The 72,089-nt window shown below is 47.2% G+C and overlaps 2 long non-coding RNA genes across 3 annotated transcripts; one reads left to right on the forward strand and one right to left on the reverse strand.

Moving 5' to 3' along the window:
• Positions 1-19,130: 19,130 nt before the first annotated feature.
• Positions 19,131-29,752, reverse strand: LOC143844187 (uncharacterized). Its single transcript, XR_013233841.1, has 3 exons — positions 29,163-29,752; positions 26,257-26,393; positions 19,131-19,362 (listed from the first exon to the last, which is right to left on the reverse strand). It is a non-coding gene; the product is annotated as an uncharacterized LOC143844187 (long non-coding RNA).
• On the forward strand, positions 28,726-46,819 carry LOC143844188 (uncharacterized). 2 transcript variants are annotated; one of them, XR_013233842.1, is made up of 3 exons: positions 28,726-28,796; positions 29,749-30,018; positions 46,038-46,819. It is a non-coding gene; the product is annotated as an uncharacterized LOC143844188 (long non-coding RNA). The 2 variants fall into 2 exon arrangements; XR_013233843.1 differs by lacking the exon at positions 46,038-46,819 and adding an exon at positions 45,435-45,502.
• The last annotated feature ends 25,270 nt before the right edge of the window (positions 46,820-72,089 follow it).

The raw sequence follows: 72,089 nt of genomic DNA on the forward strand, positions 1-72,089 counted from the left end.
GGGACCTTCTGCGTGCCAAAGAAGTGCTCTACCACTGAGCCACAGCCCCTCTTCTTCCAAGATCTTTTCTCTGTACTGCTATCTCAAGTTTTCTGGGAATTGGGAGCTGTCATGGTGAATCAGATTATTGATTCTTGTTTGTGCACCAGTGAGCAGATCCCCTGTATTTCCAAAGGAGCTAAACAACATTTGTGAACATCTAAACATATTAGTTCCTTCTTGGGTGACTTATCACAGATATTTTGGCCTCATGCCATATGAACAGATCTTTATCTTCTGACAAGTCCTACAGGTACTTGTGAGCACACTACGGTAGCCTGCTATGTAAATAAACGTTAAGGGTACAATGAGCATGTGAAGCTGCCTTCTACTGAATGGAACCATTGGTTTATCAATGTCTCTGTCTATTCTGACCGGGAGGAGCTTGCCAGAGTATTAGGAAGAGATGTTTTATCCACATAAGAAAAGCCTGGCTGGATCACAGCAATGGTCCATCTGTTCCAGCATCCTCTCTCACACACCGCCCAACCAGGTCCTCTGGCTGACAAACAACAGGATGAGGCCTTCCAAGGGAGGAAAACATAAGAAGAGCCTTGCTGGATCAGACCAATAGTTCATCTAGTGCAGCATTGTGTCTCAAACAGTAGCCAACCAGTTCTCCTGGACAGTCAACTACAGGGTGTGGAGGCCAAGGTCTTACTCTGATATGGCCTCCTGGCTATGGGATTCAGAGCGTCTCACCTGTCATGGGTAGTAGCCATTGATAGACTTCTCCTTCATAAAACTATCTCATCCCCTTATCAGGTTGTTCATTCCTGTTGCCATCACTACATCCTCTGGCATCAAATTCCGCATTTTAATCACTTTGTGTGTAACGTAGTATTTCCTTTTGTCTGTCATGAACCTACTGCCCATCAGTTGCCCACCAGTTTCATTGGATGTCCTCAAGTTTTAGAACATTGGGAAAGGGAGAAAAAGTTCTCTTTGTCAGCTCTCTCCACGCCATGCACCTCCCAAGAGCTGAAACTTTTATCTGGGGATGCCAGGGGATGAACCTGGGATCATCTGTACACAAAACAGATGTACGCATAAATGTATAAACAATGTTCCCCCAACTGTGTAGAAAAACTACAGTACCTTATCAGTTCATACCTTTGATCTGTGAAAGAGTCTGCCCTGAGACCATTCAGATCTGCTACCAATCAGACCAGACAATACAGGCCTTGATGGATCAGTGGTCTGATATAGGAACAGGCAACTTTTATGTATTCATGAATTCTCCATTGCTGGTACTGCAATCAGCAATTAATTTGGTGAAGTTAGCCTAGAAGGGCTATTTAAGCAGCTGAGCTATACCTATGTGCTCACTAGTGCGCCTAATGGTCACTGAGGTTGCAGCGGAAAAATCCCAAGCCCATGGCTGAGATTCCCTTTTTTTAAGCTGGACTCCCACCCACTTCCTCTTTCTTCAGGAAGAGAAAGAGCTGATCAGTGTGTAATTTGCTGAAGCAAGGAGCAGCGGCCATTAAGGCTCTCTGCTCATCATCTACTGATGTGTGACATGTAGTCTGCCTGCAGCCTAGTCACAAAATGCTTGAAATGTGCTGCTTTTGTAACTACTGTTTAAGCTGTTGTACTCTGCTTCAGTAAGGAGACTGAAGAAAACGAATATGATATATATCTGTAAATAATCCTTTCTAGTAAAGATTCTCTCTTTTAAACCTCAAAACACTGTGAGTCTGGATCTATGCCTCATCCACAAATGGTAACCCATAATGCTCTGTTCCTCTGCAGCTCTATGTTTCCTGAGGGACCTAGGACCGGGACTAGTCCAAAATCCCAACATCCATGCATACGATGATTTCACTGGAGGCCGTCTTTTGTATCTGCTATAACAGGTCAACAACAACTCTTTTTCTGGAATTTCAGGGCTATTGTCACACTTGGCTTATTTCTTGAACAACGCTGAACAAAAAGGGGCCCAAGATGGGAAAGGGGAGGATCCTTGCCGTCGGTGACATAAATAACAAATAAGATGGTGGAAATATCCCGCCACCCTAAGACCTCTTGACAGAATCTCCAAGCAACAGTATCTGTTCAGAAGTTTATGACCGTGCGCCTGGGAGCATAGATAGCTCTAGCACAAGGGCTGAATAACAACAGATGTTCTCCCTTGTAGTCAAAACATCTACAAAAGACTCCCTAGGTTGTAGGGAGTCCACCTAAAACAACTTATTTTAACCCATTACATATGTCATCCTGCTTTTCACGTCTTTTCCCCTACAGGCCTATATATCAGAGAAGCACCATTCAATCATAGTTAAAGTTGGGTGTTTGAGCAATGCATATTCCTTGGGGAGGGGGTGGGAAATGACATTTCAGTAAGTTCTCCTTTCTATATGTCTCGGAAGATATATAGATTTGAGTTTCAAAAAGTGGGTGTGAGAAGGGGAGTTGGTTTTTGTACCCTGCTTTTCATGACCCAAAGTAGTATCTAAGAGACTCATCTCTCCATACCAAACACCCTATCAGGTAGGTGAGGCTGAGAGAGCTCTAAGAGAACTGTGACTGGCCCAAGGTAACCCAGCAGGCTGCATGTGGAGAAGGAGTAGGGAATTAAACCGGGTTCTCCAGATTAGAGGTCCACCACTCAACTACTGCCCCAAGTTGGCTCTCTTGGTCAGGGAACTAAACAGCGATCATATCATAGAATCATAGAACCATAGAGTTGGAAGGGGCCATACAGGCCATCTAGTCCAACCCCCTGCTCAACGCAGGATTAGCCCTAAGCATCCTAAAGCATCCAAGAAAAGTGTGTATCCAACCTTTGCTTGAAGACTGCCAGTCGCTCCCACCCATACGTTCTTCGCTTGATGATGGTAACATTTAGGGAAGACTTACGACAGAGTTATCACACACTCATTGTAGGACTCCACAGATAAAGCTTTCACATTTTCTTAATTTAGGATACTTATATATCATACTTCAGTTTAAAATATTTACAGCAGCTCCGAGTAACAGTAAAACACGGGCAAAAGTCATAATTATGGCAGTAAAGCTTTGCGAATTTCAAGAGGGTAAGAATTTAAACACCACACTTTTCAAAATTGGGTAAGAATCTATTTTTTTTAAGTCCCCAAATAAACTAATCCTTCCATGGATGTCAGAAGCGAAGTAATGAGGAGGTCCAGAAGTTACAGGTGGTTGCTGAGAGGGCCCCTACTCAGATCCTCACAAAACATTTCTCTCTAATTGTTGGTTCCTGCTCTCTTTTAACAGTTGGGTTGTCCCATTCTGAATCCGCTTCAGTTTCTTATTTCTTATTCATTTTAGTACATTTATTATTATTATTATTATTATTATATTTATATTTGTACCCCGCCTCCCCCCGAAGGCTCGAGGCGGCTTACATAACCCCGTCCCCTAAAACCATAAAATGACAATAAAAACCAATAATTTACAGTAATTGTAACAGCGATGGCGTAATCTACTCATTTGCTCTCCGCATCCTCATCTACGGCGGGGGGTGACGCTCTCTGCCACCAGTTTGTGAGGGGGGGGCTGATCTTCTTTCCGCCCGGCCTCAGTTATAAGCCTGGCAGAAGAGCTCCGTCTTACAGGCCCTGCGGAATGCTGGTAATTCCCGCAGGGCCCTCAGCTCTTCCGGGAGCTCATTCCACCAGGTTGGGGCCAGGACCGAAAAGGCCCTGGCCCTAGTCGAGGCCAGGCGGGCTTCCTTGGGGCCGGGAACGACCAGTAGGTTAGCCCCCGCAGAGCGTAAAGCCCTGCGGGGGATATAGGGCAAAAGGCGGTCCCTCATATATGCTGGGCCTAGACCACGGATGGCCTTGAAGGTCAAAACCAAAACCTTGAACCTGATCCGGAAGGCGACCGGTAACCAATGCAGCTGCCTCAGAACTGGCTGGATGTGAGCCCTCCATGGTGTAGCTGTGAGGACTCTAGCAGCCGCATTTTGGACGAGTTGCAGTTTCCGGATCAAGCCCAGAGGCAGGCCGGTGTAGAGCGAGTTACAGAAATCTAGTCTAGAGGTGACCGTCGCATGGATCACTGTGGCCAGGTGTTCGGAGGACAGATAGGGCGCTAGTAGCCGAGCCTGGCGAAGATGGAAAAATGCCCGGCTAGCTACCTGTTTAACCTGTGCCTCGAGTGTTAGTGAGGCATCAATGGTCACCCCTAAATTCCTGGCCTGAGATGCGATATTAAGTTGCGTCCCGGCCAGAAAGGGTAAGCGCGCTTCCTGATCTGCCCCCCTACGGCCCAACCACAGAACCTCCGTCTTGGAGGGGTTGAGTTTCAGGCGACTCTGCTCGAGCCATCCAGCTACGGCTTCCAAACATCTGGCAAATGGATCTGGGGGGGAGTCCGGGTGGCCATCCATGAGGAGAAAGAGCTGGGTGTCATCAGCGTACTGGTGGCAACCCAGCCCATAGCTCCGTACCAGTTGAGCCAGAGGGTGCATAAAGATGTTAAATAATGTAGGAGAGAGCACCGAGCCCTGTGGGACCCCACAAGGGAGCCGGTAAGGGCCCGATACTTCCTCTCCAACGGCTACCCTCTGTGTCCGGTTTTGGAGGAAGGAGCATATCCAGCGTAACGCTGTACCCCTTATCCCCGTACCGGCAAGGCGGCTCGCTAGCAGCTCGTGATCGACCACGTCAAACGCGGCCGACAGATCTAAAAGAACTAGCACAGCAGAGCCACCTCGGTCAAGCTGGCGACGGAGGTCATCCAACAAGGAGACCAACACAGTCTCCACCCCATGACCAGGGCGGAAGCCAGACTGGTATGGGTCGAGTGCCGAAGTATCTTCCAGGAACGCTAGGAGCTGGTCCGCCGCAGCCCTTTCCACCACCTTACCCAGGAACGCTAGATGCGCTACTGGGCGGTAGCTTGCAGGGTCATGTGGGTCCAGGGATGGCTTCTTGAGGAGAGGGCACACCATCGCCTCCTTCAGCACCTCAGGAAACTCCCCCAACTGGAGAGAGCAGTTAACAATATCCCTGAGCTGCTCACCTATCCGTCCATCCCTACCGCCCTCCCCTGAGGTTATATACCGCCCTCCCCTGAGGTTCAGGGCCGTTGAAAGTCACACCCGTGGAAAGCAGATTACAGGAATCCAAGCTGGATATGGCCAAGCTGTGTGCATTTATTACATGATATCAGCTCAGACACAGGGATCTTCAATGAAGCCAACTGTTAAATACTCCAGAATATAACATCATAGGAGATGGGACTGTGGCCCACGATTAGAGACTGCCATTTGATGCACCACCTGCCCCACCTTGGACTCACCATCCCGGAATTGGTAATCGTACTTGATAGCCTCTCCACCGACCAAGAAACCCTGGAATTCAGTCATTCAGTGTGGGCCACACCACCTGTCCATGAAGATTCTACCAGGCACATGACCTTCATCGCCACAACAATTGCAAGCTTGCAAGTAGAAGAGCTTCCGGTGGGAGCTTTTGCCGTTCCGCAGGGCCTGCAAGATGGAGCTCTTCTGCCAGGTTTATGATTGAGGCCGGCATGCTAAGGAAGATCTTAATGACCCCCCTCAGGACCAAAGATACAGCTATGTGAATGGCGGCCATGGGTTTTCATCTGCCCCTGTCCCTCCTCCCTCTTGGAGACTATACTGGGGGATGGGATTCGAACTGGTTATGGTTTTTTGCCGTCTCTTAGTTATTATTTTTATTCTATTGTAATTTTTGTCTGTGGTTTTAAGGGGAATTTTACTGGGGTTTTTAATACAGACTTCGTAACCCGCCACGAGCCATTGGGAGTGGCGGGTAAGAAATCTAATAAATAATATTAAAATAAAATAATAGAAATGATCAGAAAATCTCCATGCCAATTGCTGGGGCATTTATCCTCTTGTGCATCACCATTAAATACACACCAAGGAAAGCTGAACCGGGCACACACCCACCCACCATCAGAAGTGTTCTTTAAACCTTCTCTGCCTGTTTTATTTCATCCTAATGGGAAATAGGGAACGCAGGACATTTCCCAGATAGCACAGCCCATTGTGGAGGCTTGGCACATGTGATCCAGCTGCGGGAAATTCATTATTGTCCTGGGACTCCCCAGGTCACTGAAAACGCACTCGAGTTGTACAGTTGCTTCTAAACATGCGTAACACCTTCCCCGCTCACATCATCAGTTCAGGGTTGCCACGGATACGAGCCACAACACTTTCCCCTCGTAGGATTCCCTAGCCGTGAAGGGAGGAGTGGCAGGATTTTTGTTCACTGTTGTTTTGACCCAGAAAGAAGGAGCTTGACACAGTGACATAAAGGGTGACGTTGGAGAGGTTACTGTTTCTCAGGCAAGGCCTACCACACCTGTGAGGGGTGTGTGTGTGTGTGACAGGCTGGGGATGGGACAGATAGGCTTCTGAAGGGTCTTTAGCATTCATAGCTAAAATAATATTCTCTGGGTATCAAGTTGAGGCCATGGCTGGTCTTTGCTAGGAACCTACAGTCAGAGGCTCCATAGTGGTGGCCCCATGCATTTGGACCCATGACGGCTGAGCTGTCCTGCCTACCAGCCCCTAGTGGAGAGTCTTCCACTGTAACCCATGGGAAATGGATTAGAATTATGAAAATGGAACAATAAAAAGAGACACGATACCAAAACCTAGGAAGCAATTCAGTAACAAAACAATCCCTTTTAGGGTTCATTGCTATTGTGTCTGTGGACATTTGGAGATTGGGAGCTTGGAAGTCAAGCCTGGGATCCAAAAATCTTGCTAAGGATTCCCATGAACAGACTTAAGGACCAATCGCAGGCCTCTGGTAAGGGCCAATCACATGTCTTGGTGGGAGCCATGAATGTGTATCTCAGTTCCACAGTTCTGATTGTCGTTCCGTATTTCTGGTTCCAGTAAAGTTGTTGGTTGTTGGAACTGCGTCTGTGTCTCACTGAATTCACAGATTTCATTATAACAACAACAACAAAAGCATCTGTCAGCCGGTTTTCAAACTGAATATTATTTTGCACAATTATCCCTGATGTCATGATATTACAAGGGATGATCTATGATTTTCCAAAATGAAAAAAAAAATGATAAAAATAATAATGAAGGATATGAAACCAATTCTCATGTGCAAATCTGCTGGCTATTTGTCTGTTGGAAAAAGGACATTTGTGGTGATTAGTGGCACACTGATTTATTACATCCTTCATTATTTGTAGCGGTTTTTAAAATTAATTGTTAACAGCCTCCATTCCTTGGTCAGGGCAGGCTAGAAGTGTGGAAATAAATCAAAGTGTAAGGGCTACATGCAAAGAGGGAATGTTTTCCACACATTCGTATTCATCTCTTGCGGAATGGACAATGATGGCAAATTGCAGCCAGTTATGGTAGCCAGCTAGCATCTTCAAGAAAGGGGTGGTTAAGCCATTGCCTGACTCTGGATGGTGAACCTGAATTTCCTTGGTTGTCTCTCATTAGACATACCAGCTCTGGGCTGGAAAATACCTGGAGATTTTGGGCGTGAATCTTGAGGAGGGGCGGTTTGGAGAGGCAAGGTGCTTCAGTGGGGTGTGATGCCATAAAGCCCACTTTTCACAGCCACCCTGTTCTCCAGGTGAACTGATCTCTGTGACCTGGAAACCAGCTATAAAAGTGGGAGCTCTCCAGCCACCACCTAGCAGATCTGCAAAAAGAAAGACCCGTCAGCCAACAGGACTGTTGAATGAAGAACACAAACTGGCAAGACAGAAGAAGAAGAAGAAGAAGAAGAAGAAGAAGAAGTAGAAGTAGTAGTAGTAGTAGTAGTAGTAGTAGTAGTAGTAGTAGTAGTAGTAGTAGTAGACCATAGGTTCATCCAGTAGCAAAATCTTCAAAGGACATAAGGGGGATCGCGTAACCACTGCTAACCTCCATTCTGGTCAGAGGATTCTGTCATTTGAGCCACTGATGAAGGTACCTTCCTCGAAAGGTACCTTCCTCGAAAATGAGCAGTGCGTTGGCATTCTGAGATCCAATGAGACCAATCTTGCCTGGGCTATCCAGGGTTGACCCTGGTTAATATTTGATGGGAGATCTCCAAGGAACATGAGGGTCATGATGTGGAGGCAGACAACGGAAAACCACCTCCCAACATACTACACACACATGATTCAATAGGAAAACATGTCACACCACCACTGTTCAATCCAGGGACCACTGGGAGCTCAATCAGCTCTTTATTGTGATCTCAGCATGACGTTACAAGAGGCAAAATTGAACTGAGAAGCCCCCCAAACAACCCCACATAATGTGACAATGGATCTTCCCACCAGTGCGCGCTATTGGTCAGTTTCAGGTTCCAGCAGCCGGGATCTAGTCACTCATTGGCCAATTACATTGCCCGCTTTGATCCTGCCCCAGGCCTCATGTTCAGTCCTTGGCAGAACCACAAACGCAACATGCACAACACGGAACTCAGGCCCACATGAAACTTGTGAGTCTTGCTGCTGAGCTGTTCAGATACGAAGGAGCACCTTTGGAAGGGAATTTTAAACGTCCCAGAAGGGAGGAAATGTGCCTGCAAACTCATAACGAATGGAATTTCCATTTTGAGAGAACAGGAGGCTGGGATGGGCGCGGAGGCCCTCGGCAGCTCTTGGAGAGACGAGACGGGGCTGGTCACTCTCTGGGCAAGTCTCTAATCGCCAGACCTCACACAGATTCGGAGTCGTAAGGCAAGGAGGCTGATCAGTCAGGAGAAACGAGCCGCCCGGGGGAGCCATAGAAGTGTGATTCATGGTGGAACACAGAGGGATGTACTGCCGTTTGCAAGAAGCCGATGAACCGGGTCTGGGGCTAGAGGAAACCTGGCCAGATCCACCTCGACTGGCAGGAGAAATATGTGGGAAGAGGCCTGCTAGCTTGTAAAAAAAATTAGTTACTCCGTGGATACACCGCCTTTCTCCCACCCGAAGCGGCTTCCATCGTTTTCCTCCGTTTCACCCTTTTGACAACCCTGTGAGGAAGGTCAGGCTGAGAGAGGGTGACTGGCCAGCAGCGTCCATGGTACAAGTGGGGATTTGAACCTGGGCATCCCAGATCCTGGCCTAGCCCTCTAACCACTACATCACCCTCCAGTATGATAAATCCTGGCAAGTGCTTTTGGGGTTGCCAAATCTGGGTTGTGGAAATTCATGGAGATTTGGGGGATAGAACCTGGGAAGGGAGGCATTTGGGATGGGGAGGGACCTCAGTGGGGTATAATGCCATAAAGTTCACCCTTCAAAGCAGCCATTTTCTCCAGGGAATCTGATCTCTAGTCTGAAGATGAGCTGTAATTCCAGAGGATCCACAGTCCCACCTGGAGGCTGGCAACCCTACATAGGGTACACCACCTAAGACAGTCATTTTCCTCCAGGGGAGGGGGTTTCCAGAGCAAGGTTGGGAAACTCCTGGACATTTTTTTTTTGGGGGGGGGGAGCCTGGGAAGGACATGGAAAGGTCTGGAAATCAATTGAAATTATGGGAGATCTCCAGGCCTCCCCTGGAGGTTGTCACCCCTAGTTTGTTTCTTTCCTCTTGCAAACAGTTAATGCCTGGGCGTTGCCTAGGGTGCTTCATTACCAAAGAACTGGTGCCATGTAACCTGTTGAAAATTAAGTCCCCAGAGTGGGCAGTCACTTCAACTAGGGGCGGGGCATGAAATTAATAATACATTTCAGACCCTTTTTAGCCTAAATCTCAGAGAGATTTCTTTCCCTCCGACATTAATGGATGCCTGTGGTGCGCTACCGCCACCTACTGGTTGTGGGTGGAAGCATGAAGTCCTAAGGCCAGGAGGAATACGGGGCTCTGCTCTTCCCTTTCCTGCCACAGATATTCCAAAGTCCCTTCTCAGATAGATGAAGAGGAGAAGCACTTTGGATGGCTCTAACTTGCGGGTCGCTGGCCCTGCACCCCGATACCTCCAGGACATACCTCCTTGTGCATCACTTGCTCTGTGACTACCGTAGCGGGGAGGGGTGTTGGGTATTGTAGATCTGCCAAGGACCTGTGCTTGAGGTCCAAGGCAGGATCGTCATCCTGTGCGCGTAACTGGCCAACACATGGCTAGATCCCGGCTTCCAGATCCAATCGGTTTAAAGGGAAACTGACCTATAGCGCACACTGGTGGGAATCTTCCTTTGTTCTCCACGGTACATATATTGGGCATTTTTCAGGGGGTTGCCTTATTTCAGTTTTGGTTCCCTGTACCTTAGAGCAGTGGTCCCCAATCCTCGGTCCGGGGACCGGGACCGGTCCGTGGATCAGTCGGTACCGGGCCACGGCTACTCCTTGTCCTCCTCCTCGGCTGCTGCCTTGGGGGCTGCCCTGCCACTCTGCCGCCGGCTCACCTTTTGTGTTCTCTGGCGGCCGCCATGGCTGGGGCTCCCTCTCGGCGTGGCACTGCGCAGCTGCTGCTAGCAGCGCCCCCCTGTGGGTGGTGGGAAGTCAGGGGCACTAGCGGGAAAGCAAGTGGAGCAGGGGCTCAGGCGGCAGCGACATCCCTCAGCATAAGACTACCCCCCCCCCCCCGGGCCTCAGAAAAATTGTCAAGCGTTGACCGGTCTATGGCAGTGGTCCCCAAAAGTTGCCTTAGAGCTCATGTCAATTAAGAGCTGAAATGAACTCCCAGTGGCCTGGTCTCTGAACCTGCAGATTTAACAGTCTCCCAGCTGACTGCATGTGGAAGAGCAAGGAATCAAATCCGGTGCTCCAGATTAGAGTCTGCTGCTCTTAGCCACTACACCTCTGGTTCTCAACCCGCGGGTTGGGACCCCTTTAGGGGTCGTGGCAGGGCAAGCACCTTGACCGGGGGGGGGGCACCATCTACACAACAGCCTTGCAGGGTAGATCAAGATAGAGCGTTCATCTGTCTGGAGCAGAGGTAAAGAGCGAGATCGGCATGGTGGGACAAGAGGCAGAACTGAACTGAGAAACCCCGGGGGAAAAACAATTGATATACAATCATGAACTACGGATCTTCACGTTTAGGTTTAATTCCTGTGAAAAAACACTTGCATAATTTTATAGTTCGGGGTCACCACAACAGGAGGAACTGTATTAAAGGATTGCAGCATTAGGAAGGTTGAGAACCACCACACTACACCAAGCTGGCTCTCTGCCCCTCCCTCTTGCATGACTTTGAACAGCCTTTGAGCTCCTAATTAAACCTTACCAAGGCAGGCAGTTGAGGAGACTTGGGCTGTTCCCACATGTGGACAATAGCCTCTAGTTCAATCCATTTCCCCGAGAAAGTGTGGCTACAGTTTTCCACGTTCTTACAGAAAATTCTTACTGAATTCTGTACAGCTTCCTTGCCAGTAAACGTCAAAAAAGAAGGTGGAGAAAATTGAGAGGGTGCAGAGGAAAGCAATGAGGATGACCAAGCCCTGTGAGGAAAGGCTGAGGGACTTGGGAATGTTCAGCCTGGAGAAGAGGAGGTTGAGAAGGGGCATGATTGCTCTCTTTAAGTATTTGAAAGGTTGTCCCTTGGAGCGGTTCCTGTTGGCAGCAGAGGATAGGACACGCAGTAATGGGTTTAAATTACATGTAGAACTGTTCTGGCTAGATACCAGGGGAAAAACATTTATAGTTCAGCAGTGGAATCGGCTGCCTAAGGCAGTGGGGAGCTCCCCCTCACTGGCGGTCTATAAGAAGTGGCTGGACAGATCCTTATCCTGGATGCTTTGGCTTGATCCTGCCTTGAGCAAAGGGTTGGACTAGATGGCCTGTCTGGTCCCTTCCAACTCTAGGATTCTATAAACCTATATTGTTCTGGTCCAAATGCTCAAATTTCCTCTCTGTGTGTCTTCTTTGGGGGGTGTGTGTGGTGGGAAGGTGGGATGTTGTCCTTTATTAGCAGCACCCCGTTTTACAGGCACCTGGTGTGGAAGTCACAAACTGTCTCGGAAGTCTTAGCTGTGTGTTGACTCTTGTTTTGGTTTGGGCTCTTGGAAGAAACCCGAGAATGTGCTACACCAGGGGTAGTCAAACTGCGGCCCTCCAGATGTCCATGGACTACAATTCCCAGGAGCCCCTGCCAGCGAATGCTGGCAGGGGCTCCTGGGAATTGTAGTCCATGGACATCTGGAGGGCCGCAGTTTGACTACCCCTGTGCTACACGAACGAGGCACAAGGTGCCTTCGCTGATACCATTGCTTGTTTAGCACCGCCAAGCGCACTGTGATTTGTAATATCTTCCCGAGCCATTTTCCAGGAGAGCGCACTGTCCAAAAAATAACATGGGGTGTGTGTGTCCTTCTAAAGTTACTTCCGGAGACCCAGTTGCAACCTTTGCTCCGTCAGAACTCGGTTGCGTCAAATGCGGCTTGAAAAGCTTGTCTAACTTTCGGCCATTAAAGTGCGATCTGGGGTGAGTCTTGGCACACCAAGCAGTGCGCAATGCACACTCACCCAAGGGAGCGGAACAGCTGCAGCCTTTTGGAAACAGTGCGCACTGTTTATAATTTGCCGCAGACAATTGTTTCGTGGCCGCTATGACTCCTGCTAACGTCGAAACGACAGATGCAGGTAAAAGCCCGGCTACAGGAGCCAAAGAGGGATGGGCGCGGATGGGGAAAGCAAGCAGGGTGAAAGGTCTGCCGCTCCCTTTGAAGTTTGGTCTGCTAGTTAGGATTAGAGGACGAGGCGCCAAGGCTGAGCCACAATTCCGCTGACGGAAACAGATCCACATCCAGGGACATGTGGCCGTTAATCTACACTGTCCTGGATTTCCAGTCCCTGACTTTAAAGACTCTCGGCCCCCGTGGGATGGAATGACATCAACAGGGTAGGGATTAGAGACTTTCAAACGCTGTGCCCCTCCTGACCTGGAATCAGATCCTCCCGGAGTTGCATCAGCAGAACTGTAGGGGAATGGCCCTGACCTGGGTACCCCAGGCCAACTCGATCCCATCCGAAATTGGTAGTTAAGTAGGGCTGACCCTGGCTAGACCTCTAAGGGTTTGGGGGTAGATCTGGGAGTGGGCGGGAATTAAGGAGTGATTTGACAGTGTCCTAAACAAGCAAATAAACTAATGTATATAATATTGTATTGATGTGGGAGGTGCTTCTTCCCACCTTTACACACTGATTTTTAGGAAAGCTCAGAACCACATGGATATGGATAGTGATATGGGACTTTCACATTCAGGCCTTATCCAGCCAAGAGGGGAAAGAACAACTGGTTCATCTAGCTTCATCAGGTTCCAGGCCTCCCCACATTACCATGGCAATCGCATGGCAAGTGGGTTCTGTTCTGCTAAGACATCATATTAAGGTTTCTTAAATTACCTCAAGTACTCCACTTGAAGTGTGGCATGCATTAGGCTGTGCAATTGTGGATAGCCCAGGCAAGCCCAAATCTCATCACACCCTGGAACCCAAGCAGGGTCAGGTCTGGTTAGTAGCTGGATGGGAGACTAAAGAAATTTAGGGTCACTATGGAGAGGCAAGGCAATGGCAAACCACCTCTGAATGACTCTTCCCTGGAAAACCTCTACAGGGTTTATCATGTCAGCTGCCACTGAATACCACTTTCTACCATGGATTCTGCAGTGCAACACTGTTGTCTAGGCTGCATCTTGCTGTTTGACAAATTAATAATTTCGGTTGTTTCCAAGTTCTGTTGCCTCCCATCACTGACATTGTTGAATTTCTCCCTCTTTTTTCCTGCTTTGGCCTAGTGATTCTATAGCACCCCTCTGAGGAAGTGGACCTCACTTAATTTGTATCAAGCATAACAACATTCCTGGAGGGTATGTTTTGAGAGACAACAGGTTCTTGGGAGATTTATTGAAGCCACCAGACTGGTCAGGCTGAGCCATGGCTGCCTCAACTCTTGTAAATCTGTCATTAAAACTGAGGAACACTTGGGTATCCACATCACTTCTCACCGGTTTACTTGTTCTCGAGGGACTACATTTCCAGTCAGGGCTGAAGGGAAGTCCACGCAAGTCTTCCATATTTTTGCCAAACGCTTTCTGAGAAATCAAAAACCAATATTTTGGATGAGAATGTCCAGAAGGACTACCCCCAAATGCATTACCTGCTGGATCTTCTGGGTAGAATTGAACTTAAGGGTGACGCCTTCGTAGTGGGGCTGTCAGGTCACAAATGGAGTAACGCCATTGTAGAATCACACATTCGGAAGGAACTAGGGAGGAAGTCATCTGGAACGGTCCTGAGAAACTTTTGAAACAGTCTTTTCACCTTTCCGTGCTCCAGAACGACCTCCCTCCATTACCTTTGGCTCTCCTTTCTCTCTACCTGACAGGCCCACCATTCAGCGTCTAAGAATCTGGCGACCCAACTGCCAGTTCTCGTGTGGCCCTTCCTTGTTTCATTCATCGCGGTGTTTTCCATCTGTCTCTCTGCCTTTTGTGGCCTTGACAGTTGCCTGAGCTCGGTTTTTCACAGGCAAGCTTGGACAGGACCCTTCATCTGCCAAGCGGAGGGGTTGGGTGGGCCCGGGGGGATGCTGGCTTCCTCCCACACATGTTTCTGCGGAATGACTGCCAGCAGCTGTCCCGCCCAGAGCAGAGATTTCTGAATGGAGTCAAAAGAGGTGTCTTGGGGCATCGTGCTTCTCCTACTGTGTAAGAGGAGAGAACAAACACAGTCAGTGCGGGGAGCCAAAGAGCGGCATAATCACCTTGGCTTGTTTTCCAAGGGGGCTGTTTAGCCATAAAGGTTTCTAATTGCATTTGAATGCACAAGACAGAGGGAAGGAGGATCTGGAAGAACACAAAGCAAACATATGTACAACAAATGGGAGCAGGAGCAGTATGAAAACAGGAGGAAAAGGCCTTTCCTTTAGAGGGGAAGATGTTAAAGTAGTGGATTTGGAACTTCCTGAATGGGAAATCTGTAGCTAAACTTGTCATTTAGTGTTTTGGAGAGATGGTGGAAGGCCCCGCTCCAAGTAATCTACACTGAGAAGGTAGCTTCAGGTGGGAGTCTGGCTTCGTCTGAAGTAACAGAGCTACGTTTGAGTCCAGTGGTAGTTTTAAGATCAACCAAGTTTAATTTCGTGTATAAGCTTTCCTGTGCATGCATACTTCTTCAGATACGTTGAAAGAGATTTCACCGACTATTACATAGAGCAGGCGGTGGTAGGGTTTAGTTGCCGAGAAGGTGGTATAAAAATTAAATGAACGAACGAACAAATGAACAAATAAATAAACTAGAATCGAGGTGTATGAGTAACTGAGGTATAGATATAGTTAAACTTGGATTAAAGCTTTACCAACTCCGTTCACTCATCTGAGCTATCTATATCTATAGCCTTGTAATCTTGACCCCCATTTTGGGAGACGGTGACCAGAATTCTACATTGTTATGTTGGTGGTAAACCACCCTGAGACAGCTGTGCCAATAGGGGTGGTCTAGAAATTTAATAATAAATAAAGTAACAAAATAAATAAGTTTATTACTTTATTTATTTATTTATTTATTTATATTTATATGCCACCCTCCCCCGAAGGGCTCAGGGCGGTTTACAGGAAACAGGGAACAGATATAAATAACATGAGGTAACACATGTGACAACAGCAATAACACTACAACAAAATAACCCCAACATGATAACAGCAATAATAATATGATAGAACTGCAAAGGAGCCTCAGCTAAACTCTTACTGGGACCCAGTGCGCTAGGCAGATTAGTGGCGGTCGTAATAGGAGGCAGGGGGCCTGAGGGTCAACTGGAAGCGATGGTCCAGGTCAACCTCAACCAAATGCTTGGTGGAGGAGCTCCCTTTTGCAGGTCCTGCGGAACTTTTTGCGTTACCTGCCCTTTCTCGTCAAACTTAGGGTGGTGTACATCATAATCAAATGAAAAATGTATTTATTATATTTATTTAAATACAATATATAAATCCTTAGAAGAAGAAAAAGAGTTAGTTCTTATATGCCACATTTCTTTACCTGAAGGAGTCTCAAAGTGGCTTCCATTATCTTCACTTTCCTCTCCCCACAACAGACACCCTGTGAGGTGGGTGAGGCTGAGAGAGCCCTGATATTCCTGCTCGGTCAGAACAGCTTTATCAGTGCTGTGACTAGCCCAAGGTCACCCAGCTGGCTGCATGTGGGGGAGCGCGGAATCAAGTCTGCACTCCTAACCACGACACCAAACTGGCTCTCTGAAATAAATAATTAAAAATCTAAAACACCTAAAATCAATTCCATCCATAATTGCCTATTCTAACTTTCAGTGGGAAAGAAGGAAAGGTGTTATATATACCATACTCTGAATGTGGCTGTACCATATGTGTATTCGAGAGGCACGTTTTATTTTCAAATCCTTTTTCAAAACCACGGTTGCATTTGCTACATTCCAATCCTTTGGTGGGGATTTCTGTGACTAGAGGGATCTTATTCTTGAGAGCGGAACATGTTTTGTTTGGCTTAGGGTGTGTGTTCAGGCATCCAACACAAACCTGGGCTTATACTGGGGCACCTGGATTTAGAATCCCGATTTGTGGTCAAAACCTTCCAAGCACCCAATTTTGTTAAATTTAGGTATCAGATCCAAATGTGGTTAGCTTAAAGACTTCCTAAATCAGGACATCTTCAGCTAGGGGTTCCACAAATTGCGGGTGGGGAGGGGGGGAGAGCACATGAAGCCGACAATAAAACAGGCCCTTTTTGGTACACAAATTATTTATTCACTCCTTCATTTAATTAATTATGCATCTTTTTTTCCCCCCAAGGTGGGAAACAACAAACAAACCAAGGTTTGTCCACGGCTGCTAGCCGAGTGATCAATTGCGGAGGAAGTAATTTCTGTGGAGACCCCAAACAAAATTCTCTGCTTAAAAGAATTTCATGCCGCAGCTGTTGTTCAGTGACTGTATCACACTGACTAGGCCAGGGGTGTAAGACAATTCCACTTGGGCCTTTTATGCCTCCCCTTCCGAGCAAAGAAGGTGGAAGAGAATTTCAAAGGAGGAGGGAGGGGAGTTTTCAGGGGCTCCCCTGCAACCAAGTTAGGAATTCACACTCCACTAATTAATCCCAGATTCAATTCATATGGAGCTCTTCGTTGGTGGCAGAGAAGCCAAGCTGTTCTCCGTAGGCATAAATAATCTGCTAACAATGACTTCATTTACTCCTATAGCTTACTGTGCAGTCGCACCTTGTCCAGTTAATAAATCTTCTTGATGTTCTTCCCTAAGAGCCTAATATCACGAGAAGCCATCTCCTTGAAAGGTTTTCATCTCCTCTGTGTTTTGCAAGCTTGACAAAAGAAAGGGGGGGTGGGGAGGGAAGTCAGCTAGTAAAGTACTTTGCCCAGACATGGCATTCAACAGATCCTTGCCTGCTCTCTGCAGTTTGAGTTACCCAAAATATTGTGGCCCAGATTGCTATCTGAGAACTGTGAAGGTGTCTGTCACCGGATCTTGGGCTTTTGACAAAAGGAGCTAATGTTCCTTAATGGCATAAGGCGGGTCTTCTCAATGGGAGGTCATGGTCGGGACTATGATCTTCAAGCCCCCATCTGAGTGGGGGGGAGGCGACAAACTCCAGTTGTGGGGAGGGACAGTGGGTTTGTGGGTGGGTCAAGAAACAGCACTATGCGGCCAGTCCTCCTATTGCTAAGGCAGTTTTGTACCCCAGGGCTCATTGTGAGGAAGATCACTGGAATATCATGATGACCTCCCTCCCCGCAGGGCTGGTGTTAGCACCTGGGCACTGCCAGCTAGAAGAAGAGTTGGTTCTTATATGCCACTTTTCTTTACCCAAAGGAGGCTCAAAGTGGCTTACAGTCGCCTTCCCTGCAGAACTTTTTGCGTTACCTGCCCTTTCTCGTCAAACTTAGGGTGGTGTACATCATAATCAAATGAAAAATGTATTTATTATATTTATTTAAATACAATATATAAATGCTTAGAAGAAAAAGAGTTAGTTCTTATATGCCGCTTTTCTTTACCTGAAGGAGTCTCAAAGTAGCTTCCATTATCTTCCCTTTCCTCTCCCCACAACAGATACCCTATGAGGGAGGTGAGGCTGAGAGAGCCCTGATATCACTGCCCGGTCAGAACAGTTTTATCAGTGCCGTGGGGAGCCCAAGGTCACCCAGCTGGCTGCATGTGGGGGAGCGCAGAATCAAACCTGGTTTGCCAGATTAGAAGTCCACACTCCTAACCACTATACCAAGCTGGCTCTCCTATGCCCCCTCTCCTCCCCAATAGTGGGTATTAGTTTTGGGCATGGGGCTTGTGTCATTTCACCTGTTTGTTGTGTATTTTTTATATTGTATTGATATGTCCTTTTAAATGGGGATTTTAATGGGATTTTAATGAGGACTTTGTGACCCACCTGGAGCCACTGTATGGGAGTGGCAGGATATAAATCACATGAGAGAGAGAGAGAGAGAGAGAGAGAAGAGGGATGGATAGATGGATAGGGAATGGTGTGTGTGGGGGGGAGACAATTACCCAAAATCCAAGACCACAACCACCTTCTGGAATTCAACCCATTGCCTCGAATTCAGCAGCAATCCTGCATGACAAACCCTGCATTTTAAATGTTACTTTACGAAAAAGCGAACAGTCCCTGGCCTTACTGAATCACTGATCTCCACCTGCCTCCCTGCCACCCCCCACACCAAGTGTTGCCTGTCTAATACAAACCTGCTCCCCTTTTTTACCATTGAGAAACCCCTGAAACATTCTTCAAGCTTCAAAAGCCCATAGAAGGGGTGTGATGGTGCAGAATAGGGTTGGGAAGCAGAGCTGTGGACACGCCCACCTGGAGCCCCTCCCCTTCCCACCCCCTCCTGGCCCATCATTGGCTATTTGAGGGGGGGGGTTGACATGACCCTATGTGGCCATATCACTCGATAAATGTTTAACAATTTTTTCAAAATAGATCAAAAAATTAATTAACTCCCACTCATTCGGGAAATCCTTCCAGGGCTGTCAAGAAACCCTAGTGTTTCATGAAACCCTGGTTGAGAAAGCCTGGTTGACCACAATGTATAATCCCTGGGAAAGGATTGTATCATTCCTGGGGGGGGGGAGGGAGTTGCAGCCCATCTCGGAAGGGGTCTTGCTGTTCCTCAGAGGTTCCTTGTACCGCCATAGATCTTCATTAGCAATTTTATGGAAGCAAATACATACGATAAGGCGGAAGTCAGGTTTCGTCTGAAAGTCATGTGTTTCATATTAAGGATTACAAAAAAACCTCAGTGACTCTTTGGCAAAAAAAAAAAAAGTTCTCTGACAACACATCCATTTCTTTCCGATCCGTAACGTGCTGGTGGGCTTCCAGCGACGGGCCTGTCCTTTTTCTGAATGCAGCCTCTGTCATGCACGTTGCAGGGTTTCAGAATCTGAGAGCTGAGCACGAGAGAAAGCGAATGGCGAGGTACAAATTAAAAACATCAAGGACAATGAGACCGAGAGGGATTTAGGGAGGAGAGATGAAAGTAATAGAAAAGGAAAACATACATCGCCAAAGGGCAGAGAGCGAGGCCTTTCAAGTCCTCCTAAAGGAGGCTTCTGGGGAGCACTTTGACAGTTCCTTGGTGCTAATTCCCCACCACCACCCAAGGTAAAAATCTGGCTATAAAGCATGTCCGATACTTTGTAATTTTCAAGGATAACTGTGAGTGGAAGAAGTTGCATTTCCCTGTTCTAAAATCTGACAATACGGCATAACAGTTGGAGTGTGGGATTGAGACTGTGTGACCCCAGTACAAATTCCCATGCTGCTGTGAAGTTCACTGGGAAACCTTATCCATCATTCTCATTCTCAGCTTTTCCTACTTTGCCAGGTTGTCGTGATGAACAGAGGAGGAGAAAGATGCATGCTGTCCTGGGCTTAGTCTGCATACAATAGATAATGCACTTTCATTGTGCTTTCGCGGCTGGATTTTCCTGGGCGGGACAGGAAAATCTACTTCTAAAGTGCATTGAAAGTGCTTTATCTCTTGTGTGCAGACTAGGCCTTGAACTCCTAGGAGAAACGGTGGGATAACAATGCACCAGAATGAACAAGCAAATGTACATGCTCACAACATTTTTACATGGCTATGCTTCTGTTTAAGTTAATACAGGACAGATCTCTTGTATTTTTACACTAGAAATGTATGTCCCAGATTTCCAGCCAACAAGAAGATAAAACAAAAGCATAAGCAAAGTCATCATGCATGAGGTTCTCTATCTGTAGGATGCTCAGTTGTCCCTACATGGAAATAATAGCTCTCCAGTAGCTCTGTAATGTGCACATGATCCCAGAGGTTCTATGCTTACTTTGAGCTAACAAGGAACACATGAAGTTGCCTTAAACCAAATCTGATCATTGATCCACCTGGCTCAATGTGGATGGATCCAACCAGGTCTTCAGCTGATGAAAAAGAAGAGTTGGTTTTTATATTCCACTTTTCTCTACCTGAAGGAGACTCAAAGTGGCTTACAGTTGCCTTCCCTTTCCTCTCCCCACAACAGACACCCTGTGGAGGAGGTGAGGCTGAGAGAGCCCTGATATTACTGAAGAGGAAGAAGAGTTGGTTCTTATATGCCACTTTTCTCTACCCTAAAGAGTCTCAAAGCAGCTTACATTCGCCTTCCCTTTCCTCTCCCCACAACAGACACCCTGTGAGGGAGGTGAGGCTGAGAGAGCCCTGATATCACTGCTTGGTCAGAACAGCTTTATCAGGGTTGTGACGAGCCCAAGGTCACCCAGCTGGCTGCATGTGGAGGAACAGTGGGGAATTTGGCTCGCCAGATTAAAAGTCCACACTCCTAACCACTACACCAAGCTGGCTCTGGAATGAGGGGTCCTCCTTCAGCACCAGAAACTTCTGAGGATTTGCATCTATGATTGTCTTGTTGCACGGTCATGAAATGGGTGAGGCTAAGTGAAAAGTCTGTGTGAATCTACCCTGTTGCCTACAATGACTAGTTGCAGCTCTGCAGAGAATGGCCTTCCCTAGCAACCATTCCATGAGGCCCCTTAATTCAGAGATTCAAGGTGAATTAAGTTGTATGAGTGCAGATTTAGCGTCCTCCCTATCTAATAGAGCCTCCTGTGGCGCAGAGTGGTAAGACAGCAGACATGCAGTCTGGACCTCTGCCCATGAGGCTGGGAGTTCGATCTCAGCAGCCGGCTCAAGGTTGACTCAGCCTTCCAACCTTCCGAGGTTGGTAAAATGAGTACCCAGCTTGCTGGGGGTAAAATGGGAATGACTGGGGAAGGCACTGGCAAACCACCCTGTATTGAGTCTGCCAAGAAAACACTAGAGGGCGTCACCCCAAGGGTCAGACATGACTGCTTGCACAGCAGATACCTTTACCTTTTTACCTATCTAATAACTTGGTGTCTGCACTTCAACACATTCCAATTTCTGCAACTAGAAATTAATGCTGTCTCATGAGAATACCAGCTGACACATCCCCTTCCCCATCGTTTTGAAAGTTCAGGGCTTAATTTGTCCTGCCAGAGACCATTTCCACACTAGGATATCCTTTTAAAGGGCTGACTTTTCTCTTCGTTTCCACATTAAAATCTGCCTTTCCAGGTGCATTCTCGAATTGCCCTCTCACCGAATGTTGGAAATTCCTGGTTACAGCAATTTCATCTGTCAAGGCAGAATCTAATTTGGGGCTGTCCAATGGAGAAATGCATGAATTTGATTTTTTTCTCTGCACCTGACATTTTGAGTCATTTGTGCACGCCCCTTTCCTTACCAGCATCCTTCCTCCTGCTCCCTTCCTCCCTCTCTCCCCCTCTGTTCAAAATTCTGGCTTTGTTACTTAGAAACAGTGTTTCTAAGTATTAAAAAAGCAGACTTGTTGTAATGCGATAACTTAGGGTTTGGGTTTTTTAAAAATTACATTCAGTACACTTTGGGGAAAGGGAGGAGGTGATCAAGGGCACAGGATGTTGGGCTTATGGGGGACAACTAAAAGAAAGGTTCAAGTTCACACCATTTTGCGGGGGGGAAATTGAGAAGGGGAAGGAAGCAATGCATGATGGGAGGCTGCCTTCATGGGACTCAGATGCAGAAACCATATAGCAAATTTCAATCTGGGTGATGAGGGGAGGAATGTCCAAATGTAAAAAGCCTAGATATAGGTATAGATCACCTTTAATGGCATCAAAACACAAATACAAGACATCAACAACTCAAGGAAAAATACAAAGTGTACATAGGAAGCCAAAGACATAACCTAAGATTTTGATAAGCAGAGAATTAAACCTTAACTACTAAAAGCCTAGAGTCAACTCACAGCGTCTAAAGGAAATCCAAAACGAGGCTTAAACAAGTTATGTCCCCTAGTGCAGAAACAATCAGAGTCTAAATATGCAGTAAAGCTGAACACAAGCTGTTTAAGAATAAATCAGGTTATTAAAGAATAGAACAAACTTTAAGGAAAGAGAAGAGGGTAATGGAAGCCTTTCTGTCTAATGTAATCTAGCTAAGAGAGAGGAAGAGAGTCAATTGTTTTCTAAAGAACTGGGAAAACTTTCCCAAGCCATTCAAGAAACAGGAAAGGAATAATCTGGAATAGGGGACAGCCCCTCACCTTTCTCTGCCAGCTAGCTGTCCCCTTTACCACCTGTGCAGGATGCTCTGGTCCTCTTTCTGTATTTATGTGCAGTAGATCTTGCACATTTCAACTATTTGAATCCAACAAACTATACATCAAGAAATCCCAGAGTCTGGACTTGATGACCCTGGAGGTCCCTTCCAACTCTAGGATTCTGTGATTCTAAAATGTCTCACTAACACTACCCTTTCTGCCACTACTGCTGTGTTTTCCTTATGAGATTTGTGTGAGATGTCATAGGGAACATAGGGGCTGGGATTAGTCCACCATTCACATTACAGACAAAAAAGAAAGGTTTGCAATCAGTGGTCATATATGGAGAGAGGGTACAGCTCTGTCTTTTCCATTGGAGAAGTCAAGCAGGCCCAGGGACTGGGTTCTTCCCTTCACCTTTGCCAGTCCTGGCTGAACTATTGTATGATGGAGTGCTTGGCCAAGATGGGTACCCTGCTGTGGCAAAACAGAGAGTGTTCTGGTTTGCAGGCAGAGGACCCTTGTCCACAGGTTCTGTGCTTAATAAAATGCAGCCCTGTTTAGGAGTTAAAATAAATGAATTAATCCAATCCAAGACCGCCTGCTAACTGCTTAAAGTTTCTTGAATTATAGTTTTTAATCGATCGACAACCACAATATGGGGCTTCCTGCTATTTTAAAAAGTTGCAATCCCAAATATCACGGCAGACGATGCGGTGCATTCATCTTCTTACCCAAGTGGCCCTCTTTGACAGGGGAGGGACCCAGCCCACGGTGATATTTACAAGAGAACGTCAGGGCAATTCTCGAGAAGTCCTTGCTCATTTTGGGCTCCAGTCCTTTGGTGGGCGTTCCTGAGCTGTCTAAAGCTGTCGGAAACCGATACGCTTCAAACCGTGGCAGGAGGACAACGAAAAGCTCCGATTATGACGGCCAGTTATTTGAACAGATTAAATGCTACCCTTGCCTGAACTGCAGCACAATATATCACGGGGCTGACATCAATATTTCTCACCGGCTCCACCCAGCAATAAGAAGAAACCAAACCATGAGCCTCAGATGGCCAAGGGAGCGAGGGAGGGGGGAGAGGGGGAGAAAGAGCTTTCAAAACCAGAATGAAACTTTGACAGTCATTCACTCGATATGCACTAAGTCTTAGAGGATAACTCCCTCCTCTTCAATTAAATCTAGAGCCGACTCACAGTTCAAAAGTCAGGTTGTGACTGATGGGAACAGGGCCCAGCACGGGGCTGGCAGATCTCCTGCAATGACAGCTGATTTCCCAGTATGAAAACAGCTGCTTTGGAGAGGGGGGGGGGTTCTGGGGTATTCTACATTGTCGAGTTCCTCCCCTTCCCTAAGCCCCAACATGCTCTGACCCCACCCCCAATCTCCAGGAATTTCCAAACCAGAAACGGTAACACCACAAAATCCAGGCTTGAGCTGGAAAGCAAGTGTGATATAGTGGTTAAGAGTGGTGGCCTGTAATCCAAAGAGCCGGGTTTGAATCCCCGCTCCTCCACATGAAGCATGTTGGGTGACCTTGGGCCAGTCACAGTTCTCTTAGGGCTGTTTTTGTAATAAAGTTTTGCATGTATTCCTTTCCCCCCCTAGGTGTCTAGTCCCCTCCAAAGCAGCCCCTCCCAAGTTTCCCCCACGTCTTTAAAATATCAAAAATATTTCCTTCTTTCCTTGCTTGCTTCCTCCCTCCACCCCCAAATGTATAACTGTATGGGGGTTTTATATTGTAATGCTATTGTACATTAGGCCCCAAAATCCTAGCTTCAAGCGTAGACTGGTGGGGCTTGACCTTGCTGGGAATGAGAGGGGAAAGATCTTGGGATCATAGTGAAGAGCTCAGTTAAAATGTTTCCACCCAATGTGTTGGAAAAGGCAAGCTCTATGTTAGGAACTATTAGGAAAGGAACGGAACATAAAACTGCCAATATTAAAATGCCCCTGTATAGATCTATGGCAGGGGTAGTCAAACTGCGGCCCTCCAGATGTCCATGGACTACAATTCCCAGGAGCCCCCTGCCAGCGAATGCTGGCAGGGGGCTCCTGGGAATTGTAGTCCATGGACATCTGGAGGGCCGCAGTTTGACTACCCCTGATCTACGGTGAGGCCTCGTTGGGAATACTGTGTCCAGTTCTGGCCACCGTATCTCAAAAAGGATATTGCAGAGGTGGAAAAAAGACAGAATGGAGAAACCAAAACAATTAGGGAGTCGGAGCACCTTCCCTATAAGGAAAGACTGAAGAGTCTGTGATTTTTCCATTTAGAAAAGAGACAATTAACAAGGGGCATACAAGTGCATAAAATTATGCATGGGGTGGAGAGAGCTGACAAAGGGAAAATTTTTCTCCTTCTCTCCAAATACTAGAATATGCTTCTCCTTTTATTTTGTGACACTGAAGGAGGCCTTGCTCAGAGGATCCCCACTGTCGGAGTTGAAGAGAATAACTAAGAAGCAGAGACTTGTTAGTGGTGTCCTCTCTGCATGGTTCTTTGGCAAAGGAAACGCATCAGGCCATTTGCATCTTTTGAAGGGGAGGAGGAGTACTTAGAAGCAGAGTCTTGTTAGTGGCGTCTTCTCTTAGCAAAGGAAACGCATCAGGCCACTTTGCTTGTGACTTTTTATAGGCCGCTGTTTTCTTTATTGACACAGGCCCTTGGGAGTTATGATACAGAGAGTGTGGAAGCAAATGTTAAGAAGTGGCTTGTTTTCTTTCGCATGTTGTATCATTTAATGTTTATTTCAGAAGTGTTTGTTTTTAAGCATGTTTTAATATTTGCAAGCCACCTCAAGAGGCTGGTCAAAGGACAGCGTACAGGCATTTTTTAATCAGTACAAGGAACGGCCTGGAAAATACTAGTGAGCTGGGATAGGGAGGGACTGGGGAACGGAGGTCATATAATTCTTTGAAGCAGGCTTATCAGGGAAGGACTCTTTTTTCGGTCAGGGAAAGCGGTCGCAAGGAGTTGATGGAAGTAGAAGCAGATGTGTTCACAGAAGGGAAAAGAAGTGATGTAATCCATCGATGAAACTTGGCTGCCTCCAAATACCAAAGTGTACAATGTCTGAGCTGGGAGAGAGAACTTCATAAAGAGAAAGGGAAAACAGGTGGGGCGGCCACGTGGGCGAAGGAGGTCATCATGTTTATGGTCAACATGGAACATGGAGTTTCTGCGAGCTTCAATTGCCATTGACGGGAGGAGGATGACAGAGACCAGATCTAAAAGTGAACACAGCATCTCTGGAACCACTCAAGTAGGGGAGCCACACATAGGGTTGCCGGTGGGATGTACGACTAGTAAAACCAGTATGGGGTCTGGAAAGCCAGCGAATCCCTGCTTTCGGTCTTCAGTGACAGAAATGGGCTGTAGTTGGCATAGCCTTGAGAAAGTCAGACCTGAGTGAGGAGGTCACCACGGGAACCCCAAATGAACAAACAAGAAACACGTGCTAAAAAAGCAGCCAATCCCAGTGACTATACAACGGCTGCAGCACCAGCTACTAAGCAATGCAATGATATCTTATTCATTGGGGGGAAACATGACAGGCTTCCAGGCTTTCCATTTCGGCCAGGGCATTCCCCGTCCAGAGATCTAGGGCTAATTTATAGTTCTTCCACAAAATGCTCTGAGAGAAAAAAATTCCTTCATCAAATAAAATCTGAATGGGAATATTGCTTCCAACTCACCACGTTTACCCATTCAAGATGTCCTGGCTAAAATTCAGGCATGAGAAACAATTCAGGCAAATGTTTTCCTGTCTCATAAGGAAGCTGAGAAGATAAACTAATGAAGCTTCCTTGCTTTCCTTCTTGGCTTTCCAGCTCTGAAATGATACAAAAAGGTGCAGGAATTTGGTGAAGAGTCACGAATTCTCACAGACAAGCTCAAAGTTCTGCAAGTAAAAGCCTTCCTGTTTATGCTGGCATGCTTGCATTCATTCATTAAATTTTGTTGTTATAATTAGAGCTTTAAAAAAAAACACAGCTTACTGTTAACAGAGACATCACTCTAACAAGACTACAGTAGCCTCTGTTTTAAAAAAAAAATCCATAAAAGAATTGCCGTGTGGAGACATGCAATATTTCACCAAGTTCTACATGTTTACAATAGCTCCGAGACATGGGTGTGTATTTTTTTTGCAGTGAGATTCATTGCTAACCAACTAAGTAAGGGGATATCTTGTGCATAGACATGCTGAATGCCAAAACAGCCCCCGGGAGAGGGCCAGGATGGGTCGATGTAGCTGGGAGGAGGGCCGAAGGCAGACAGGAAAATATATTCTTAAATAAACCACACACATAGCATGTGCGCCTAAAACACACCCTAAACTGCCAGAGATGAAGAGCTGAACATACAAGCTGCCCTTGGGATGCCAAGGAATGCTGGCAAAACAGCATAAACCACAGGTGTAGACTCTCCCACAGCACTTTGTACACATCAGCCAGGTGGTGTAGCACTTGAGAGCAGCAGCCTCGGATTTAGAGAACCAGGTTTGATTCCCCGCTCCTCCTCCATGTGCAGCCAGCTGGGTGACCTTGGGCCAGCCACAGTTTCCTCAGAACTCTCTCAGCCTCACCTCCCTCACAGGGTGTCTGTTATGGGGAGAGGAAGGGAAGGCTATTGGGAAGCCCTTCTGAGACACAAGAGGCCTGCTGGGGGACCTTGGGCCAGTCACAGTTCTCAGGACTCTCTCAGCCTCACCTACCTCACAGGGTGTCTGTTGTGGGGAGAGGAAGGGTGGGCAATTGTAAGCCGTTTTGAGATTCCTTTGGGTAGTAAAAAGTGGGGCTCAGAAAACCAGCTCTCTCTTGTGACTGGCAGTTCAGCTGAAAGGAAGACTAAGGGGGAATGTAGGACAAATTTGTCCTGTGGCACCTTTAAGACCAACAAGGTTTTATTCAGGTCTAACTTACAGACAGAGTGTGAGCGTAAATTAACAGATAGCATAATGAAAATGGGTAACAGAGTCCAGAGATAAACAGGAAAAGAAAAACAGCAATTTGGAATTGTTTGTGTCCACAGAGACAAAACATCCAAATCACAAAATGTCACAGTCATGCCATACATCACACTGGTCAGGCTACATGTGGTGTACTCTGCACAATTCTGGAGGCCACATTTCAAAATGGAGGCGGGCAGAAGGGAGCTCCAAAGAGCAACGAGGATGATCAGGGACCTGCAGATCAAGTCCTATGAGGAAAGGCTGAGGGACTTGGGAGTGTTCTGATACACGCCCAAACAGCCCTTCACTGTGCAAGGGGGAAGCACGGCTGCACACCTCCATCTTATTTCTGTCGTGCTATTAGCAAATATGGCTGAGACAAGATGCTCTACCCAGAATGCTTTGTGTGTCAGGTAAAGGTAAAGGTATCCCCTGTGCAAGCACCGAGTCATGTCTGACCCTTGGGGTGACGCCCTCTAGCGTTTTCTTGGCAGACTCAATACGGGGTGGTTTGCCAGTGCCTTCCCCAGCCATTACCGTTTACCCCCCAGCAAGCTGGGTACTCATTTTACTGACCTCGGGAGGATGGAAGGCTGAGTCAACCTTGAGCCAGCTGCTGGGTTCGAACTCCCAGCCTCGTGGTCAGAGCTTCAGACAGCATGCCGGCTGCTTTACCACCCTGCGCCACAAGAGGCTCATTTGCGTGTCAGAAATAAGCCCAAAAGCAGTCTCTGTGAATGGAGCCAGGTTCCCAGCAAGAGAATGCCTGGCCACCATCAGAGTGATGCAACTAAGTTGCACAACAAAAGGAAAGGCTGTCTCCACCCCCTCCCCACCCAAGACAAAAGGGCTGCCAGGACATTTGGCTCAGTGGCTAAGCCCCGCTAACGATCCTGCATTGTTTTACCTGTATGTCCTTTCCTGATAGAATACTATTTCTGCCTCACAATAGCTGGTACATGGAAGTTCTTCCTGGCCAGTTTGCAAATCTGGCCAACGCCTTAAGGCCACCTGAAACATTCCTGTTCAGGAAGTTTCCCCATCATAATTTCATTGTGGGAGTCCAGTTTGCACATGAATGCCCCGTCTGGGCTTTTGACAGTTCTAAAGTTAATCCTCTCACCCTCTGTATCAGGGCTCCCTGCCCTGCCCCGCCCTCTGCCCTCCAGATAAATACAAAATTAAACCAGAAAACCCACCATCTCCATTCTCATGTTCCACAAAGCCCAGCCTGCAATACAGGTTGCTGCTCTTCCCCCCCACCCCGATGCTCATCTGGATCAGGTAAATATTAATATTACCCAATACCCTTCCATCTTCCTCCTTTGATTTCTTAGGAACCTATATGTTTTCACTTGTCTGTGACTTTTGAATTTACTCCTCAAATCAATCTCCTTGATTGCAAGCTAAATTGTCACCATTATTTAAGAAGGGTTTCTCCCAGGGAAAAGGACGCTGTAAAGTTAGGTAGAAAGATCTTGCAATATCCTTTGGGGGATCCATTGTGGTTTAACTTTTCAGTCTGGAGAAGAGGCGATTGAGGGGAGACATGATTGCTCTCTCTAATTATCTCAAATTATCTGTTGCTTAGGGAAAGGCAGAGAGCAGTTCCGATGAGCCACAGAGGAGAATAATCGCAAGAATACTCACAAAAATTATGTCCATAAAGTTACTGACTTGATATTAGAATCTTTTTTTCCCCCAGTCAGAGATGACACCTCAGAAGAAAAGCCTTGCCAGGAGTTCCCAGCTTCACCCAAGCCTCAGCTGGATGAGAGCTTAGCCCAGTCAGATGTTCAACAGGCAGAGCACTGACCACCAGGAGGGAACAGACAAACCAGGGCTTAGCTTCCCAAGTTGTTACAGGAGCTCCTCATTCCCCTTCCCAGCTTCCAGCTGTAGCTCCTTGCCTTGTCAGTCCACCTGAGCCAATTAAGCAATGTCAGCTGTGTGCTGGAAGAGAGCTTCAGTCTAAAAGGCATCACACCATGTTAGCAAGGCAGTTGCTGACTGCAGAAGACTGTGAGTCATTACAGAGTGAGGCTGCTGATAGCCTATATTAATTTGAGACGAGACGGCCTGGGCTGTGGACACAACCTGTGACCTGTTCTTTCTGCAGATGCCCTTCGACTGCCTGAAAGAACCCTTGACTCACTGGACTAAGACATTAATTGCTTTCTGTCTGTCCCTTGGCATTTTGTTTTTGAAATATTGATTATCTCTGCTTCCCTTGCAGCTCCTCTGTGCTTCCTTCAGCCAAGAGCTGAAACCTGAGATCAACATAGGAGGCAAAGGAAGCAGCCAGCTTCCCTCCTTTCCCTGGAGGAGATGGAAGGTAGGAAAAGGCTGAGAATGGAGCAACTTACCAGCAGCAGGGCCTTTCAGAGACCCCAGCCCCTCTTCCACCCAGCAAGCAGGAAGAAGAGGACAGATAAGCCCTATGATTGGCCCTCATTGGAAGAATGCTCTCTCCCTATTGGTGGCACACCCCAGGAAGACCAATCAGGTAGGGAGTAGATTGTCTGCATGCAATTTGAACTTATTGGCAGATTGCAGTTTAAACTAATTGGCCCTCATTGGCAGAGTGTTATCTCCCTATTTGCTGCTCACTCCCAGGGAGAACCAATCACATAGGGACTGAGCTGTCTGCATGCAATTTGAACTGATTGGCCCTCATTGGCACACAGCAATTTCAACTGATCAGTCCTCATTGGCAGAGTGGTATCTCCCTGTTGGCAGCACACCCCCAGGAAGGGCCTATCAGGTAAGGAGTGACCTGGCTGCATACAAGTTCAACTTTATAATATTTAGTAATAAGGAAACAAATACCACTGTTTAGAAATACAGGTTTACAATATTGAAGCAAATGCATAGTTTGTAGCATAGTTTTTGGTAGTCTATGCAACAGTAGTAGCCTTCTGCTTTGAATACATTCTACTTCTCCATGTTACATCTCAGTTGACACTCATAGAATGGAATTACATACGTCTTCTGCCAGGAGAGACTCCTGCTGGGCCCAGAAATACAAATCAATGAGTGAAGCTGTGAAAAAAATACAAAATACTGCCTCTGAATGGACAGTCCCAAGTTCCTTGGGAGCCAGCATGATGCAGTGGTTAAGAGTGGTGGCTTGTAATCTGGCGAGCTGGGTTTGATTCCCTGCTCCTCCACATGCAGCCAGCTGGGTGACCTTGGGCTTCTCATAGCCCTGGTAGTGCTGTTCTGACTGAGTGGTCCTGTCAGAGCTCTCTCAGCCCCACAAGCCTCACAGGGAGTCTGTTGTGGGGAGAGGAAGGGAAGGTGATTGTAAGCCGCTTTGAGACTTCTTCTGGCAGTGAAAAGCAGGGTATAAAAATTACTACTACTACTACCATCTCCTCTTCCTCTTCCTCCTCTGCATTGCTGTTGTTTAACTAAAAGGGGCATGCTCCGTTCTCTGCAGAGTGCCCTTCGGCCACGTAACCTTTGCCGATGCAGATGGCTCTCTTCGGCCATCACAGGAGATAAAGGGATTGGTGTTTCCTTAGGAAAAGTTAAGCAAAAGACACACATCACGGGAATAATCTCAGCAATAAAATCTGACTGAGCCTGTTGTCCTTGATGTCTGCTTCTAACCCTTCCGCTAATCTTGGCAAAGATGCTGTTTTCCAGTATTAACAGATTTGGCGGCTTCGGCTGTCTTAAAAGGGTCGTGAATCTGCCGAAAGGATGGCAGTTCAGATGACGGCCCTTTGATCAGCGGGGGGGTTTGCATGTTTGGTTTCGAGTGATCATTTCCATGCTGACCGTGTCCTTTTGCTCAGGCAGGGCTCCGTCCTTGCTAGGGGGCAAGTCACCGGATTGTATACCTAGCCATAATGGGTTTTTAAAAAAATTGAACTGGTTTGCAGTCCAACAAAAAGAGATGGTGAATGCCCCAGTCCCAAAATATACACAACTGAGAGGAAACAGGGCAACAATGAGATGGGAATTGTATTGATCTCTGACCAGATTGTTCTGATCAATGCCAGCCCTTCTCGACCACAGTTTCGTGAAACCCTGGGGTTTCAGCAACTGCCTAGACACCTTCTCTGTTGTGGATCCTACCTTGTAGGACAGACCACCCAGAGAGGTCAGAGAACACTGACCCCGTTCTCTGCTAGCTACGCAAAATGGGAATTATTCGAAAAGGCCTTTTTTTACACAGATAAAAGTGTAGCACTGTCCAAAATGGTTCACAAAGATAAAGGGATAAATGATCAGGGACGGTTGTCTATGCTCCTGTGTACATTTTGCTGCAAACTGGATCTTGCAATGTAATTCTGCTTCATTTAATGCATTGTGCTAATAATTCACTTTGCTTCAATTCTGCTTTTATGTCTCTGGTTGGTTCTCACATCCAAATCCTATTTCGTTGTTTACTGAACATCCCATCCTGGACCGTTTCCAGACTGGGAACTTTGCTGCCCCGGCTCCTGTGTGGGGTATCACAAATCCGGGGCAGATGAGGTGCAGCGGGGCCAAATGCTCCCCCGTGAAGGAACAGGAAGGGTGGGGCAACCTGCCCTGGCTCAAATCCAGCCTGCAGCCCTGTGTGAAGCCTCCAGTGGGGAGAGAGGCCTGGTGATTTTACTGACCCACTAGGTGCCATCACCCTCGAGTCTATCTGATTTTTGAGTCTCTCATTCACTGGCTGGATTCTTACAATTTGCATAGGAGTCAGGAGTACCCATCAGAGAAGAAAAGTGGAAGCAAAGTTTCCCCATCACCATTGCAGGTCAGCCAATTTATGATGACCCCTGATGGGATGTTCAGGGAAAGAGAGACATTGAGTGCCATTCCGCATAGCGCTAACGTTGCAGAAGTGTTACCATTGTGTAATGCTATTTATTTTGCGTTATTCACGACGTCGTACCCAATCTGCAACACTCCTGCAACACTCCCACAAAAATCGCTTCGTTGTAGCGATTTTCAGGGAATCCAAAAAAATGGATTCCCCCCTAAAAAAAACGCTTGACTCTTGAGAACAACCTGCAACACATCCAAAAGAGACATGTGCGTTCTCAAAACAGCGGTAGCAAGCATGTCCCTCCCTAATCTCTCGCACCCGAGCTTCCGGCACCGTTAAGACCCACATCTTTAAGTCTGAGCTGATTATTTTCATTCCATGATATTGTATCTGAGGAAATGGGCATGCATACAAAAGCTCATACCTTGAATAAAACTTGATGGTCTTCAAGGTGCTATTGGACTCTCAGTTTGTTCTTGTTTTCAGTTAGTCACACGTCAGCTGCAAGTTTCCTGCTTGGGCCTCAGTTTCCAAGGTCATGGGGCTCTAATTCAGATCATGACTGTGGTCCCTGGGGAGAAGTTTCTGACCCTGCCCCCCATGCCATTTCCCCCATTGTTCACCCTGTTGGAAGTCTGTTCATGTACTGATGGTCTAACATAAATGCAAGTACGGGCTCATGAGCAGTTGAGTGTATGCACATAGGCTCTATCCCCATGTTCAGAAATGCTAATGGGAGTCTGTGTGTGCACAACTTGTATGTACATAGCTGCAGTGCTCATGTGTTGGAGATCATACATAGATGGCAGAACATGGCCAAACCTCTCTTCTTGTGTTGATTCTTAATAGGCAAATGTCATCTGCTGAGAACTTCTTTTTCTGTATAAGGGCAGATGAACAGCTGCTAATAGGATCCAGTTTTTGTGTAACAAGATTCCCACTAAATCAGAATGCAAGTCTGCCTAGGCCAGCTTTTAAGATTGGCTAGCCAGATCCCTTTGAAAGCTTGATGGGCATTTTTTTAAAAAAGGGGTGGGGAGAAAGCAAAAAGACATCCAGACAAACAACCAAAGCAAGCAAAAAGACCACCGTAGAGAAATGCCCTTTGTGTTGGACCGTAATGGGACTGACACCTAAAACCATGACGTAAACATCCATAGGTATATTATATTGTCAGAGTAACATCAACACTCCAAAGAATATAATGGAAAGTGAAAAGTACATGAGCAGCACAAGAAAGGAACCGATGCTGAAACATGTTAATACTGAAGAACACTAAAATACATCCATCTGGAAGTGGATGAAATAATATATGCAGTTTCTGGAATGCCAGCATGTATAGCTTGTAAATCCATGGCTGCTGCTGACAATAGAAATAAGTTCTTGGCTTGTGTAGCTAAATCTTGGGTCAGTGTGGAGATTGGGTTTCTCTGCCGCTGTTAATAACGATGTAAGCACACAGATCATTGGCCTTGGGCTCCATGCCATTGGGGAGCAGTTTTCACCCCAGTACGGTGGTGCGTTGATACAACTCCCTGCCTTTCCATGATCAGGGCTGCCAGCCGTGCACCAGCAAGTGCAAGGAGATTTGAGAGGCAGTTCCTGGGGAGGGTGGCATTTTGGAGAAATAGAAGATGAAGAAGAGACAGAGACAGAAGAAGAAGATCCTGCTTTTCTCTACTTTGAGAGGTCATTAAGTGGCTCATAATCACCTTCCCCTGCTCTCTCCCCACAACAGGCACCTTGAGAGGTAGGGGGGGCTGAGAGAGCTGGGCTTTAAGGTGCTGCTGGACTCTTTTCTTCTGCTTCAGGCAGACCTGTCTCTATAGAAGGTCGCTCTATGGTGGGAACGTTCAGATGGCCAAGGCTAGCTCAACTTCCCAGATCTCAGAAGCTAAGCAAATTTGGCCTTGATTAGTACTTGGATGGAAGTTTGAGGAAATCCAGGGTCACTATGCAGAGCCAGGCAGCAGACGACAGGACCCACAGTAATGGGTTTAAACCAGGTGGAGAACAGTAAAAGGTAAAGGTAAAGGTATCCCCTGTGCAAGCACCGAGTCATGTCTGACCCTTGGGGTGACGCCCTCTAGCGTTTTCATGGCAGACTCAATATGGGGTGGTTTGCCAGTGCCTTCCCCAGTCATTACCGTTTACCCCCCAGCAAGCTGGGGACTCATTTTACCGACCTCGGAAGGATGGAAGGCTGAGTCGACCTTGAGCCGGCTGATGGGATTGAACTCCCAACTTCATGGGCAAAGCTTTCAGACAGCTGCCTTACCACTCTGCGCCACAAGAGGCTCATGTGTAGAACAGTACTGGCTAGATATCCACTGTGGGGGGGGGGTGGATTCACAGTCAGAGTAGTTCAGGCCTCCTAAGGAGATGGTGAGTTCCCCCTCGCTGGTGATCTTTAAACAGCAGCTGGACAGATACTTAGCGTGGATACTTTAGGCTGATTCTCCATTGAGCCGGGGGTTGGACTAGATGGCCTGGATGGCCCCTTCCAGCTCTAGGATTCTATGATTCTATAGACCACCTCTGAGCACCTCTCACCTTGAAAACCTGTGACCTGATTGCACTTTCTGCCACTATCATAGGATTGTGCATTCCAACACTGTGATTGACCCTAGCACTTGCAGGACACATTTTGTGAAGTGTCTCAAAAGTGTGAAAAGTAACTGGTCTCAAGAAGTTTTTTTGGGGGGGGTGTCTACATCAGGCCTTGATTGTCAATTTTCCAGATGTTTTTGCAGTCCACCATTGAGAGGTAGTCAACCTATGGTCCTCCAGTTGTTCATGGACTACAATTCCCATGAGCCCCTGCCAGCAAATGCTGGCAGGGGCTCATAGGAATTGTAGTCCATGAACATCTGGAGGACCACAGGTTTGACTACCCCTGATATAGATCTTTGGTACCATCCGGCATCTTTATCGACTGGACGTATAATATTCAAAACTGTGTCGTTTTGCTTAAAAAGAATGGAAGGTTTATTTATGTACCCACCCTGGAGGGAGAGGGGAGGATGAAGGGAAGCCCCTTCAGATTTGAAACAAGGGTGGAGTGGTTTTCGGAAAGTCTGGCTTTCTTCAGGGGCTCTATTGGGGCCCAACGCAGCCAATTGGGAAAGTGGATGGAAGATTTGTCTCCCAAACATACACAGAGATGGCTATTCAAAGCCGCGACATATGAAAGCCAGCACTGTTCCCCTTACGTAGCCTAATCTCTTCTTCCCCTCAGTCCATTAGAAACAGCCATCCGAGTTATATATCACTGTGCAGCAGAAAGGAAAGGAGAGGGTTAGATGGGGAAAGAGCATGATGGATGTGTGAGAAAAATCTACCCACGTTTGTTTATTTTAATGGGCTGTGGGGTTTTCTGTAAAAAAAAAAATGGTGGACGTTTTGAGCGGTAAAAGGACAGAATCTCAGAGACTCCAAAGCTCCCTCACAATGGGCAAGCAGGCCTCGCCATGATGTCATTAGAAGGTTTATACTCCTGATAGAGACCATTCTGCTGCTGCCGTGACCTAGGCCATTTGTTCCAGACGGCTTTTATTTTTTCAAGGCCGGCTTTTCTGAGAATCAGACAGGAAGGGAAATAGGCATAAATCTGCGGTTAAAATGAAAGTGGGGGTTTCCTTCACTGGCAAGTGACCAGAACTCCTCGGCCCTCCCTGGGCTTTAGAGCGTGTCAACGGCAGAAGCTGACTGAACTCGTACAGAAAGCAAGCAGGGCAGTTGGGGTCCCTTAAAGAGTGACCTGTTTTATTCTGGCATCAGCTTCCCTGGGCTAGAACTCACTTTGTCACAAGCAGCGGTCCACTTCAGAAATGGGTTTGAACTATGTGGAGATATCAGGAGAAAATATTTTCACAGTCAAGAGCAGTTCAGCAGTGGGACCAGCTGCTTAAGGATGTAGGGAGCTCCCCCTCACTGGCAGTCTTCATGCAGCGGCTGGACAGATACTTCTCCTAGGATGCTTGAGGCTGATTCTGCATGGAGCAGGGGGTGGGACTAGATGGCCTGGATGGCCCCTTCCCAGTCTAGGATTCCGTGAGTGTAGCTCAGCCATGGAATGGGCTGCCTAAGGAGGTGGGGAGCTCCCCCTCACTGGCAGTCTTCAACCAGCGGCTGGACAGATACTTCTCCTGGATGCTTGAGGCTGATCCAGCATTGAGCATGGGGTGGGACTAGATGGCCTGTATGGCCCCTTCCAACTCTATGATTCTATGATTCTAAGCAGTAGCTGGACAGAGACTTCTCCTGGATGCTTGAGGCTGATCCTGCACTGAGCAGGGGGTTGGACTAGATGGCCTGTCTGGCCCCTTCCAACTCTATGATTCTATGATTCTAAGCAGTAGCTGGACAGATACTTCTCCTGGATGCTTGAGGCTGATCCAGCATTGAGCAGGGGGTTGGACTAGATGGCCTGTATGGCCCCTTCCAACTCTAGGATACGAAGCATTTGTACTTTTTCAGATGCTGCATCCACGCATACCAGAAACAAGCAACTACACGTATCTGGAATGCACTTTGGCCTGGGCTAGCCCTGTCTGGTCCAATCACAGGAGCTAAACACGGTTGGCCTGCTTAGTACTTGGATGGGAGACCACCAAGGAACTTCATGACCTCTGCACAGAGGCAGGCTACATCAAGCCACCTCAGCTCATCGCTTGCCTTGAAAACGCCATCAGGTCACCATAAGTCAACTGTGACTCAGTGATGCTTTTCAGTACCACAGCTAGAGTGGTTAACAGCAGGGGTAGTCAAACTGCGGCCCTCCAGATGTCCATGGACTACAATTCCCAGGAGCCCACTGCCAGCATTTGCTGGCAGGGGGCTCCTGGGAATTGTAGTCCATGGACATCTGGAGGGCCGCAGTTTGACTACCCCTGGTTAACAGACCTGGAGAAAGATGACCTGTCCCTTTAAAAAGAAGGTTAATGTATGGAAATTGACTGCTAATGAATACCTGGTAAGTAGCATCCAATTAAAGCTGTTACAAAGGCAGAACAATTTAATCCAGGCCGTTGGGGACCTGGAGATGTAGCAAATTCCAAAACTGTGCTAGGAAACTTGGATATAAGTTTTTAGCAGTCTAGCAATTGCTAGAAGCAGAATTCTGGTCTAGACTGACCCTTGATCAAACCTCTCAAAGCTTTTCCTTGCTTAATATTTATTGATAGGGAAAAATGGCATTTCTTGATTCAAAACTCTGTACTGATTGTCCATGGACTGTATTTTTGTCCTGTCATTCCTCCAAAGAGGCCAAGGCTAGGTGATCAACCTCCAGGAAGGCCTGGACATTTCCCTCCACAAATTACAGTTGATCTCCAGATTACAAAGATCTGTTCCTCTGGAGAAAATGGCTGCTCTGGAAGGAGAACTCTGTAACATTATACTGACCTTCTCCCCACCCCTAAAACACCAGGACTTTGCCAACCAAGCGTTGGCAATGGCCACCCAAGGGTAGCTTACAGATCACTCCGCCTGGCCCCTTAAAGAGCCTGAGAATGAATGACTAGCCCAGGGTTATTGTCACCTTCGTGGCACTGAACTTGGTTTCCCTGATATTAGTCTAGGCTCTGCATCAGCCATTTTGTCCATGGATGAGCCCTTGAAATAATTTTTCAAGTTTCAAGGAGCCCCGGATATGATGTCTGCTGTCTACACCTCCTGGTCATGTCTCCCTGCCATGCTCCCCGGAAGTGACACGTCACTGGAAGGGACATTACTTCCTGCGTTAAAAGGGAGGCTCAAGGAGAACGGAGGAGGAGAGAGACAGGAGGCAGTTTTAGGCAGGAGTAGGGCCCATTCTGCACACCTTGAATAATGCCCTTTCCATGTGCTTTTGCAGCTGGGTTTTCCTGTGCGGAACAGGACAATCTACCTCTAAAATGCATTGAAATGCAGGGGTAGTCAAACTGCGGCCCTCCAGATGTTCATGGACTACAATCCCCATGAGCCGCTGCTGACAAACGCTGGCAGGGGCTCATGGTAATTGTAGTCCATGGACATCTGGAGGGCCACAGTTTGACTACCCCTGAAATATGTGCGAAATGGGCCTAGGTGTGCAGGCTCTGCCCCCCCCCCAGGCACAGAAACCACAAGAGAGCTCACTCAGACTTGGGAGGGGTGAGGGGAAAGGCTGCAGCCCCTCTTCAGAGCTCCCACAGACACCTTTTTTATTATTATTTATTATTTATTTAATCGATTTATATCCCGCTGCTCCCCAAAGGCTCGCGGCGGGTTACAACATCTGTTAAAACCCCAATAAAACCCCATTAAACAATAAAAAGATCTCTTACATAAAAACCAGCCAAATGTCAAAAAACGGCGGTAGAACCCGTCCCAATTTGGCCGAACCCTAAAAACATCTTAAGGGGAGGGGAAAGGAGGGAGAGGGAATCCCTGCTCTACATTATGCTCTTTCTCCATAATGACATCCCAAAACTGACTCTGTATATCTATCTGCTTGTTATGCTGGGAGTGGGTTAAAAGGCAGGAGGAAACGATACCTTCAGAATTCCTCAACACACACACACACACACACACACACACACACACACACACACAAGACACTGTGTATAATTTAAAGCCTGCGGTTTTCTGACCATCCAGTTCATCCTGATGCATTAACAAAATCATAGGCTATGCTTTTGGGAGAGGGAGTGACCCTGCTGAAAGATCCAAGCCCTTATTAAAAGATCCGGCCCCGTGACGGTGCATCCCCCTTCCTCGCTGCAAACTGTACAAAGCCTTTCCTTCTGTTATTTTTAAAATCTACCTGCTGGCAGATAAGAGGTATAATCATGTGTCCGGAGAGTGGAAAGATTCTGTAGCGTATCTGCTCTGTTGTATGAACAACCGGGAGGTCACCATGGAAACAATTGGGGATCGGAAGGAGGAGATAAATGCCTGTCCTGGGTTTCTATGACAAACCAATATTATGCCTCGAACCACAGTCAGACCTCATTCCCTCTTCCCAGCCCCAGCATCGCTGTGTTCTTCACCAGCAGAGAAGTCATAAGCATGTCTACTCACCAGTGAGTTCCATGTCATTCAGTCAAGCTACGCCCAGGAAAGCTTCCTTGGGATTACAGCCTAGGTATATCCTTGAAGATCAATGGCTTCTCATGGATTCTACTGTGGCCCGACAACTAAGGCTGCCAACTCTGGGTTAGGAAATTTCTGGAGATTTGGGGCAGCTCTTAAGGAGGATGAAGTTTGGGGACAGAGCTCTGCAGGGATGTGATGTCACTCCAGGATTTTGGTTTCTCCTAGACCAGGGGTGGCCAAACCGTGGCTCTCCAGATGTCCATGGACTACAATTCCCATGAGACCCTGCTGGCAGGGGCTCATGGGAACTGTAGTCCATGGACATCTGGAGAGCCACGGTTTGGCCACCCCTGTCTAGACTACGGTATAAAATAGAGTCCACCTCCCAAAGCTGCCTTTTTCTAATGCAGTCTGGAGATCAGTTCGAATTCCAGCAGAACTCCAGGTTCCGCCTGAGTGTTGGACACTACCTGCAATCACCATTGCATCTCTTAATTACAGCGTGCATGTCCTGCATGCAGAAGATCTGTGTCTCAGCTGCTAGCATCTCTACCTCAAAGGATCCAGGGCTTTGCAGGATCTCTGCTGGACATGCTGAAATGCTGGCACTAATCTAGGGTATCCAAGTGGTAGGTGGAGATCTCTCAGAATTACAAATGGTCTCCGGGTTATAGAGATCAGTTCCATTGGAGAAAATGGGTGCTTTGGAAGGTGGATATAGCATTATACCCCACTTTCTCACTGTGGCATTATAACCCACTTCCAATCCCCTAATCCTGCCCTCTCAGGTGCCACCCTTACCTTCCCAACCCCCCCCAGTTTCTCCAGGCATTTCCCAACCCAGACCTGGCAACACTCTGCCAATCTCAGTAGGGGGCGCTGCACTGGATGGACAAAACGTCTCCAAGTAGCTTCCTTTGTTCAGGTTTAATTAAAGGACGCAAACCCAGCTTGGTCCCCAAGCCGTCTTGCACACAGAATTAGAACGATATAAAAATAAAACACAGAACAAAGCAGCCTGTCATTAGCAGCACAACCGCACCGAGATAAAAGCTGCAATAATTATACCCCTCCAAAATGTGGGGGGAATGAGACTGCTTTCACCTGGCACCTGAAGGATGGTGAAGTGCCAGGTGGATAGAGTGGGGTGGGGGTGGGGGAGAACATTCCACGACTAGGGCACAGCAACAGAAAGGCCTCTATTGCAAAAACCCAGCACCTAACTCCTGAAGGTGGGAGTAATAGAGCTAATCCTGTGCTTACTATCTCAGAAGACAGGTAGATTACTGTCAGGAGGAAGTCCTCCAAATATTATCAGCCAAGCCCTATGAGGAAAGGGACTTGGGGGTGTTCAGCCTGGAGAAGAGGAGGTTGAAAGGGGACAGGAGGGCTCTCTTCCAGCATTAGAGCAGTGGTTCTCAACCTTCTTAATGCTGCGACCCTTTAATACAGTTCCTCGTGTTGTCATGACCCCCAACCATAAGATTATGCAAGTGTTCTTTCTCAGAAATTAAACTGAAACTGACCAGTGGTGTAAAGATCCATAGTTCATGATTGTATATAAATTGTTTTTTTTTTCCTGGAGTTTCTCAGTTCTGTTCTGCCTCTTGTCTCACCATGGTGATCTTACTCTTTTCCGCTGCTCCAGACAGATGAATGCTCTCTTTATCTACCCTGCAAGGCTGTTGTGTGGATGGTGCCCCCTGGCCAAGCTGCTTGCCCTGCTGCAACCCCTGTTAAAGGATCATTTGACCCTCAAAGGGGTCCCGACCCCCAGGTTGAGAACCACTGCATTAGAAATTCTGTCACTTGGGGAAGGGCAGGGATCTGTTCCTGTTGGCGGAAGAAGATAGTGTTGGGTCTGTAGATTTGCCAACTACCAAGTTTGAGGTCCCAGGCGGGAGGGTAGTCAGCATGAAACTGACCAATGGGCGGCTAGATCCTGTCTGCTGGATCCAGTCAGTTTAAGGTGAAACTGACCAATAGCGCTCCCTGGTGGGAAGGTCATTTGTGGGGCTTTTGCATATAGGTTGGGGTGGTTTGGTTCAGTTCTCAGTTCTGCTTCTACTATGCCGGGGTGCTCAAATCACTTCCAGTGTCCGTGACCACCTCTTAACCCACAGAATTAAAAGATAGGACCCACAGTCATGGGTTTAAACCAGGGGTAGTCAAACTGCAGCCCTCCAGATGTCCAAATGCTGGCAGGGGCTCATGGGAATTGTAGTCCATGGACATCTGGAGGGCCGCAGTTTTACCCCTGGTTTAAACTATGTGTAGAATGGTACCGGCTAGATATTGGGGGGGGGGGGTGTGGTGGTTTCACAGAGTAGTTCAGTAGTGGAATCAGCCACCTAAGGAGATGGTGAGCTCCCAATCACTGGCCATCTTAAACAGCCGCTGGACAGATGCTGATCCTGCATCAAGCAAGGAGGTTGGACTACATGGTTTCTATGGTACCTTGCCAACTCCGTGATTGTATGAAAGTTTGCCCTAGAAACTGTATAGATAGGCAGGGTTGGCAGATGGCATTCAGCTTTGTGAGTCGTGACACTGATCTGGCCCAGTGGGGTTCTGGTGTGTTTGTCTGCGGCTACAAGGGAGTGCTGATTCTCTTAGGGATAACTAAATCCGAGAGGATCATCTCAAAAAAGAATTTTTAAAACACCCGGCTTTTTGTGTGGCACAGCCATTCACCAAGGCATCTTACAGGAAGCTGGTGGGACTCCTCTACCCGTGTGACTTCTCACTGGCTGTCAACCATCCACTCAACGCCCCCAGTGTCAGATCCACCGGCCTGTATATATGCCCCTGTTGATCCATCTGCATTATATTATGTCCTCATTTATTACGGAGTGTGGCTTTCAAAGGGAATTCATTATAAAGAGGGAGGGAGAATTCATTGCACAATGGAGGGACTGTTTTTCTTCCCACCACTCTCATTTCCCTCCCTTTCTTCTCAAATTTCTTTTTTCCCCTCCGTGCTATGGCAGGGCAACTCAAAGTTATCCGGGCGATATTTTTGATCCGGCCCAGGTTAATCTGTTCTGGACCATTAATGTGGGTGGCAAACAATACCTGACTCAACGTTGTGTGCCTCTTAGGGAGCAGAGGGTTCCTAAAACTACGATCGGCGGTTAATGATCTTCTATAGCCTCCCCCTCGCTTAACGAGGTGCGGAAATGAAATGTATCAGTCTGGAAATTCTGGCTTCCTCCAAAAGAAACAAAAGAATCATGATGGTGTCCCTGTAGAAAGGGAAAGGGAAAGGGAAATGTAGATGCTTTTCACGGGTAAAATAACTGGCCTGCTTGCCCCATAGCTAAGGCCTTTAGTTTCCTCAGTATCACAGTTCTTTGCAGCATCCTTGCATTTCAGACAAGGTACCCGCCATGCCAGAAGCAGATCCCCACGTGTGGTTGCTAAGCAATGGGGACAACACGAGGCTACTAAAGCCTTCATTTAAAATATTTATTAGCCACTTTTCTTCCTATAGAGACAGAGAGAGCTTTCAGGTATGGCTGGCAAGCCATAGATGATAGATTCCGGTGGAGAGTCATGTTGGTCTGAAGTTGCAGAATATAGCTGAGTTGGCGCAGAGTGGTAAGGCAGCAAACGTGCAGTCTGAAAGCTCTGCCCATGAGGCTGGGAGTTCGATCCCAGCAGCCGGCTCAAGGTTGACTCAGCCTTCCATCCTTCCGAGGTTGGTAAATGAGTACCCAGCTTATTGGGGGGTAAAATGGTAATGACTGGGGAAGGGAATGGCAAACCACCCTGTATTGAGTCTGCCATGAAAACGTTAGAGGGCCTCACCCCAAGGGTCAGACATGACTCGGTGCTTGCACAGGGGATACCTTTACCTTTAAGATGAGTTAGACAAGGCAACTTTCAAGCAGCTGAGGAATATGGTGACCTTTTAAAGAACCTTCCCCCTCCTCCCATTTCCCACCTGATCTCTTCAGACACTATAGCAACGAAGAAAGTTTCTGTCAGTAGCTGAGGTATGTATGATGGAAAGGTTATACTCACTGGTCCCAAGTTGTCCCTTGAGGTTTCGATGGGGAACACCAGCTCCCACCCAAATTTGAAATCTGGTAATAAATGACTGCTCCTTCTGAAGAAGTCCCTGGAAAGTGTCAGGCCAGTGGTATCTAACATTTATTGTGAGCTGTGAATGAAACACCCTCCAGTCTGGGAAAGGGATGGTCCTTAAAGGAGAAAGAGCAACCTCAGTTGCTAAGAAGGGGGACCAGGCAGGAGTTCAGGTGCCATGTTTGTATGGCTGAATCGGATTTGCAGAGGCTGAACCAGACACATGGATTTCCGTGATGGGCCTGAGGCAATAGTTTGTGAGGAAAAGAGCACATGAGAAGATAGGCTTGCACCTCAGTGACCTATGACAGGGGTAGTCAACCTGTGGTCCTCCAGATGTTCATGGACTACAATTCCCCTGAGCCCCTGCCAGCAAATGCAAATGCTGGCAGGGGCTCAGGGGAATTGTAGTCCATGAACATCTGGAGGACCACAGGTTGACTACCCCTGACCTATGAGGTTGCCAAGGTTGGGAAATTCTGGGAGATTTTGGGGGTGGAGCCTGGGGAGGGAGGGGTTTGGGAAGGGAGGTAGACCAGTCAATCATAATGCCATGGACTAGACTCTCCAGAGCAGCCATGTTCTCCAGTGGAAATTATCTCTGTTGTCTAGCAATTTCAAGAGATGCCCAAAGCTGGCAAACCTAGTGGGAGAACATGTACCTGACGAGTGCCGTGCCCACTGAGTTCAATCAAGAGTTGCCAGCTCCGACTTGGGAAATACCTGGAGATGTGCAGGTGGAGCCTGAATGCAGAGCTTGGGGCAGGGAGGACTTCAATGCGGTTTAATGCCACAGTGTCCACCTTTGAAAGCCGTCATTTTCTGTCAGCTGGAAATCAGATGGAATCCCAAGAGATCTCAGCCACTTCCAGGAGGCTGGCAGTCCTCGTTCAATCCCTAACAACTCATTTAAAGGGATAATTGGTACAGTGCTGGAAACACCTCTGGCTGAGATGTAGGTCCCTTTCATAATGACTGTTTTGATGTTCAAAACCCAACATGAGATTGATTGACTCAATAAAATAATCCATGGCCTTCAGCGTGCAAGATTTGAACACGATTTGTTGATGATATGACATTTGGGTATTCATTCATTCATTCATTCATTCATTCATTCATTCATTCATTCAAGCGATTTAACAGTACACAACACAGAGAGAAGATGGGCTGGAACAGAGCCTATATCCATTCACCTCTAGGTATATTCTCTGCATATGAGGACAAGCCTTACATACATAGGGAGATATGGTTGCCTCCAGGAAGCCTTTGCATAGAATCATATAACTGGAAGGGGCCATGCAGACCCATCTAGTCCAACTCCCTGCTCAATGCAGGGTCAGCCTAAAGCATTCATTCATTCTTGTTTCATTCCTCTTCTTACCACGGCTTCTGTCCCATACGACTTTTGTAGTTGCAGGTCCCATGATTCCCAGAGTGGCAGGTTTGGGTGGTCAAAGATCACCATTCCTTTTTAACCACTGAGAAGCTGGTAGGATCCCACCAATACACTTGTATGCATGCCGACTGTTCCAGATGTGTGCCTAGGTCAGGGTCACAATGGCTCTACTTTTTTCCTCAGGACAGTTCCCCAAACATTATTTGATCATTTAAGAAAAGGGCTCTTTGGGCCTCAGGATTTCATTATCAGCATTGTGTTTTCCTGGACAGTAATCCCATCGCTGTCAGTTTTATCTGTTTTTAACAGCCCTGAAGGTATTCCAGAGCCCCAAACATTGTTTTGTGTTATCTGCACAGTATCTAATCAGCTGATTAGGACCATTTGTGGTCTAACACCACTGCCAAGGTGGTAATTATTTTGTTGGGTGTGTTAAGTGCCATCAAGTCACTTCTGACCTACAGTGACCCTCCAAAACCTCCTATTGTTAACAAATCTTGCAAACTGAAGGCCATGGCTTCCTTGGTTGAGTTAATCCATCTGCTGTTGGGTCTTTTTCTGCCCTTCCCTTAATGCCTCTCAGACCTATTATCTGTTCTCTTAATGATAGGCACCTAAGGAGAACGTGCCACTGAACTCATTTAAGCCACTGGGCAAAATGTGTCAAAGGTCAACATGGTGCTCCCGATTTCATTGTATTATTTGCGTATAACTCATTCTGCTTTCCAAGAGGTAAGGGTTTCAAATGTGCAGGATTGGGATGAATTGGGACTCAAAGAAGGGAAAAAATGCATCAGTATAACTTATCTTGTGAAGATTCTGTCCTGCCTTTCTCCAGACATGAGATTCAGAATTGCAATGCTATGATAATTATCAATAAAAATGGATCCAAAAATTAAAGAACGGCCAACAATCTCGGAACAAACGCTAGTAGCATATTGGCAGCTTAGCACACAGTAAACGCTGAATAATTAAAACCTAAGTAATTCGCACCATCTTGCAAGCAGAGAGCACCATTCTTAAAGCCTATCAAATTCAGTGACCTCTGCATACGATTGTCCTGAAGCAGACGTTCAAGCCTTCCCTAGCTCTGTTATGCCATTCTTTCTTCTATTCTTTCTTCCCATTTTGTGGAGGGCAAAACAACATATGAATGTACTGATTAAGCAAATAATGTCTAACAAGCCTTTTTGTTATAATTTTATCATTCCAGCTGTTCTGTTTCCTGCCTTCTGATTGGTGACTGGCAAGCCGACTTTTAACATTTTGCCCAGGATGTTTCTTCTACCATCAACTCATCACAGAGATGTGTCCAATTCTCCCGGAAAGCCAGTATGACAATCGAGACCTCTTGGGTTTTGGCCCACTCCCTGTCCTTCTTCACTACTCCTGACATGTCATTTTCCTTTTCCGAGTGGTATTCAGTCCTTTCTTCGCTTTCCTGTGCTCACATACTGTGTGTGTGTGTGTGTGTGGGGGGGGTATTACTTTGCTTCAATGGACACTGAGACCGTCTGCATTTCATTACCCATATATTATGGAGGGACATTTTGTCAGAATAGCATTTTGCCTCCTTTGGATATTAGTGGCTGGATTTGGGAAGGGAAAAAAGGGAATTCTAAATTGAAAACACATTTCGGTAGAAATAAGACACTGGCCTATCCACTTGATTTTGTACAGAGCTAAGAGGAAACCTATATTAGTGGAACTGTTTCAAGGCAGGCATTAATTTCTCGGTATGGCTTTCTGTCAGTGCTCCTGGAGAGTAACCTGTAGTGACCCCCTTATTTAGTATTATATACATTTTTTAACAGTCTCCTTCTTTGACCTTCAGAACCAAGTGGCAGGATGTAAACCATTTCCTCTGCCTTTTAGTAAAGCTTCGGTTCTATTAAGATTAGAAGCTGTTTGGGCCATGGACTTATTAAAGGCTTCACCATCTGCTTTTTGAACAAATAATTGATTGAATTCCAATAAACTTGTAGATTTCCAGAACTTGAACATGATGGCTTCCCCCCACCCCTCCCCAGAGACTGAAGGACTTGTTAGACAACTGGCAAGTTAATTTTAAAAGCTGCAATATGGTACACCTAAGATTTTAATTATTAAAGATCTATTTCTGCCCCCATTTCACAATGGTAAGGCCCCAAGGAACTTACGATATCATCTCTGTCTCCTTTGTTTTATCTCTGCAACATGTAAGGTAGGTACATTAGGATGCAGAAGAGAGTGACTGGCCTAAAGTCACCCAACAAGCTTTCGTGGTAGAAGAGGGTCTGTGCAGGGTGTTGCACTAGATGACCTAGGAGGTCCCTTCCAACTCTGTTATTCTGTGATTCTATGAAACCTGGGTCTCCTAGGCACTCCAACCTAGGCTTTCTCAACCAGGGTTTCATGAAACCCTGGGGTTTCTTGAAGCCTCTAGAAGGGTTTCCCGAATGGGTGGGAGTTAATTAATTTTTAAATATATTTTTAAAGTTTTTTAGACATTTATCAGGTGATATGACCACATACAGCCTCTTGTGGCGCAGAGTGGTAAGGCAGCAGACATGCAGTCTGAAAGCTCTGCCCATGAGGCTGGGAGTTCGATCCCAGCAGCCAGCTCAAGATTGACTCAGCCTTCCATCCTTCCGAGGACGGTAAAATGAGTACCCAGCTTGCTGGGGGGTAAACGGTAATGACTGGGGAAGGCACTGGCAAACCACCTCATATTGAGTCTGCCATGAAAACGCTAGAGGGCGTCACCCCAAGGGTCAGACATGACCCCGTGCTTGCACAGGGGATACCTTTACCTTTACCCTATGACCATATATGGCTATGTCAATCCCCCCAATGGCCAGTGATGGGCCTGGAGGGGGTGGGAAGGGGAGGGGCCCCAAGTGGGCATGTCCACAGCTCTGCTTCCCAACCATATTCTGCATGATTGGGCCACTTCTGTGGTTCTTCAAAGCCTGAGGAATGTTTCAGGGGTTTCTCAACGGTAAAAAACTTGAGAAAGGCTATCCTAACCACTATATCACCCTGGCTTCAGCTCCATAATTCCATGTTGGAGTCAAGTAGCTGATATGAAAGACCTGCATCTGGAGAGTTGCAGCTAATCAGCACTGACCTTGACAGACCTATGGTCATGAGCAGGGTCGCTAGTTCCCTCCTGGCCACCAGTGGAGGATAAGAGGGGTTGGGTTGCAGATCTAGGCTGTAAAACCCCTGGAGATTTGGAGATGAAGCCTGGAGAGGACAGTGACCTCAGTGGGGTGCAATACGACCAAGCCACCCCTCCAAAACATCCATTTTCTCCAGGGGGAACTGATCTCTGTAGTCCGGAGCTGAGCTGTAACTCCAGAGGTCCCACCTGGAGGCGGACATCCCTGTTCCCAAGTCGCGTATTCAGCTGCCACATTCAATCCAAGCCCCTGAGCTCCGAGTCTCGCCCTGTGAGCTTGGGCCGGCTGTAATCTCTCTGTCGAACTTACCTTATGACATTGCTGTCAGGCTACGATGGGCTCTTGGGGAAAAACGCTTGCCAGAGCTCCTTTGAGGAAGGGTGGGGAGGAGCGTGTAGCAGATAATCAAATGACTTCTTCCAAATAAACGTAGTTAGGCAGCTGCCTAAACCTTATACAGCTCGAAGCGTTTAAAAGAACACACCATCGATGGAAGAGGGACGATATGTGCGTGTGTGTAGTGTGTCTCCCTTCCCCCCCTCCGCCCCCCTGCCTCTGGGAAACTAGTAATACAGGCTTTGGAAGTGTATTTGGGTGGAAATAGGACTGCTGATTTGAAAAGAAAAGTGTGTGTGGGGGGGGGGGAGAGCTGTAGGCCATGCTCATCCGAAACTTGCCAAAAAACGCAAACATGATGAAGTATTACTGCTTGACACACCTAAGAGAAGCACCGTATTATGACACCATTAAAACACCATTACAGGCCAGCTGCCTCATGCTGCAGAGTGCCAAGAAATGCAGACGCTGGTCTCGATGAATTATTCATTTTCAAGGAACTCCCCAACAGGCGCTCTCTCTCTCTCTCTCTCTCTCTCTCTCTCTCTCTCTCCCTCCCTCCCTCCCTCCCTCTCCCCCCCTCTCTCTGTGCTCCCTGTCTTTTTTAAAGAACCAAACTATTACTAAAGTTTAGTAACTAAATACAACTCTTTCCCTCCCCCCCCCCCCCAAAAAAGATAATTATCGAATAGAAATCGCTGTCAATAGAAATCACCTTCAATTAACAGCCCATTGACACACTCAATGATCTATACAAGGCTGGCTTGCTTGGACTCCTTTGTTGTGGACTAATTTCTATTCCGTGAATTTGATTTTTAAGAGTCCTCTCACACACAAACACACACGCGTGAGCCCAGAAAGTTCAACTGAAATGGCATTTGGCAAGGAAAGCTGCCGTATCAAAGCCAAAGGCGTTTTGTGTATATTCTGCCCGCTTTGGGCTTCACCCAGGAAACCGCTGCGCCGCGGTGATCGATAATCTGTGTTCCCTTGCAGGGCTGGGAGGTTAAACTAGGCAATTTACTGCTGAGTGATTTGCTCCTTGATTACGGCTGCAACAAGTTCCTTTGGAGCAGGGTGGGCCGCGAGGTGAGAGAAGCCGGCAAGGCCTCGGTTGCTCAAAGCACAGCTCCTTCCTGTTTGCAGGATCGTTTCCGGTGGACGTTTAAGGTCCCAAACAAAATTCTCCAAAGAACGTTATTGGACAGGCCTCCAGGGTCACCAACTTTAGGATAAGTAGGGGACCCCCTAGGTTTGCAGACAAGCCCCTACTCTTTGGGGAAAGAGATTGATGGGTTTGAATTGTCCTCGAATAAAAAAGGGTAGTCTGCGCATGTACAGCTGGGGGTGGCCACAACCACAAGGAACCACTCCAGGTTTGGCCACCGTGGTGGAGAATGGCAGGACCGGCTCCTTGTCTGGTGGTGGTGGTAGACGTATAGAGTGGCTTTTTGTTCAGCCATGGTAGCAGCAGACACTGGGAGATGCTCCGGGATTGCTCACCACAGCAGATCACACCAGTTGCCACCCCTGATCCAGGCACCATGGTGGCATGCTCCAGGAGCCTCTCCTGGCTCAGTGGCATGGCAAGGACTCCAGGAGAGTCTCTGGGGCCAGTCGCAACAGCTGAGGATGCTAGGTGCTGTTCTGGGCTCGGAGCCACACTCCCAGGGACTGTCGCAGCTGTGTATAAGGTGGATGAGGGGGCTTGGAGAGTCCCAGTGTCCTCCACCGAGCCATCCCCAGAGCCTCTCCAGAATTCCTGGTTGGGGTGGGGGGACTTTAGAGGGGCCCAGTGACTGGGAGCCATGCAGAGCTCACTGCCCTTGAAGGTGAGAGGAAGGCTCCAGGGACTCCTTTAAGAGTCCCAACACAGTTTTATTCAAGGTATAAGCTTAGCTTTCATGTGTGCACACACACTTCCGCAAATACAATGTCGTGGAATGAAAGTCAGGCATTTAGAGGTAGAGCGTGAGAGTAAATTAACATACAGCATAATAAAAATGGTTAGTAGTTTCCAGAGATAAATAGGGGGAGGGGGCAGCAATTTGGATTTGTTGGTATTCACTTGAGATCGAATTGCATGGGAAACATTTGGCGTACAATGAATGGGCCTCCGTTAGGAGAACAATGGGCAAATAGATCATCCATTGCTGACAGCAGTTAGCTGAGATTTTGCCCTTCTGCCCCCTGCCTGTCCTCTCAAGCATGGAAGTGGAGCATTTGGCTGTCTCTGTTCACAGACCAGGAAAAAAAAGCATATTTATACTATTCCAAACCACATTGCATTATACTAGTCATAGTTACATTACAGTCTACTCCAGGGGTAGTCAAACTGTGGCCCTCCAGATGTCCATGGACTACAATTCCCACGAGCCCCTGCCAGCGAATGCTGGCAGGGGCTCCTGGGAATTGTAGTCCATGGACATCTGGAGGGCCGCAGTTTGACTACCCCTGGTCTACTCGTTCAAATCAATTATTCCAATTAAGATAAATGAAAGTCACCCTCTGGAGACTGGCAACCCTCCGTTATAGTGAGGAGGGGGACAGAGTGAAACAGGCAGGATCCAACATGTTGCCTGCAGGTAAAGAAAGGCCAGCAGTAGAAGTCAGTTAGCACTGCCCATTTCCTTAATTCAGGTCCTTCAAAGGTGGGGGCCAACTCACCAGTCTTGGTACACCTGGGGTGCAGTCCCCTTTCTTAAGACAGGCCAGGGCTGGTCACAAGGATGCTACGCCGAGCCCATGCATGACTACGCCCCAAGGGACCGGCACCCAATCTGCGGTGCTAATATGCAATACCATGGCCTCGGCTTCCCGCCAGCGGCTGACTGGAGTCAAGGTCATTGCATGTGGTTGGGGCTGCACCGTGGCAACCAAGGACGGGCCCTTTGATTGGCACCTCATTGATCACCCTAACTCAGCCCCTTAATTCATAAAAATGCTTCTCCTCAATTGCAGCCCATTAAAGCCTTATGAGGAAATAATTGAGCCCCCCCCCCTTTTTTTTTTTTGGTCTGGAAAGCATTTGCTTTGATCAGTCCCCCCCAGCCCTGTGGCATACTTGATTTAAGCTTTTTTTCACGGATATGAGGGATGGATAACGTGAGCTTCCTTGTTGCTGTCAGGAACATTTTCCAGTCGGTGAGTCGTGTCTGCAAGTTGTTACCCGCTGGTGATAGCTCTTGATTTGCTGCGGGGAAGGACAGGGCTTTGGCAGGTTGCCCTGGGAGAAGTGGTTGCCATTTGGAGGGTGCGGAGTGGCAGAGAAGAGGAGCTCAACGGATGAATACATTTATCCCATCTAGATCCTACGTTTTCAAAGCAAGGGACTCTGAGATATTTTACCCTCACAACAGTCTTGAGAGGTAGGCTAGGCCGAGAGAGAGTGACTTGCCCAAATCTTTATTATTTGTATATTTACATCTTCCTTTCTCATTTGGACTCTGGGTAGATTACATAGAGTGAGTCGATATAACTAACAGAATAGGATACAGTATAGGATAGGGATAGTCAACCTGTGGTCCTCCAGATGTCCATGGATTACAATTCCCATGGGAATTGTAGTCCATAAACATCTGGAGGACCACAGGTTGACTACCCCTGGTATAGGATACAGAATAGGATTAGGGCTTTCATCCAATGGTTGGCTGCTTAAAGAATAGTTTTATTTAAAAAAGAAATAATTTTGTAAGTAAGAGAGGAGAGAGATAGTCCCAACAGTCCAACTGACCAAAATTCAGGAGGGAAAAGGGACAGGAAGTGTACTCTAAGGAGCAGGAAGTCTCCAGGTGAGCAATCAATATGCTGGAGCAGATTATTTAATAATACCAGTAAATCCCTAATCTAACTATGCTAAATACACATCTCCTCCGATGCCCTCTGTAGGATGCTCTTCTTATGCTGTTAAATTATGCACACTACAGATCTTCCATATTCCATCACCTATTTTCCCTGCCCTATCTTTTGCACCAGCCCGAAAGCTGCTCCTGGTGGTTGAAGACCTTTAGGAACTGAATGGCATATTTCCGAAGGGCTTGAGTGGGAGCTCCAAAGAAGTCACGGACCCCTTTCAACAGCTGTGCATTCCATGTGCACTTGGGACCCAGCCCAGCATGACTCACGGGGGATCACAAATTATTAAAATCATTCCTCACTCTAATCCGGGGTCACCGGTCATGGTGTCAGGTCAACATCATGGCTAAAGATAAAAGGGGCTTAGGGTACTCTCTTAAAGACAGGAAGCAGCCTTGTAGATAAGAGAGCCGAACAACTGCATTTATGGCTTTAGATGCCACTGACTCACTCTGGTTAACTTGCTGCAGTCAGAATCGTCTTGCGTTAAACGCTTTCCCAATTTCCGGCAGTCCTAGAGTTTCCCAGGTTGGGAAATACCTGGATATTTGGGGGGTGGAGGGGTGGAGCATGAGAAGAGTAGAATTTGGGGAGAGGAGGGGCATCAATGGGGCATGATGCATAGGGTCTACATTCTAAAGCAGCCGTATTCTCTAGGGGGGACTGTCCCCTGTCCCTTGTCCCCTGTCCCCTAGAGCACAGGTAGTCAACCTGTGGTCCTCCAGATGGCCATGGACTACAATCCCCGCTGGCAGGGGCTCATGGGAATTGTAGTCCATGGCCATCTGGAGGACCACAGGTTGACTACCCCCACCCTAGAGATCAGTGGTAATCCCAGAAGATCTTCATCCAACGCCTGGAATTCGACAGCCCTAGACAATCCCCACTTTTGCAGGAAGCCCTTTGGGAAGTCAGGCCGCAGTACAGTGATTTCATTTCAATCAGAAAAAAAGATTTGTGTTGGATTAAAGAGATACAAGCACTGTGAGTCATAAATGCCTAACATGGAGGTTGTTGAACTCATTTGTTACTCCCGCCAGAGCTGACATAAATGTTACTTTGTCGGGACATGCGTGCCATAAAATGTAATGCCAGTTGATGGAGATATAAGCGTTATAGATGACAAAGGGAAACCCAGGAAATATTATTTTTTTAAATTCAAACTTATAACACATAGCGATAGATTCCTAGGAGCAATTGATTTACTGGGGAACCCACAAAAGCCCCAATAAATGTTTTAAATCATATGCAAGGACAATTTCCCCCCCAAAGGTGTAGCGGTTGGCTTCTAATCTGGCGAGCCGGGTTTGATTCCCCGCTCCTCCACATGCAGCCAGGTGGCTGAACTTGGGCCAGTCACTCACAGTCCTGTTAGAGTTGGTCTCACAGAGCAGTCCTGTCATAGCTCTCTCAGCCCCACTTACCTCACAGGGTGTCTGTTGTGAGGAGAGGAAGGGAAGGTGATTGGAAGCCACTTTGAGATTCCTTTGGGTAGTGAAAAGGAGGTTATAAAAACCAGCTCTTCTTTTCCTACTGCCATGGCTCCATGGTTGAGCATTTGTATGGTAAAAGAAAGCCCCAGGTTCAGTTCCCTGAAACTCCAGTTTTAAAAGATCAGGTTATAGGAAATTAAAGACAAGATGCAGTTTAATAAAGATAAGTGTAAAGTTCTGCATCTGGGTCAGAAAAATGAATAGCATGCCTACTGGATGGGGAATACGCTTCTAAGTAACACTGTGTGTGAACAAGGCCTTGGGGTACTTGTGGATTGTAAACTAAACATGAGCAGGCAGTGTGATGCAGCGGTAAAAAAGGCAAATGCCATTTTGGGCTGTATCAACAGGGGCATCACATCAAAATCACAAGATGTCATAATCCCATTGTATACGGCACTGGTCAGACCACACCTGGACTACTGTGTGCAGTTCTGGAGGCCTCACTTCAAGAAGGATGTAGATAAAATTGAAAGGGTACAGAGGAGAGCGACGAAGATGACCTGGGGCCAAGAGACCAAGCCCTATGAAGATAGGTTGAGGGACTTGGGAATGTTCAGCCTGGAGAAAAGGAGGTTGAGAGGGGACATCATAGCCCTCTTTAAGTATTTGAAAGGTTGTCACTTGGAGGATGGCAGGATGCTGTTTCCATTGGCTGCAGAGGAAAGGACACGCAGTAATGCGTTTAAACTACAAATACAACGATATAGGCTAGATATCAGGAAAAAAATTTCACAGTCAGAGTAGTTCAGCAGTGGAATAGGCTGCCTAAGGAGGTGGTGAGCTCCCCCTCACTGGCAGTTCCCAAAGCAAAGGTTGAATACATACTTTTCTTGGATGCTTCAGGATGCTTAGGGCTGATCCTGCGTTGAGCAGGGGGTTGGACTAGATGGCCTGTATGGCCCCTTCCAACTCTATGATTCTATGACTTCCACAATCTGGAGAGCTATTTCCAATGTGAGTTGATAATACTGACCTTGATAAACCAGGGGCAACTTTACGCAGGTTTAAGTCTTTCAAGTTTGCAACATGAATTTTCTAACAAATGGAAGCAGTCCAGTAGGGCAGCCAGCACATCTTCTGGGGTTTGATCTCCAAAACTTCATCTTCTAGGGCTGATTTAACCCAGCAGACATTTTGACGCACCAAAGCAGAATACAATCAAATAAGTAAATGGTCGAAAGAACAATCAAAGGGGAATTGTTAGGGTAGTAACTGAACTTTCCCCCAAGGCATATGATCTGCCAAAGTTTAGATTGTTGTGCGATTCAAAGCCAACCAGCACACTGTCTTATATTCGTAACAATAAAGTAGATTAGTATGCACTGTTTATTAAGTGCCTTAGGAACTAAGCTACGTTCAGCTCTGAAGGGGATACCGCATCCAATAAACCTCGGTGAGTCAAGATAGAAATCTGTGCGTTTCAAATGCCAAGAAATACACTGAATCATAGCTACGAAGCTTCACGTTTTAGCTACAAGCATAAATGCATGTGGCATTTGGTCAATAAGTGTGATAATACGGCTATGAAATAGCTATAGTATCAAAACAGCACCTAAGGTTTCACTTTAGCAGAATTGTTTGACATGCTTATGTTCCTGGGGTTCCTTTCAATGTTATTGCAGCGGCCCAGAAATTGACACTGCATGTTCACATCTGGAAATGTCGGAAGCTCCAGTTTATGTGCAAAGAGGCCATGGCAGGGCTTCTTCTAAGGTTGCCATCCTCCAGGAGGGAACTGAAGATCTCCTGCTTTTATAATTTTTCTCCAGGGAACAGTTCCCCTGAATAAGGTGGCTACTTTTGATGGTAGACAGAATCATATAATCATAGAGTTGGACGGGACCTCCTGACTCATCTAGTCCAACCCCCTGCACTATGCAGGACACTCACAACCCTATTGCTCATCCACTGTAACCTGCCACTCCCTTGAGCCTTCATAGAATCAGCCACTCTGTCAGGTGGCTATCCAGGCTCTGTTTAAAAAGTTCCAAAGATGGAGAACCCACCACCTCTTGAGGAAGCCTGTTCCACTCAGAAACTTGTCTAACTGTCAGGGTCTTCTTCCAGATGTTTAGACAGAATTTCTTTTGAATTAATTTCATCCCATTGGTTCTGGTTTGTCACTCTGGGATAAGAGAGAACAACTCTGTTCCATCCTTTACATGGCAGCCTTTTAAATACTTGATGGCTATCAGATCCCCTCTTAGTCATCTCCTGTCCAGGCTAAACAGACCAAGCTCCCCCAACCTTTCTTCATACATCTTGGTCTCCAAACCCCTCACCATCTTTGTTGCCCTCCTCTGGACACGCTTCAGTTTGTCTCCTCTGGACACGTTCCAGTATGGTATTGTTCCCTGTTAAGGTTCCTCCCCAGCCCTTGATCTCTCCAGGGTCTACCTCCCAAAACCTCAAGATATTTCCCAACCCAGAGCTGGCAACCTTAACAAAAGGAGCTCCAAAAAGGTGCCCCACCCGGAGTACTGTGTGCAGTTCTTCAAAAAGGATGTGGACAAAATTGACAGGGTTCAGAGGAGAACAAGGAGAATGATCAGGGGCCTGAGGACCAAGCCCTATGCAGAAAGGCTCAAGGAATTAAGGATGTTCAGCTTGGAGAAGCTTGGAGAGGGGACATGATTGCTCTCTTCAAGCATTAGGAGGACTGTCACTTGAAGGAGGGCAGGGAGCAGTTTCTGTTTGGCAGCTGAGGATAGGACCTGCAGTAATAGGTTTAAACTACAGAACTATATTGACTAGATAACAGGAAAAAATGTTTCACAGTCAGAGTAGTTCAGCAGTGGAATCAGCTGCCTAAGAAGGTGGTGAGCTTCCCCTCACTGGCAGTCTTCAAACAGCGGCTGGACAGATTCTTATCCTGCTTTATGGTGATCCTGCCTCCAGCAGGGGGTTGGACTAGATGGCCTAGATGGCCTCTTCCAGCTGCAGGATTCTAAGATCACAGCAGGGAGATGCTTATTTAGGGAGCCATCTATGCTCTCACATGATCTCTCAAAGTGTACCAAAATGGCAGGCATAACTAGCTATTAGGCTAAATGGCTATTAAAAGCCATTTTCTCTTGAGACGGGTAGAGGTGGAAGACCCGTCTGGCACATTTTTGGCCTGTCCTTTCTTCAAGGAGCTCAAAGCAGGGGTATGCCCACCCCGTACTTTTAGAATCATAGAATAATAGAGTCGAAAGGGACCTCATGGGTCATCTAGTCCAACCCCCCCGCACCATGCAGGACACTCACATCCCTATCACATCCCTATCGCTCATCCACTGTCACCTGCCGCCTCCTTAAGCCTTCACAGAATTTTTATCTGCAGATGTTTCTCCCTTCCCCGTTATGACTCCTAAACGTCTGGTCAGTCCACCAAAATATTATACCTGAATGGAAACCCATTCAACTTTAAGCTGCCTGGGTCTCCTGTTAACAAAGGGATACCCATTCGTACTGTCAATCTCGCCCCCTCCCATCTTGCTGGCTTGAGAACTTGCGGGGATTCTGGTATCTTTAGAAACAGAGTAGGGCTGTTGCTTTTTTGCCAGGGTGGCTTTTTGGAAAGCTCTGGGATCTCTCTCCAGGGCTGGGCCTGGCCCTCCGCCTCTCCATTCTCCCCTGTGCCAAGAACTGCGGTGACTACAGCCCAGTCAATCAAATTAGATTGTATTAAAATTCCAAGACCTTTTAAAACCTGTAGAACAAGCTCGTTATTTTTCCTCCCTTTTTCTCACTTCGCAGTCTGGGTCAATTTATCCCTCAGTGGATTTGCTTCCCAGAATATTGTTCCAACCGTTAAGCAGGGCTAATTTTGCTCCCCTTCTCATGATTACATCCTCTCCCTGGGTCTTCATCTCCTTCGAAGCTTCTCTGTTATAGATTTACCCTGGTTAGGAATACCAGGACTGGTTTTCCCTTGCAGAAAATTTTAGATGGGACTGTTTCGTCTCATAAGAAAGGAGGTCTTTTTGTTGCCAGCCTCCAGGTGGCACCTGGAGACTTCCCTTCCCACTATTGTAAGGGATCGCCAGACAACCGAGAGCAGTTCCCCTGGAGAAAATGGCCACTTTGGAAGGTGAACCAGGTAACTTTGTGTCCTGCTGAGGATCTTGTCCTCCACAAACCCTGCTACCCCCTCCCACCCAGGCTCCAGGTGTTTCCCAACTTTCCAGACTTCTCCCAAAGTGCAGCTGTCTAAAAGTCAAAACCCACCCATGCTCATCCAGAAGTTTCCCTTTAGGGTACATTCAGCTGAAACATAGTGGACCTCTTCCTCTGAATGCATGGGATTCTAGTGCACCTTTGGATTTGGGAGGGACTGGATGATCTACATAATGCTGAGATGTGGAAAAATTAGCCACAGCGCAGGCTGACAGGGAACCAAGCAGGCCAGAAACAGGACTCGTGCAGAGATGTAACGGGCAGCCTCTTTTCTAGACACGTGCTTTGAGCTCACAAGAGCGCCGCATTAATTGTAAAAGCCAATCAGCACTCCCCTTAAAAACAGACCCAAGAAGGCGGCATCATCCCTTGACTACTCTCCCCCTTCCTCATCCTTAGCCAGCACCACAGGGTGGGTTTGTAGGATGTTGTCTGGAGGAGGGACCCCAGTTCTTCCTGACTCCAGCCTCAACCAAAGACCTGGTGGAAGAGCTCCATTTTACAGGCCCCGTGGCACTTAGACAGCTCTGTCCGGGTCCTCAGCTCTTTCAGGAACTCATTCTACCAGGTTGGGGCCGGGACCGAGAAAGCCCTGGCCAGGTGGAGGCCAGGTATGCTTCCTTAGGGCCAGGGACTCACAGAGTGAAGAGCCCTGCAGGGGGCATAAGGAGATGAGTGGTCCCTCAAATAGGCAGGGCCCAAGCCATGGATGGCCTTAAAGGTTAATACCATCACCTTGAATCTGATATTTACTAAAGGCCAATGATTGTGTCTTTCTTTCTTTCTTTCTTTCTTTCTTTCTTTCTTTCTTTCTTTCTTTCTTTCTTTCTTTCTTTCTTTCTTTCTTTCTTTCTTTCTTTCTTTCTGCACAGATTTAGCATAGAAGACTCACTCTAAAATAAACCCCATTTGTACAAGCAGTTTCTCCCCTGCACCCTGAGGGCCGAAGGTAGTTCCATGCACATGCATTGGTCTCCCTGGATTAGGGCCCAGAGTCCATAAGGGGTGGTTGTTTGTGTGAATCATGGCAGGCATTTGCCAGGTCGGCACTAAGGGAAACAAAACCAATCATTCAAGTACAAATTATGCAAACGAATGCATGCGCTCTTGTGTTTATTTGATGTAACTTGGCTGAGTTCTCCTCTTTTTGTCTGACAGTGATTTGACATAACTTGGGAGTTTTCCCCTACAGGAAACCCAAATCAGAAACACACAAGGTTGGAAGAGACCACAAAGGGCCATCAAGTCCAGCCCCATCCCCACCACCTTCTTGGGGACTCAAAAATCACACACTCTTGAGAGGTGCTCATCCCGTCTCCTTCTAGATACTTCCAATGAAGGAGACTCCACCACACTCTGAGGCAGCAGATTCCACCTACAGACAGCTCTCAGAGCTTTATGCAGTGCCCGATTACTGTACAAGTGCCTAGAGGCCACTAGATAATACTCACCTCTTAATGAGTTTCTTCATAGTTTAATTGCAGACTGACGACTCCAACTAAACAAATAAAAGGCTGTATAACATCAGGAACATGACTAAAACCCTTGACTGATGGGGCTTGCAGGTGACCATTGGTGGTGATGGTGGTGGAGGTTGTCAGTCATTCAGTCATGTCTGATCTTGGAGATCCCATGGCACAGCTGTCACCACGATCCCTGATCCTGCACTGCCTCCCTCAGCCGTGCAATGTTCTGACCCACGTCCACCCTGATCAGGTCCAACCACTGTGCCCTTTATCAGCCTGGTTTCCTTTTTCCACTGACCAATCATAGCATAATTGCTTCCTCCACTGAGTCGGATCACATGATATGGCCAAAGTAAGTGAGTCAGGTCTATGTCCTTGCTTTTCCACATTCGGTTCAAGCTCGTTATTGCTGAGCGACCCAGAGCAATTCAGCGCTTTATTTCCATACTGCAATCGGCACTCCCTTCAATTTGTGATCCAAGAAAGATGAATTCTTGAAAGCAATCGACCATTGGTATCCACCTTAAAGCACAGCCGCTCCTGGAGAAACAGGCAAACTGCTATCCTCCTTGGGGTGTGAGCTGTATGCCAGGGATGGAAGCAAATGGGACTCTTGGTTGATGGCAGTTACCAATGTGGGTCTGTGACTTCGATCGTCACATCCAGATTAGTTCCCCTGGATAAAATGGCTGCTTTGGAGGGAGGGATTGTATAGCAGGGGTAGTCAACCTGTGGTCCTCCAGATGCTCATGGACTACAATTCCCATGAGCCCCTGCCAGCAAATGCTGGCAGGGGCTCATGGGAATTGTAGTCCATGAGCATCTGGAGGACCACAGGTTGACTACCCCTGTTCTATAGCATTATACCCTGCAGGGGTCCATCCCCTTCCCTCCCCAAAACTGACCCTTCCCAAGCTCCACTCCACTCTTGGATGCTTTAGGATGCCTTGGGCTGATCCTGCGTTGAGCAGGGGGTTGGACTAGATGGCCTGTATGGCCCCTTCCAACTCTATGATTCTATGATTCTAAAGCTGCAGCCCAGAGCTGCAAACCCTAAGATGGCCGTAAGGTCATGCCTCAAGCTTCCTTGAAGAGAAATCGGATCTCGCCAATCCTCATCTGACACCCTCTCAGTTCTACCACGTGCCTCATTCATATGAGCTTGTGCTCATTCATCAAACCTTGCTATAAAAAAATAAAGAAAAAAGATGCTTGCTAAAGGCCACGAATTCCCGCACTGATATTTGCAGACTCCCCCCTCCCCCCTCCCCCTTCGTACTTCTGGTTTTGTGCAATTCATGAGCATGAGAAAGTAAAATTAATATCCTCTGTTTAGTCTGTATTCAATTGGCCATGTGCCTAAAGTGACAAAGGCCGGGGGGGGGGGGGAGAAGCACTGTAGCTTTTAAGGAACAGAACTGCAGCGAACCTGTTAAAAGCAGAATGGCAGCATGGAAAGAGAAGGAAGGGTCTGAAAAGGGTAGAAGTCGACTAAGCCTGCAAGAACAAAAACATGTTATGGAGAGATGGATAGAGAGACAGTCAGACACACAGATTCAGGTGGGTAACAGTGCTGGTTTGAAGCAGTAGAACAAGAGTCCCATGGCACCTTTAAGACCAGCAAAGCTTTATTGTGGATATAAGCTTTCATTTGCATGCACACTTCTGAAGAAGAAGTCTGTATGCCAACAAAAGCTTACAGGGGTAGTCAAACTGCAGCCCTCCAGATGTCCATGGACTACAATTCCCATGGCAGGAGCTCATGGGAGTTGTAGTCCACGGACATCTGGAAGGCTGCAGTTTGAATACCCCTGGACTTTATACCAAGAATTCAACTTTGTTGATCTTAAAGGTGACACTGCACTCAAACTCTTGTTCTACTGTTTCAAAACAACATGGTGACCCACCTGAAGTAATGTGCATGCACATGAAAGCTTATATCCAGAATAAAACTTTGTTGGTCTTGGAGGTGCCACTGAACTTGAATTTTGTCAGTGCAAAGCCAAAGTGGTGCAAAGCCAAAGTGGTGCAAATCCCTCCTTCTCCCCTCATGCAGGTAATATTTCAGAGGATAACAGCAAAAAATATGGTTTGTGTGTTCATAAATATACAATAACACAATAATTTATAATAAAAAATCCTAAATCCTGTTTTTTGTCCAATCTTTGGAAGCCAAGGGAGAAATTCTCTATAAGGCAGGCTGAGCAGGAATCCGGTATAATAATGCCTGTTTCACGACTTTCTTCAGCAGCATTAACCAAATGTCAGGACATAAGCTCACAATGGCACCCAGCTCATAGTGGCTTGTGCCTCGCCTTTAAACAGAGCGACTGCAGGTGGTATTTCTCTGGTACTTACTGATCCTCCATGTTCTTTGACATTGCGAGTTTGTGTCCTGATTGGTTAATGCTGCTGAAGAAAGTCATGAAACAGGCATTATTATACCGGATTCCTGTTCAGCATGCCTTATAGAGAATTTCTCCTTTGGCTTCCAAAGAATGGACAATAAACGGGACTTAGAATTTTTGATTATAAATTATTGTGTTAATTGTATATTTATGAACACACAAACTATACTCTCTTTTTGGGGGGTCATCTTCTTTGTGTGCTCCTGTTGCTTGAAAATATTTCAGGGGAGCCATGGACTCTAAAAAGAATTCTTTCTTCTATCTTTTGAGAGAAAGGGAAGGAAGAGGTTATGGGAAACAGGTATGTTGAGTCTCAGTGAGACCATGGATTCACATGGAAGTTTAATTTATCTGGCGTGCACAAAATAGCAACTATGTGGAAGAAAGCATGTGCTTACTCCACTCCTCTGCACAAAGCGGAGAAGGATGACCCAGAGCCAAACCCTAGCGAGCTGATGATGAGTAACCATGCGGAAAAACTAGGAAGGTGTTTTGTGACACATGAAAGGCTATGAGATTTATTGCATCCGGAAGCTTTTATGGAGTAGCATTCCACTTCATCAGTCGTAAGATGCACATCCTCAGCATGTCTGTGCATGCACACTCACACACACACACACACACACACACACACTCTATCTCAATCTGAGCCATAGAGATAAACATTATAAACGTTAAAACTCTGGTTTAAAATTATTAGGTAGCAGCCGATGTGAAAGACCTCACTCTGAGACCCTGCAGAGCCACTGCCAGTCTGAGCAGACAATTCCAAATTTGATGGTCTAGTGCAGTACCAAGGTAGATTTATTCATCGTCGTGTTCAAGCACAATATGTGTCTATAGACTCATAGAATCACAGAAGCATATAGGAGTCAGAAGGGGCCATGCAAGCCAACTAACCTAATGCAGAATCAGCCTAGAACATCCCCAACAAGTGTTCATAGAACCACAACTTGAAGACTGGCTATTACTGATGGATTCAAACTACGGCATCTCTAGGCAACTGACATCTTCATTGGTGAATACTTTACAATCAAGAGCAGGCTTTCTCAACAAGGTTTTCATTAAACCCTGGGGTGTCTTGGTAGCCCTGGAGGGGTTTCCCAAATGGGTGGGAGTTAATGTAATGTTTTCGAATGTAGTGTATTTGCTGTTTATGTCTGTTTTAAGGGGTTTTTAATTGGGGTTTTATCCAGAAATTGTAACCCACCTCGAGGCTTTGGGGAAAGGCGGGCAATAAATTGAATGAATGAATGAATGAATGAATGAATGAATATTAGATGTTTTAATTTTTTTTAATTTATCGGGTGATACAACCATATATAGTCATATTGACCCATCCAGCCCCCCCCCATGGCCAATGATAGGCCTGGAGGGGGTGGGAAGGGGAGGAGCCTTGGGTGGGCGTGTCCACAGCTCTGCTTCCCAACCATATTCTGCACAATTGTGCCACTTCTGGGGTTTCTTGAAGCCTGAAGAATGTTTCAGGGGTTTCTCAACAGTAAAGAAGTCGAGAAAGGCTGATCCAGAGCATTCCCTCACAGTTTGACCCTTATTGTTTGCCACTTTATTCTTCTGTGCTTGTTGGACCTGTGGGCAGATTTTGTAATTTTGAAACCAGGTACTGACCAATGACTGTGATGGGAGCTTGGCTAAGGTTGCCAACTCTGAGCTGGGAAATTTCCGGAGATGTAGGGGTTGTAGGCCCGGCTCCAGCTGGAGGTTGGCAACTCCGCTTGGTCTGATCACAAAAGGTTTGGAAATTCCAAGCCAAACGTCCTCTTGAATTGAAGGCAGTGACTGGCAAGACACAAAGGCCATTCCGACTTAGCTCTTTGGGAGCGCTTCCAACTCCAATGACATGGAAGGGAGCCAGGATTGGCTCTTCGTTTTGTGGAAGAAGGATCCGGGTGCCAGTAAACACAGGGGAATGGGCCAAAACCTCCTGGTGGGCATCGCATTGAGGATCACTGCTCTGTGCCAATGTATATGTTAAGTGTTCGTTTGTACATACCACAAATATGGGGTAAAGCAGACTCTAGTCCAGAAAAACTCCTGCCACAATAATTCTGCTAGTCCTTACAGTCCCACACGGCTGTCTCTTGCTCAAACCGGAAGGCTGACATGTCTACGAAAGGAGAAAGAGCATTGATGAAACAACCCAAGGAGGCCGACGGCGGAGAGAAGAGGACATCAGCAGCTGAAGCTGTGTTTGGACTCCAGGGTGGGCTTTTTGAAGCCCCTGAAGTTTGTTTATCCTAACTTTCTCACTTCCTTTCTTTCTTTGAGAAGACAGCACACAGAGAAAACAAACAGCAATTATGTCCAGGTACCATTAAGGGCCTGCTTTGAATCCCAACCATGTGAGAGAGAGAGAGAGAGAGAGAGAGAGAGAGAGAGAGAGAGAGAGAGAGAGAGAGAGAGAGAGAGAGAGATTAAACCTGGGAACTCCATCCCAAAGTCACTTCTTAAAGGGCTGTGTGACCAAATGCATGCGCCGCACAAAATCCCTGCAGGTATCCATAGACATCCTCCCCCCCCCCTTGGCAAACAATTGCAGAAGGAAAACACCCAGCAGCCAAGGAAGCAGTTTGAACTTTAACTCTCCTAACTGCAAGACCCTCCTCCTTGGCTTTAATACATACCTGGAGAGCCCGCTAAGAAGCAGATAATGGTGCATCTCCCAGACAAACAGACTTTTAATTCCCCAGCTTTAAGGCCTAGGAAGATCTGCTCTCCCAGGTACCAGCAGTTCAAAGGACAGGGTGAGATGAGTTTATGTTGACCAAATAAGTGCAATTTGCATAGATACAATTGTAGGCAACCCCAGGCTCTTTGTAGCACAGGAAGCAAAGGGATTACATCAAAGGGTGCTAAAAGGTGCCTTGTATGTTCAAGGAAGTGAAAAGAGGCCTCTGGATCAGCTATCAGAGAGGGAAATCTCCTGGGAATAGGCTGTCTCACTGGGGTTTCCAGTTCCTCCTTAATCCCACTTGGGCCAGAAACGTGCGTTTCCCATGTTGTTTGAGTTTGGGTCCAATTCGGGGTGGAATGGCACGATGATGCTATTCCAAGATTGGTCCATAATGAAGAAGAAGAAGAAGAAGAAGAAGAAGAAGAAGAAGAAGAAGAAGAAGAAGAAGAAGAAGAAGAAGAAGAAGAAGAAGAAGAAGAAGAAGAAGAAGAAGAAGAAGAAGAAGAGTTGGTTCTTATATGCCGCTTTTCCCTACCCGAAGGAGGCTCAAAGCGGCTTGCCTTCCCATTCCTCTCCCCACAACAGACACCCTGTGGGGTGGGTGAGGCTGAGAGAGCCCTGATATTCCTGCTCAGTCAGAACAGCTTTATCAGTGCCGTGGCGAGCCCAAGGTCACCCAGATGGCTGCATGTGGGGGAGTGCAGAATCGAACCTGGCATGCCACGCTCCTAACCACTACACCAAGCTGGCTCTCCCTTATTCCCTCTCCCCCCCCTCCCGCAGTAAGAAGCTTCCCGGGCCGCAAGCTTGCAGCCTGGGAAGTTTTTTGCTGCAGGGGGGCGGGGGCGGGGGCGGGGAGAGGGAACCGCGGCCTGGCACCGGGCCGCAGACCGCAGGTTGGGGACCACTGCTGTAGGGCAGCTAACACGACTATTGAGGGTGGGTTGCCAGCTCAGGGTTGGGAAATACCTGGAGACTTTGAGGGTGGGGACAGGAGTGGGTGGGATTGGGGGCAGGGAGGGAGGGAGCTTGGTGGACCCTCCATTGCAGCCATTTTCTCCAGGGGAACTGACATGGAGATGAACTATAATTCCAGGGGATCCCCAGGCTGGCTTCCCTATGGCCAACCCTAAGATTCGTTGTAAATCTGGGAGGCCTACATTGCCATGCAAAACTTGGGCTCTATTGAAAGGCTCATGATTGGGTCAAAGTGGTACTTTGGCAGACAAAACTATCCATCCCTTACTGTGGTCCATTGTTACATCTCTGCTGACGGAGTATGGCACCGGAGAAAGACTAGTTATTTATTTTTTGACTCTCAGCCTTGTTTATAAGAATTATTCCCTGGGCCGAGTTTGCTGGCCTCCACCGTCTCCCAAGAAGTGGACGGAGACATCGTGTTGCTTTTGGACGTCCTGGGTTTTTGACTTTGTCGGAGCCAGCCGGTATTTACAAAATTTACCATTCCTCGTTTGGTTCTTTTCCTGCAGTTTCACAACCAAGTTTGGCAACAGCTGTTCCCTGGCAAACAATCTGCGTAAGAATGAATTAGCATAGAGTAACATGACTGATCTGCCTGGTGGAATGATAGTATACCTCAGGGGTAGTCAACCTGTGGTCCTCCAGATGTCCATGGACTACAATTTCCATGAGCCCCTGCCAGCATTTGCTGGCAGGGGCGCATGGGAATTGTAGTCCATGGACATCTGGAGGACCACAGGTTGACTACCCTTGGTATACCTGACTCACCACATAAAAGCATAGGTGAAGTAAAGCCCAGGAAGGATAAGGCTCAGGGTATTTCCGCACATGAGCTAAAATAGCGTCTTGCCTGCAAAATGGTAAAGCACAAAATTATATCACGCCTCCCAGGCTCTCCTCACCTTTTTTCTTGTCTCGCCTTTGTCTGCTGTCTTTTCATACATCTTACCCTCCTCATCCGCTGCTGGAAAAGGTGGAAGAGAGCAATGAACCTTATACGCATTGCTTTCGCCTGTCAACCAGTCCAGGCAACCAATCCCCTTCTCCATGTTTTGAAGCAGTTTAAAGGTCCTTCAATGCCCGCTAATTTTTTAAAATTCAAATTATCCATTGCAATGCCTATACATGGAATCATAGAAGCATAGTGCCTTTGAACGCCACTTTCAAGAGCCATGCTTTGTGCCACAAACAAATCTTTATTTGTCTTTATTAACCGCTCAGGGGCCCCCTGTCGCCTTCTCTCCCCTCCCTCCCCACTCTGTCTGTCTCCATTCAAGGTCTTTTATTTTTGGCATCACCTACATATATGTCCGCCTATTCGTTGCTCCAGGCACATTACCATTTTTAAAAAGGAATTCCTGTCCCCGGGAGAGGGAGGCAGGTGCAAGAGTGGGACAATAAAGATGACTCTAGCACATTTGAGCCTTCATACCATCCATCTGCTAGTTGCCTGCTGGTTGCTCTCCAGTCACTGGTGCTATTTAGGTTGGTGAATCCACCTTATATGATTCCCAAAGAAGCACTTTCAAATGGAGGATGTAGCTGGCCAGATGCTCGATGAGGGCGACGTCATATGGAGCAGCCGGAATATAATGGCTCCATTTGACTGGCATGACGTTACATTTAGCGGCTGCAGAAATCCCCTCCTTATTCCAGCCCTGAAGACCTTTTGGAAGAAAACTTGTCTAGCTGTAACCTGAGTGACACCAGTGATGTGACCGAGGCCTTCGTCTTTCTACTGTTAAGTCGTTCCACCCCTCCACCCCCACCCCCACCCCCAACATCCCTTGCTTGTTTCCCGGATGGACCTGGCAGCTCTAAATTCAGACTCCAGCAAACTTCTACCCAAGCCCGTTGACATCAGTGTACTCAGAAGGTTGTATCTTGACTCAGGATTTGTGCTGTTAATGTATCATCTAAGTAGGCGATGATGGAGTGTAATGGAATCGCACAAATACCTGGAGGCCGAATTAATCTGTGTTTGGAACACACTACAAACTTCAAAGCTCTAGCAACAATGTTAACTGCTAGGTAAAGGGCGTCTCATGCGTGGGGTGGGGTGGGGTGGGGTGGGGAAACCCTCCCAAAGTGATCATCTGTGTTGCCGGCGAAATTCCCAATGGCTAAATCCATAAACAAGCTACTTATGAGTCCAGACCTGAGGAAGAAGGCTTTTGCTTGCAAAGAAGTATTTCTGAGTTGGGGGCTCGGAAGGTCTGCTGCTTTCGGAAGGCGAAGCAGGCCCATTCCCCGACATGCTGAAAAGGTTTTCGCCTTGTTTTGCATGACATCATCCTGCGAGGCATTAAAGATGAAAAGCCAGGCAGCTACAGGGTGGGTTACGGAGTCCTGGGAGGAGGAGGAGGAGGAGGTAAAACATTTCCTTCTCCACCTTCCCGACACAACTCCATTAAGGTGATTGAGAAGCTAAGCAGAAAATGCCTGTAAATTCCGCTAACAAATCTCGCCCCTGAGTCAGAAAGCAACAGGTGTGTGTCGCAGGTGGTCACGCCAGGGGTCTCTCTGGGGCTGTTCACGCAACACACGTCTGCATGGCCTCCCTCCCTCCCTCCGGCAAAGAGCCTGTTTACTGTGCTTGGATTGCAGCCAAAGGAGAGATCTGAACAAGACAGAGGGTTAGGGTTTTTTCTGCACATTGGGTCACCCTTGAGGGAGTACAGTGTATTTTTGTGGTTTGTTTCAGAATGGTGCGAAGGGACTTCTAAAACAAAACTGCATCTAAAGCTTGAGGTGTTTTACAAATATTGTGATGGTTCTCTTTACATGTGAGATGCTTGTGTGCCATAGACCTGGCTGTCTATGTAGCTCTGGGTTGGTGTAAAAAGAAGAAGAAGAGTTGGTTCTTATATTCCGCTTTTCTCTACCCGAAGGAGTCTCAAAGCGGCTTACAGTCACCTACCCTTTCCTCTCCCCACAGCAGACACCCTGTGAGGTGGGTGAGGCTGAGAGAACCCTGATATTACTGAAGAAGAAGAAGAGTCAGTTCTTATATGCCACTTTTCTCTACCCGAAGGAGTCTCAAAGTGGCTTACGTTTGCCTTCCCTTTCCTCTCCCCACAACAGACACCCTGTGAGGGAGGTGAGGCTGAGAGAGCCCTGATATTACTGAAGAAGAAGAGTCAGTACTTATATGCCACATTTCTCTACCCAAAGGAGTCTAAAAGTGGCTTACATTCGCCTTCCCTTTCCTCTCCCCACAACAGACACCCTTTGAGGTAGGTGGGGCTGAGAGAGCTCTGAGAGAACTGTGACTGGCCCCATGTCACCCAGCTGGCTGCACGTGCAGGAGGAGTGAGGAATCCAACCTGGTTCTCCAGATTAGAGGCTGCTGCTCTTAACTGCTACACCAAAATGGCTCTCAAAGGTAGATTCTGTGGCGCTGAAGATCCTCACTTCCCAAAACCCTTCCTCCTCAGGCTGCCAAAATTTCTTCTTCATCTTCTTCAAAATTTCCAAAAAACAAAACAAAACTGAAACACCACTTCGGTGCCCTTGAACCACGTTCGTATTTAGCTGAAGAAGCCAAGGCTTGCAAAACCAAGACTTTATACCAGTGTATTGCTTCTGGAAATAATTAAACTGGAAATAATTGTATATGTTCTAAAACAGGGGTAGTCAAACTGCGGCCCTCCAGATGTCCATGGACTACAATTCCCATGAGCCCCTGCCAGCATTTGCTGGCAGGGGCTCATGGGAATTGTAGTCCATGGGCATCTGGAGGACCGCAGTTTGACTACCCCTGTTCTAAAATATAAAATGATAGACTACAATTAAGCAAGAGGGCATGGCTAAGTTTTTTCAACGACCTTAAACAGAATTTTCCCCTCTCTCCCAAAACTTCCAGGCCTTTCCCAACATGAAGCTGGCAAAGGTAAGGACCATCTACACTTCCTGAGGGGCCTTCCCCCCTCCCCACACCCATCTCTTCCTCCATCTGCGACCGAAATCTTTGCTTTTCTTCCACCTTAAACTAAGCCCTGGGTGGCTTCCGGGCTGGCTGAGGCTATCTGGGATCAGATAATGAGCCCCTTCATTGTATTCTCAAAGGCTGCTTCCTTGGTGAATCCGATTACTGGAAATGGCCCTTTACAGGAAAAGACAATCATGTTTGCAGGAGAGTTCACTGGCTGATGATTAAGCATGAAGTGTAACTTCCTTGCCCAAACACGTTGGGTCTCCCGAATTGTATCTGATTTGCCTAAGAGAAACATATATCTATTATGGCCTAGCGTCTTCGGAATCTTCTTCTAATCAGCACCTGAGGCCCAACGAGATGCTACCGTTCTTAAACAGTCAGTTCTAGGGGTTGGCTCTTCCCACAGCCATAAAACAGGAGGGGGAAATAGCACTTTACAAATCAAGTGAGCCAGACTCATCTCATTCACCAGACTGCCATATTTACTTCATGGGCAAAGCGACAACTGACCTGACACCTCCTCCCCACTCACAAGCCAGCGTGGGGAAGTGGTTAAGAACAGTGGCTTCTAATCTGGTCCCCTAGGTTGGATTCCCCATTCTTCCTCCACCAGCAGCCTATACTCATCACAGCCCTGATAGTGCTGTTCTCAGAGCAGTTCTGTCACAGCTCTCTCAGCTCCACCAACTTTGTAGAGTGTCCGTTGTGGGGAGAGGAAGGGAAGGAGAATGTAAGCCACTTTGAAACTCCTTTGGGCAGTGAAAAGCGGGGTATAAAACCCAATTCTTATTTTTTTTCCAGGGAGAAGGACAGCAGAGGATAGATGAGAGAGCGGAGAACTCCCCTCCCACAGCTCCTCTAATAATCTCTGTATCCCGGTAAGAGGAGCTGGACAGAGGCAGGGATCTGTCCTGGCACCTCGCAGAGTTATGCAGGTATTGGCATGTGCAAGATCTGTAGTGTGCACAAGTCAACAGCAAATGAAGGAAGTCCTACAAGGGTACATTGGAGGAGATGTGTAGCCAGCATATTTAGATTAGGAACTTCCTGGCGTTTTCAGCTAATCTTCTCCTGTGCCCTGATTGGCTCACTTGGAGACTTCCTGCCCCATTGAGCACACTTCTTCCCTGCTTGCCTCCAGAACGTGTTTGCTAGCACTCTCTCTCTCTCTTTCCTTGACGTAGTTGTTTCTCTTCTCGATGAAACAGTTTATTCTTTGGATATTTAACCACTGCCAACTTTAGGGACAGGGGAGGCGGTGAGCAATCCAAGTATGTGGAATGAAGTGAATTGGTGGGATAGAATTTGTGAGGTTAGGTCTTGAATCCTTGGATCTTAGCAGAAGTTAAGCAGGGTTGACCCTGGATGGGCAGGAGACCTCCAAGGAATGCAGGGTCATGGCATGGAGGCAGGCAATGGCAAACTACCTCCGAAAATCTCTTGCCTTGAAAAAACCCAGTGGGGCCGCCATAAATAGGCTAGATGGCACTTTCTGTCACCACAGGCACCGGATTCCTATGAGAAGGAGATGGCAGTAGAAGGAAGTAAGAGGAGAGACCGTCTGGATTTAACCAACCCAAACCAATCAGGGGGCTGGACTAGATGGCCCGTATGGCCCAACTCTATGATTCTATCAAGTGGAGTCTTGTGATACCTTCAGAACTAAACAGTGTTATTCTAGGCTGAGCTAGAATGTGTCTGAGGGAGTAAACACCATTTCAAGGCAGTTTGTGCTGAAATAAAAATGTGGTGCCCTAAAATGCCACAAGACTTCTGTTTTGTTTGGGAGCTTTCTCTGCAGCAAGAGGTCGACACGGCTAGCCCTCTGGAATTTGTTACCAAACAAATAATGGGGTTTTCTGGTCTGAGAATGAGATTCAGAATTCACCCAGCCCTCATGCACAAGTATATTCGTGGCTACTTTGGGACCGAACACAGAATTAATGGCACAAGTTGTTGATTCCCTGTCATGCGCTTATTGTTCCTGAGAATGGGGATGCAGTGGCGCCAGAGTTGACCACGCAGCGGCATTCTCCGTGTTTTCATCAATAGACCCTCCTGCCCATCCTTAGGCTTGTCATTTTGCCTCCTGCAGGGGGCGCACCATCCATCTCAGCCCCAATACCCGGCCTCCGTGAGCTGAGGGATGATGCTGTAAGCATTCCCCCAGCCTCTATGATATAGACCATAGAGATTGTAGAGGTATAAAAAACAGCTCCTCTTCTTCTCCTCGAGAGGTTACCCAGGAGGCATCAGTGCCAGCCAGAGGGAATCAGATTGACTTTTCTTGCTGGGAATATTCAGGATTTCTGGGTTTCTACAAATTATTCAGAATCAAGCCAGAGCAATCCAGGGCCAAGATGGACAAGAAACAGAAAAGCTTTCAGTTTTGTGTTACATTTCCCTTCTAAGCCAAATTGTCCGCCCTGAAGTTTTCAGAGTCAAAAAATAAATCTTTACATTAAGGCCGCTGGGCGTCTGCTGTGACTCCACTCTGCACGCAGCAGTTCTCACCATCCCTGAGCTCTGGGGCTGGAGAGCCTGCTGCTCTGCTCAGCTACGTCTTGTGGGTTTTCCGGGCTGCACGGCAGTGGGCCGGTAGTTTTAGCCCCTGATGTTTCTCCGGTGACCGTGGCTGGCACCTCCAGAGGCAGGACATGGCAAGATGGGAGACTCTTCACGCCAAAGTAGGGTTAGCAACCTCATTCTGGCATGGCGAGATCCCCATCTTGTGGCGTCCTGCCTCTGAAGATGCCAGCCAGAAAT

This window comes from Paroedura picta, chromosome 9 (genome assembly GCF_049243985.1).
Source record: "Paroedura picta isolate Pp20150507F chromosome 9, Ppicta_v3.0, whole genome shotgun sequence".
NCBI classification, from domain to species: Eukaryota; Metazoa; Chordata; class Lepidosauria; order Squamata; family Gekkonidae; genus Paroedura; species Paroedura picta.